Source organism: Sceloporus occidentalis, unplaced genomic scaffold (assembly GCF_023333645.1).
Source record: "Sceloporus occidentalis isolate IW3139 unplaced genomic scaffold, rSceOcc1.0.p SCAF_2, whole genome shotgun sequence".
NCBI lineage: Eukaryota > Metazoa > Chordata > Lepidosauria > Squamata > Phrynosomatidae > Sceloporus > Sceloporus occidentalis.
In genome coordinates, this window is record NW_028316982.1 from 243473075 (window position 1) to 243545163 (window position 72089).

At 40.2% G+C, this 72089-nt stretch overlaps 1 protein-coding gene across 1 annotated transcript; it reads left to right on the plus strand.

Moving 5' to 3' along the window:
• Positions 1 to 2819: 2819 nt before the first annotated feature.
• UBL3 (ubiquitin like 3) lies at positions 2820 to 51793 on the plus strand. The gene is made up of 5 exons (XM_089512555.1): positions 2820 to 4445; positions 33843 to 33951; positions 39597 to 39683; positions 49749 to 49826; positions 50101 to 51793. The coding sequence occupies exons 1-5, from the start codon at positions 4419 to 4421 to the stop codon at positions 50151 to 50153; spliced, it is 354 nt and encodes a 117-aa protein (XP_089368681.1). The 5' UTR covers positions 2820 to 4418; the 3' UTR covers positions 50154 to 51793.
• The last annotated feature ends 20296 nt before the right edge of the window (positions 51794 to 72089 follow it).

Here is a 72089-nt window from a genome sequence, read left to right on the forward strand (position 1 = left end):
TTGCTGATCACAAATTTTTAGATTCACATCAAAAATGAAGACTAAACCAGAACTAATACAATGTATGATAGATAACACCAAAAATGTGATAGGGAAGCTATATAAATTGCTGTTAAGTTGGGATCTGGAAGAAGAAGTCGTGAAGCAACAAATGATCACACGGGCTAATAATATTGGGCACCCTATAAATTTAAACCAGTGGGAAAAAACATGGAGGAACAATTTCAAATTTACGGTCTCCCAGAATTTACATGAAAACTTTTATAAAATGTTTTTTAGATGGTATCTAACCCCGGCCAAATTGGCGAAAATGTCCAAAAACTCAAATAATAAATGTTGGAAGTGTAAAACTGAAGTTGGGTCTTTCTACCATTGTTGGTGGGCCTGCAAATTTGCCAGAGAATATTGGAACTTGATCAACAACCAAATTAATTTAATTATGGGTAGGGTAATAAAACACAACCCTGAATGTTTCTTGCTAGGGATTTTTGAAGAAGAAATTAAGGGGAGAGAGGAAAAACTGCTATTCTACTTGGTGGTAACAGCAAGAATCTGTTATGCGCAGTATTGGAAAAATCAGTCCAATCCTTCTATGGAAGAATGGATATTTAAGATATATGAAAGAATAGAAATGGATAAACTGACTCAAATCCTGAAGGATAACCCTAAAAGCAAGATTAACGATGATTGGGAAGGATTTTATAAATTTTTGGAATCCAAATAGGGTAACATTGCAATATGTTATATATAAGAGGAATATATAAATATTGTTTTTGTCTGTAACTAAAAGTGTATAATGCATTATGTTTGATAAACAACTTAAATATCTCAGTTGATGGAGGGTAGGTGGGTCTAGATTGCTATATCTTTGTATTTTAAGAAAGGCATGTCAATCAAAAATAGAACAGATACTGGTGACAGGAAGTCATCTTTTATGTCGTATGTTTGTAAATCTGTCTATGAGTGGTAGAATGAACTTGGGAAGAATAGTAGGAAGAGGAAACGAAGAAGAAGAAGATTAGGAACAGGTGAGGTGAGAAGAAAGTGTAGAGGGTTAGAGTAGGTTGCTTTAAATATCAAGGCTAGTTTAGGAGGTGGTGGTAGAGAAAGTAAGAAGTAAGAAAGATTAAGGAAGGAAGATTAGTTGAAGGCTAAGGTAAGGGTGAGTACCTTTAGATAGGTTTCCTCTTATACATTCCGTGTGATTAAGTATGATTGTTTTGTTTGTTGTATATATTTCTTGGTATTGTTTGTCTTTGTAACTATATTTTTGTTTTATCAATAAAACTTAAAAAAATGAAGACTAAACAGGCTGCTTTTGTATTGAAAAGTGTTGGCTGTAGACATTCTGTAGCTGACATTGGAGTTCATTTTAAGACACATTTTAAAGACTCCTTTTAAGAGAAAAGGCGGGGGACAAGTTATTATCTGTCCCCAATGAAGAACTATATAGGGGCTTTCCTTGGTGTTGAAATCTAATCAACGGAGGCCTCTGCAATTTTTAAACACACTCCTTGGGGGTTTCTCAAAGTAAACACATAAAGATAAAATATATTTGCACGATACTGATTTACTCTCATCAGTTAATATGATCAACTAATTGGGCTTGGGAAAAGAAACCTGTTTCTGTCCTTTAATTTGGAGCCATCATCGCACTGTTGAGTAATGTCCTTGTTTTCAGTTTGCTTACAAGGGTGCACCTATACTGTTGAAATAATGCGGTTGGATACCACTTTAACTGCCATGGTTCCATCTACATAAGCCTGGTGTTTGTAGTTTTGTGAGGCACCAGCACTCTTTGGCAGAGAAGGGTGTTGTTTGTTGTTAGCTGGTCCCAACTCATGGCGACTCTGTGGATGAGACATATCCAAGTTCCCTTGTCCTTCACTGCTCTGTTAGGCCTATGACCTTCCTGACTGAGTCTATTCATCTGGCATGTGGCCTTCCTCTCATTCTACTGCCTTCTACCTTTCCTAGCACTGTTGTCTTTCCTTAGGAGTCATGCCTTCCCATGATGTGACCAAAGTACAACAGCCTCAGTATTGTCATCATCCAGGGAGATTTCTGGCTTGATCTGCTCTAGGACCCAGTTGTTTGTCTTTTTGGCTGTCCCTGGGATCCTCAGCACTCTTCTTCAGCACCACCATCTCGAATAAATTGATTCCCCCCCCCATCTGCCTTTTTCACTGTCCAGCTCTCACATCCATGCATGGTGATAGGGAATACAATGGACTGTATGTTTCTAACTTTAGCGCTCTGTTGTATATGTTTACACGTTCAGATCTTGTCTTGTTCTTTCATGGCTGCATGATTCACTTTGCTGTTGTTATTGTGTGCCTTCAAGCCATCTCCGACTCCAAAGCTACAACAAACTACAGTTCCCAGAATTCCATAGCATTGAGCCATGACAACTGATGTGGATTGTTGTTGCAGTGTGGATGCAGCCTTAAGTCTGTCTCCTCAACGCTATGATCCTCCTATATATCACTGTGTGAACTTCCTCACACTCCCCCTCAGACACAGGCCACAGTTGCCTTTTTCAGTCAGCAAAGACGGGATTTCCCATCCCTTAGCAACCCTTGGAGCCGCCGACGTACAAAAAGAAGGTTGCATCATAGACCCTTTATTTATTTATTTTGGTTTAATTGTTTTGTTGCCCTCAAAAGAGAACTACAATCCCCGTCATGCCTCGCGCGGCGCGCCTGCGTAGAAGAGAGAAGTGGGAGGGACAAGTGGGAGGAGCCACTCCCCTCCATCACCCGTTTCCCCGCCCAGTTGCCGCGCAAGCGCAGAAAAGCCGAGTGGGCGGAGTCTGGGGATGGGTCTTTCCCTCCGCCGTGTCCCCTTTCCTCAGCTCTCCGCAGACGCCATGTTGGCTTGAAGGGAAGATGAGCAGAGGAGGGAGAGGGAGCGACGGCGGCGGAGGCCGGGGAAGGCAGCCCGGCTCTCACTGAGGGGAAGCCGGGGAGAGCCATCTTCTCGTCCTCCATCTTCTTTCGGCTGAGGGAGCCCGCGTCAGCTGTGAGGGGCTGCACTTAACAGTCGCTGCTGCTGCTGCTGCTGCTGCTGCTCTTACTGAGGAGGACGAAGCCCCCCGGAGAAGGGGAGATGAGGACGGAGGCCTGAGGCCGAGGAGGAGGAGGAGGAGGCCACTGCCACCCGAAACCACCGCAGTTTCAGTTCCCCCCTTGAGCTGCTGCTGCTGCAGTTTGAGGGGGGAGGAGGAGGAGGAGGAGGAGGCGGCGGAGGGTGCTGCTGTTGCTTCTCCTGCCCGTCGCGCGTGTCAGGGGCTGCCTCCCTCTTGGCTGCTCTCTGCCTCTTTCTCCCCTCTTTGGCTCACTTTTTAGAAGAAACTTAGGCTGAATGTTATAAAAGCAGCATCTCAGGAGGAAAGAGCCTTTCTAGCCTCCCCCAAATCCTTTCCATTCCTCCCCAAACAATCTTTCTGTCCATCCCCCAACAGCCTCTGCATTCCTCCCCACCCCCCAATTACTTTTATATCCATCCCCAAACAGTCTCTCCATCCATCCCCAAACAGCTGCTCTATCCATCCCCCAAATCCTTTCCATCCAGCCCCTTTCTATCTCTCCCTAAACAACCTTCCCATCCATCCCCAGACCAGCTTTCCATCCATCCCCAAACATCCTTTCTGTCCATCCCCCAAATCCTTTCCATCCAGCCCCAAACAGCTTTTCTATCCCTTCCTAAACAACCTTCTCATCCATTCCCAAACCATCCATCCCCCAAATGCTTTCCATCTGTCCCCAAACAGCCATTCGATTCAGCCCCAAGGAGCCTCTCCATCCAGCCCAGAAACAACCTTCCCATCCATCCTTTCTATCTAGCTCCAAACAACCTTCCCATCCATCCCCAAACAACTTCGGCCCCTAGAGAAGGAAGAAGAAGAAGACGACGGTGTCTTTGCTTCTCTGCTGTGTCCCTCCTTTTAAACCCCTTTTCTTCCTTTTAATGAGGGGGTGATTTGGATGCAGGACTATCCTCTGAATCATCTTCACCCTTCATTATTGGTCTGGGCTTGAGAGGAAGAGCGAGGCGGGAGAGGAAGGAAGGAAGGAAGAAGAAAAAAGCCTCTACACCATGAATGTCCTTGTGTGTTTGTGACTGGTCTACCTGGCATCACGGTGTTGGTGTTGCTGCTGACAAGGATCCCTGCCATTTCTGGCTTCCTGGGTGTTTCTGATCGGACCTTTTAACGCCAGCGGCTCTTCTTTGGATTTTCTCTCCCAGAGCCGCAGTTTGTTTGCTTCAGGTCAGACTGTTTTATTGGAGGAAAACAAAGCTTAGAACTGAACAGAAGCAGACACCAAAGACTGGTTAGCTGGGAGGTCTTTTAGACAACAGCACCAACAAAATCATTCTTATTCTCTGGCCTTTGAAAGCGACAAGGGAATATCAAGATGTCCGGCAGTGTCCCATCTGATATGGTAAGTTTCTGTTCGTTTCCGTTTTTGTTTCAGAATAAAATATCTTGGAAGTTCATCCGATACGGTAAGTTTGTGTTTATTTTCAGGTATACAGTGAAGAACTCATTTCAAAATGTGTGGCCCTGTTAAGGTTGTCTTCCAGCAAAAGCAAAAGAGTTGTCACTGCTTTAGATTAAGGCTTTAAATGGACTACAGTCCACTTCCTTGTAGCAAGAAAGATCTGAAAGGGAGAGCCATCTTTCTCCATTACTCTTCTGGAGTTAATTATTGATTTTTGTTCCATTTCTTTAACTTTTCAATCATTATAGATATTAAATGGGCGAAATAAATGAAACACTATGATTCCTTGTTTGATGCTTGTTTAAATTTTTCTGTTTTTCTTTCCCTTTCCTCTTTCCCTACTTTTCTTCAGTGGGAACATACTTAATATGAAAAAACCCTTCTAGAACACAAAACCCCACAAAAAACTATACTTAATATCCTCAAAGTTTAACACCATTGTTTTCCATGATACCTTGGGGCCAATCATTCTTAGACATAAACATAGGTCCAAACCGCACTGTAGAAATAACCCAGTTTGAGATGGCTTTGACTGCCCTGGCTCAGTGCTAGGGAATTCTGGGAACAGTAGTTCTGTGAGCCATTTGGCCTTCTCTGTGAGAGAGCTGTGATGTCACAATAAAGTACAATTCCCAGATACCCAAGCACTGAGCCAGGACAGTTAAAGCGGTCTCAAACTGGATTATTTCTGCAGTGGACCAAATAGCCTCTTTTTTCCAAGATAATGGGTTTTTTCTATGCTAGACTCTTTCTGAGTTGATCTTGGGCATGTTAGTAAAGTGCCATACTAGTAATGTGGCATAGCAGTGGTCTGGACATAAAAAAGAGAAGAAAGCATAGACTTGAGAGAGTACATCCTACAGGCACTTTAATGAATTTAAAGATCTGACAGATGTCCGAATTCTCTGACGTAAGTAACTTGGTTTTTCTGTGTGTGTTAAAAGAAAATGTGGTCATACTTTTCATGTGCAAGACTATATTTTGTGGTGCATTCTTCCTACTAGTTCAGTTGAAGGATAAATGATTGTGTTTTTTAAGCATTAATGTGTTGCTCATGCTTTGTGTATGGCATTTAAGATTGGAAGGCTTGGGGAGCTTGCCATAAGAAGCTTTAATGGCTTTGCAAAACAGGAAAACAGTAATTTGTGACACTGACATTAGTATAGGGATGACTATCCATGATGAAAGGTTTTACATTTTGGCTCAAAGTGACTTTCGCAAAACATCAAAAAGGCTGATGATGAGCAGTTGGATGTTTACTGATAAGTTCATGCCCCTTTTATTTAATTTGATTATTTTTATAGTGTATGTAGCATATCTGATAGTATTGTTTCATACTGTTCAACCTCTAAAGAACTAATTTTGTTAAATTCCTTGAAAATTATACTAAACTGTCATTAAGAACTGCTTGAAGGCCTGCCAGAGTACCCTTCAGCCAGGGCTGTGATCCTGGACTCTTTTAATGGCGTGGCTGGAGAGATGTGCTGGGTCTCTATTCAAAATTCAGTTGATTTTAAAGGGAAAATTAAGCATCTGCTGAAATATAACGTTCCCATTGAAACAGGGAACTTAAAACACTCGACTTTGTATGAATGTCACCTTTGGTAAAATGTCACATTGCAGTAAAATGTAATTGTAGTAGAAATGTTATTCCTTTGTTGTTATTTGTTTGTTACTTGTTCTTGAGAGGGACTGTAGATATCAATTCGTTTGGCCATTCGAATGAGATGTACAGATTAATTTGTACAACTTCCTGGTTCAGGGTCTAGAAATGCTTTCCTGTTCAAGGCAGTTTGGCTTAGTTTCTGTAACGTTTAAGTATAACTGCAGAGACATATATGCTCCTAAGAGTTACCAGTTAAGGACTCAGTTGAAAATTTAGGCTGTAAAATATGGGAGAGTTGTGTGGAAACAATGTACGAAAAAACCTTCTAAATCCCTTCTCAATCAAAATTATTAATATCCTTATTAATGTATTAATATTAATTTCATATCATGTTGAAAGTAGATGATCAGGTACCACTACAGTTACTTGTTCTTAAACTGATTTTTCTAAGGTCCAAAACACACTGCAGAAATAATCCAGTTTGAGACAACTTTAACTGCCCTGGCTCAGTGCTAGGGAACTCTGGGAATTGTAGTTCATTTTGCACCAAACTGGATTATTTCATCAGTGTGTTTTGGACCTATGAGTGTTACATCGTAGGCTGTAGTTTGTGTTTCAACCCCTTCACTTTATAAATGGTTGGAACACAGGCTGCATTCTTTCCTGACTTATTTACAGTCTAAAGGAGCTTCATAACAAATGCTTCATCATCTTCAAAGGTGTTCTCTTCTATTGTTTCTTTTTTCCTTTATCAAATAAAGCTTGCTAATAAATTTTACGAAGCAGCAGCTAATGTAATTTTAAAATTTATACAGGTGCTTAGGGCTTGCTAAAAACATACCATTTCATTACTGTCTGAATGAATAAACGACAGAAGGATAATCACACCTAACCTTTCTGGCAGTTTTCGGGCTCTGAATCATTCTGCTTGTATGCAGTATGCGTCTGCCAGTGGACATGCACATGTGAGCCTGCATGAACAAATAGTCATTATGACATTCTTGTCATTATTCTTAAGCGTACAAAGGGCCTAACCGGAAAGTGTCCTTGCAGCAGTCTGCAGTCACAAAAACCAAAGGCAATCAATAAAAGAATAACCCAAACAATAATAGGATTAATTCACTGTAGAGATCTTAAGATATTCAAAGTTAGCAATAGAATTGATAGCAAAAACATGAAATAAAGGTTAACTCTCTCTTGGAAAGTCTTAACTTGGATGTAATTATCTATACCCAGGACCACAAGTGGCTTTCCTTAGGAAGGGCATTTCAAGAGCAGACTCCTATGGAGAAAGCTATTTCCATTGTACTTTGGGTGTCTCAGCACTGAGAGCAGTTTGCCCCCTAAAGAGTCTCTGAAGTAGATCTTGATAACAGGATAAATGGGACATACTTTCAGTTTGTTGAAAGCTTTGTTGGTTTCAGTCATGTTTGGCTTCCTCTTTCAACTGCAGTTATGTTTCCAGCTAAATAGGAACTGGCAAGACCACCTCTAAGTAGTCCTTACCCAGGAACACCCTGCAAAGTTCATGGGGTTGCCACAAGTCATCAGGCAACTTGAATGGACACGAACACACAGATATTTGAAAACATTACTGCTAAAGTGATTAATATAATAATTATCTAATATATTATTGTATCATGATTGTTGCTAATTGAATTCCACACAGCAAGGTTGTGTTTGTATTTTTGATGTAGCAAAGGATGTTGCTAAACACTGAGGCCTAACAAATCATTCAGAATTTATTCAGTTTTGAACTATATTACCATGTCTCTGTGTGTGTTGCCTGTTATAGACTGCCAAAATAAAGCTGCTTCGGGTCTCTTTGGAGGTATGCTATTTAAATGATGCATGCACCCTGAGAATCCGGAAGCTGCACCAAAGCTGCACTCCAGCGCTTAGGAATGGAGTGTGGCTTTGGCGCGACCTCCGGACTCTTAGGACCCATGCATCATTTAAATAGCATACTTCCAAAGAGACCTGAAGCAGCTTTATTTTGGCAGTCTGTAACAGGCCTGTGTGTCTATACTACTCTCTCTCTCTCTTTTTCTCTAACAGATAGTTAAATTTCCCCAGTGTAGGCATGCTCCGCTCACTAAAGAAAGTTTCTCTAGCACCTTTACCTTGTTTGTTGTTGTGTGCCTACAAATTGTTTCTGACTTATGAAAATAGAAAATATGTTTTGAGGTAGAAATGTATCAAGAGGCAAAATATTTGTTCACCTGTAATGTATAAAGGCAAAGGAGATCAATAATAAGCAATGGTTATTTCCATTATCTTCATATAGGTACCACATCTTTTTTGATGCTTGATGTTTTGTTGTTGTTGTGTGCCTTCAAGTTGTTTCTGACTTATGGTGACCCGAAGGTGAACCTATCACAGGGTTTTCTTGGTAAATTTCTTCAGAGGGGGTTTATCATTGCCATCCTCTGAGGCTGAGAGAGTGTGAGTTGCCCAAGGTCACCCAGTGGGTTTTATGGCTCAGCGGGGATTCAGACCCTGGTTGCCAGAGTCATAGTCCAACACTCAAACTGCTACATCACACTGGCTCTCAAATTTAGTGTAGACACATAATTTTAAAATCTGTAATCCAGAGTTTTATAAAGTATTTACATTATTTTGTTTAATATTTTCATTACCCCTCAAACTCATATAAGCACACAGAAAATCACTCCTACCCTTTAGGATCCTGGCTCTGGTGTAACACTAGCTTCATACTGTAGTGTTTGGATCTTTGGTACAAGCCCTAACATGCCTCCCACACCTGAACAAAAGTGGGTCAGAGATGGTCAGCGGCTAAGTTGGTGCTTTTTTGACCATAACCAATTATATAATTGGAAGCAGAAAAGGACAATGAGGGTATTCCTTTTTGTACTCCTCCTTGTCTGGCCTGCAAGTGAGAAGGGGTGGTTATATGGTTGCCATTTAAAAGGTTGTTTGTTTTTGAGGGAGAGACATTGTCAAATGCCTGCAGTTGTGAAATCAGTGATTTAATATAAACACAAACATAAACATTTGAAAACAGATTATACAGTTATAGTATAATAGTTATACAGCATTAATCCACATGTTTTTTGCATTTTCATGATACATCATAAATTTACATATTTGTTACTGAAGAACATTAATGTTGATCTGAAATTATTTAACAGAGGCTGCTCCAGTAACAAATGAGTCTGAAAAAAGGTTTAAGAATCCAAAGCCTTCATAATACTGTTTCTCTTTAAGAGATCTTCTAAGTTTGCCTAAGGAGATAAAGATATCTCTGGTCATATAAGCTTAGACCTTTGGTTTTTTTTCTTCATGAGTTGGATTAATCCAAGAGATGCTGTAATGTCCAGTTTTGTTAAATACACTGTCAAAACAAAGTCTAATGCTGTCATGAATATAAGATTTCTTTTTTGCTCCAGCTGTAGGCTGATGCTGGGTGGAGCTCGCAAAATTGTGTCATTCGTTTCAGCACATTTTCATATTCTTAAATGTTCGTGAACCTGTAATGATTTATTAACAAGTGTCTGTATTATGTAAGTGTAATGATAGGAGATCTTTTTGGAACTACTCGTTTTATTTGGAAATAACTAGAACCCAGTTAGATTATACTGAAGGACTGTCTAATTCACCTGTCATCAGTTCCAATGTTTCTGGGAAACAATTGACTTTTCCAAAGCTGACCCTCTAGAAGGTTTTCAGAACATGAATATTTCTCAGGTTGGTGACAGAAGGTGATAAGGGAATCTTAAACAGCTCATGTGAAAGAATATTCTGCTGTCGAGACTGTTTTGATTAAATGTTGCTATAATTTGACATTATTTGGCATCAAGATACAACATTTTGAAATTGCTGTGGCTTGACATCTGCACTACATCTAGCTGGCTGATAATTTATGAGTATGGACTATCTAATATACCAGGTAGGTACTGGATGTACGCCATTCAGTGTCATATACGTATGGGGTCTTTTGTAGGGCAGTTTGTGCATAGAAATGATAGAGAATACAGGTTGAGTACGTATCTCTTATCCAGAGTTCCAAAATCTGAAATACTCCAAATTCTAAAATTGTCCACATGGGTGGCTGAGATAGTGGCACTTTTGCTTTCTTGTGCACAAACGTCAGTGTACAGAAACGTTGTTTTCACATACAAAATTATTAAAAATATTATGTGTACAGTTACATTCAGGCTATGTGTATAAGGTGTATGGGTTTGTATAGAGTTGGCTTCCAAGATTATGTAGATGCAATATTCCAAAATCGGGAAAAAAATGAGAGCAGACTTCTAGGTATGTGTGAATGACTCTATAATTTTAGAAAAAAATGCTGATTTATAAAAAGTGTTGTTTTCCATTCATTTCATTTCTTCTAGAATGTTTTGAAAGACGTGGTGTAAATTCTGTGACTCTTGTTGCTTAGAGCAACACCATCATCACCACCACCAATTATGATTAATTAATTAAACACACAAGACAGTTAAAAGAACATATAAAAACAAGAATATTTATTTCTTAAGTGCCTCTCCCTATTTATTGAGGTGGGGAACAGCAATAAATTAAACACATAAAAAAGTTAAAAGATAATGTAAAACCAATATATATTTTAAACAATCAATACGTATTTTAAAATTCATACAGTAGTTTAAGATCATCTTGCTAGAGCTAGTACATTCTGTGAAAATTGAAGTTGTGGAATACATTAGTGGATTTGTGGGTAGAGACATGAAGGCATTAAGAATCTAGCAGGGGTGAGAGGAATCAGATTGTTTCTACGGACAGCTTTTCAATTTTTCTATTTAAAAATGGGAAACTATAGGGAAATGAGGGAGAGAATCTCTAGTGAAAGATTTTTTTCTTCTGGAATGGATGGAATCATTTTAAGAATTTTACTCATTCAAAATGCCAGAGCATGTAGTGTGAATACTTGAATGTAACATGTTCTCTATAGGTTTAGAGAAAAATATTCCTATGCACACTGTAGACATCTTCAGCACTTAAATCCAAGATGAATTTCTACATCTAGAAAGATCTGCTAATTTATGCAGACCTCAAGGTTTCTAATGTCTATGAAGATAAAAATGAAAGCTCAGAATCAGAAGTTGTCTTTGAGAAATTGATTTGGATCAGAGCCTTATCATGCAACTGTTTACAAGGCTTGCTTCAGTGACATTAATTTTGTCCTCACATTATATTATATTCTCCGTGTATATAATGTGTATGGTAATTCACTTCTGAAGAGTTATGCTGAATTGCTAAATTGATAATTAAGCATATATGTTGCTAAAGCAGGGAAATACATTTAAATGGTATGAAACATTCCATATTGCACATATTTCGGATTTTCTGTCCATTCACTAGCATCCCCTCCCCCAATCAGGCTAGGAGTCTCTTTTGAAGGCTAGTAACTTTTCAGAGTTTATTAAACTTGTATATTATAGAGATTGGTATAACAAAAACTAGTGAGACTTGGACTCCTAATTTTGGCTGCTTTGTGTTTGTGTGGGATTTTCAGTTTTTCATATGCCTTGCTCTTATGCTTTTATTTTGGAAACTGTCACTATTGGAGGAAGTATTAGAGCAGGGGTAGGCAACCTGCGGCCCGCGGGCCGGATGTGGCCCGGCGAGGCCTTGGGACCGGCCCCAGCCTGGTCCTGCCGCCGATTGCCGCTGGGGCCTTTGGGGGGCAATTGTCTATAGAAGCCTCAGAAACATGCATTTATATTAACATTTTTAAAAAAAATTAGCAATTTTTTTCCCGTGTCCTCCATTTTTTTAAAAAAAGTGTCTTCCATTTGAAAATTTTGTCCTACATTTGTCCTGGTTTATTTATATATTTAATTTTTAAAAATTATTTAATTATTTATTTTTTGACTTCGGCCCCCCAGTTGTCTGAGGGACAGCAACCCGGCCCCCGGCTCAAAAAGGTTGCCTACCCCTGTATTAGAGCATGAAATAAAAGACTGTGTTGGAAGATGAAACTGCTTTAATACAGAAATCACCTTTAATGCATTCAATTTTTTTCTCTACTGTTCTGTTTTCTAGTGACCAGGATTTGGATGTGTAGATGAAAGTTAGAGTAGTTACTAATTTTACAGCAAACTTTGAGCTGTTATAACTGACCATATGAAACATCTGCTTTATTTCACCTGCAAACTGAGTAAAGCAAGAGTAATCTGACTACAGATTTGAATTACTAATTGCCTTAAATACCCTAACGGCAACTGATCCTACCTGATTTTAGAAGGGTCTTAGACCTAAGCAGGGTCAGCCCTGGTTAGTACTTGGATTGGAGATTGCCAATGAATACCGGTACTGTAGGCTATATGTCAGGGGAAGGAACTTGCAGAACCATCTCTGAGTATTCCTTGACTAAGGTCTACAACACTGCAGAAATAATCCAGTTTGAGACTGCTTTAACTGCTCTGGCTCATTGCTGGGGAATCCTGGGAACTGTAGTTTATCGTGGCATCAAAGCTTTCTGACAGAGAAGGCTAAATGTCTCAGAAAACTAGAGTTTCCAGAATTCCCTAAAATTGAGTCAGGAGTGTTAAAGCGGTCTCAAACTGGATTATTTCTACAATGTGCTTTGGACCTATAAAACCCCTGTGAAACTCATGGGGTCACCATAAATTGACAGTCCACTTCAGGGCATATATACACACACATAACCTAGCCTGGTTAGAGTATTGCAGTCTGGAAAATAATCTAGTAGAAAAGAGAGCAATCTTGAAACTTTGTCAAAACCAAACTGAAACGGTAGAGGGGCTGTGATTTTTTTTTTATTTTTTTGCTTTGTTTTGTTTTGCATGATAGTGACAGGGAAAAACACTTTCAAAGAAATGGGCTAATGTGAAGTGATTAATCTTGTGCTTTGAAGCGGATTGAAATATGGAAGTCCATATTGTGATGATATTTTTCTTAGATCAGATGAAAAGGCAAATTCTGATAAGAGGATATCTTTATTTGTGTTTTCAAATGGAGGAACATAATTGCATATTTTTATGGCCTGTGTTCTTGGTGATTTCATAGTCATAATTGAAGCGGCCTTTGTTTTATAGTCCTCAGAGACCTTGCCTCTGTACCATCAGAAAACAATGTTTGGAACTGGTGACTGTAACACCTTCACCCTCTTTCTCCTCCCCACTCCCCTTGCATGCTTCTTAATGCCTTTGAGGAAGCCTGTAAAGCTTTGAAAGCTAGCATATTGTGCCATTTGGGTTGGCTAATAAAGGTTTTAGCATTGGACAGTGACTCTGGAGAACAGGGTTCTAATCCCTCTTCAGCCAGGGAAACCTATTGGATGACATTGGGCAAATCGCACACTCTTAGCCTCAGAAAACACCGTGGTAGTGTCACCTTAGGGTTACATCACTTGAAGGAGCACAACAACAAATTAAAGGTATCATCACAGTATGGCCTTTGGAATATAGCTTATAGTCAACATGAAAGCACTTCCATTTACAGTATCTATATAGTAATATGAAAGTTACAGAAGTGCCAGTGTTATTCTTTGAATTAGTTGAGCTGGAAGGCTGTTTCTAAGATTTAAAACAAATTAAGAAATAGAATTGAAAGTGTTCTTCGTTATTTAAGATTTGTTTGCAATGTCTTGTAACTATGGAACTATGGAATGTGTTACTTCAAGAATTGGATATAGCTAGGTAGAAAAACTATCTGAACACCTAAGGAAGCAATTTTGTCAACTCTAAAATAAATATGCTTTTTATATTAGTGCATATTCTCAATATAGCTTTTCCTGTCCCATATCCACTTATTTTCTCTAAGCTTTCTCATTATACTTTCACCGCAGTGCTTCCTCTGCATTTGCCAGTGGCATTCAGTCCACTTCTGTCAATCCATCTGTGAAGAACCATGACACATTAAAATGTTGTCAAATGGTTAGAGCAGAATTTATTCAAAGATAAGCAAAAGATGACAGCACTTTTGACTTCTGTTTCAGAAATGAATGGTTTCAGACACTTCTGAAAACAGACATTTATGAAGAACACCAGGAAGGGCTTTTAAAAGTATGTTCTGAAAAAGAAAATAGTAGGTCTAGTCTGCAGTAGAGATGATGATATTTTAAGCATTGACAAAAACAGAGAATGGCTCAGGTACTGGGCTGAATAACTTAGTTCATTTCTTCCCTTTTCTAATTTTCCATTCTCTATAATACTTTGTGATTTTCACTCTTTTCTTCTATACTGTCATTAAAAACAGACAAAATATTGTATCTTTTGCTTGTACTACTCTACTCATAGAGCTTTCCGAATATAGTACACCAACCTTCTTTACCTTAATTATATATTACTCTTTTACCAGATTTTCAGGTACATATGCATATTATCTGCAGGGATTACATTCAGAAATCTTCAGTCTATTGTTGATGTCCAAATCAACTTTAAAACTGCAAAAAGGGAACTAGCTTTGTAGGCATGGCTATCTTTCACACTAAATGGGAATGCCAAAGGGGCATTTAGCTTGTTTTAGGCCAACCAGAATATTATAATTCTCTATGCATATTTTTGAAGCTACATGTTTCTTCATCAAGTAAAAATGGTTTTAAAAAAACATTAAAGAGAAAAACAAATAGCCCTAAATTTTTTGTTGTTCATGACTAGAGTATTGAATTAAAAAGACTTACCTGTTGCCTTACCATTCAACAATTGTTTGGATGTGTCTACTCTAGTTGGGACTAAACAACAGAATGCCAGACATATGCTGTTGAAATGTCATAGAGGAAAAGTCTGCCGATAATTCAAGTTGGCCTGACAAGCCACATGTAACCTGCTGTTCTAATATGTTGCAGGCCCTTCGTCTATAGCAGTGATTCCCAAAACCTGATCCTAAAGATATTTTGGACTTCAGCTCCCCAAATTCCTTATAGTTGGCCAAGCTGTCTGGACCTTCTGTGAGTTGGAGGACCAAAGTTTGGTCCTGGAGAACCAATGTTTGGGAACCACTGCTCTGTAGCATCTCAAAACTACATGAATCTTAACATTATCCCCTTTCCTCTTGCATGATTTTTAACCATTTTCCCCTGAAAAAAAGTATGTGGTTTGAAAATCTGCACAGAATTTCGTACTAGTTTGGCTGGCCTAATAAAGATATTACCACATCATGGGTTTTGGAATTTGTCTTAGGATCACCACACTAATCCTGCATTTGTATGACTACAGGGAAATATCTGTGTGAATAGACTCATCCAGAGAAGCTGTGCTTGTGGCACAGTATTTATTGTTGCAATGTTTTTGGTGTGTGCTGCCCAGATTAAGCTGCTGTGGCTTTCAAAAATGAACTGCTTTCACCATGTTCTATTCCTTTTTGAACTGAGTATGTGCCTCACTGCTTTGGTGGACAAGAGAGTCAATATGGTGCTCTCTTCTGGGAGTGCAAGATGCTATATCAATGTCTCTTTCTTTATTTCTCCCAACTTGCATGACTTGCTATTTGCAGTTTGTTCTGTCTTCAGATTTTTTAACATCTGCTATGTTAAATTTTTAGTATCCTTATAATAGCCAGAAGTTAATATATAATAAACTTTGAAAAGCAACAAAAATATTTAAGATATGGTTAAAAAGGTAATTGTGGGAACAATTAGAAATGGCTGCAATGACAGCAGAGAGCCAGTTTGATATAGTGGTTTTAGTGTTGGACTAGGATTCCAAGACACCAGGATTCGAATCCCCTCTCAGCTATGGAAATCCACTTGGTAACATTGGGCATGTCACACACTCTCAGCCGCAGAGAAAGGCCATGGTTAAACCCCTCTGAAGAAATTTTGCTGAGAAAACTCCATGATATGGCATTGTCAAAGACAACTCCGTGATCATGTGGCCTGCACAGCTGCACAGAACACTGTTACCTTCCCACTTAAGTGGTACCTATTTATCTATTGCACTTTTACATGCTAGGTTGGCAGAAGCTGGGATTAGTGATGAGAGTTTACTCCGTCACATGGTGCTTGGGCCTTGAACTGCCAACCTTCCAATCTTGCAATCATCAGAATCAGTATTTTAACCACTGGGCTACCACATCCTTAAGCCTTAGGGTCTCCTTAAATCAGTAATGACTTGGAGACATACAATAACATATTGACAGCATTTTTAAGAAATCCACAAAAATGTAATCAGAAAAGTCACTTAAATAAATGAATGTTAAGCAAGCTGTGTTTGGAAGAGAGACTGTACTATGTGTCCCAAGTTTTGAAACATGTTTTATATCTATATCTTGGCTGTCTTGGGTAATTTGATAAAAGAAAAATATAAAGATACTTTTAATGCTCATTAAGCATGTCTAGAATATCAGTATGGCTAATAATAACAAAGGAAGTTGCCTTTCACCACGTAAAACTATTTATCTGTCTAACTTAGTCATTATCTACTTAACTAACAACAGCTCTTTGAGATCTCAGATGCTTACCTAGTGTCTTCCTGCAAAAACAACTGTGTGGAAAAAGTTAAGTCAAATGTATTGTATACATTGCATTTTTCAAGCGCATACATGAACATTGGAACTTAATGTCTGTAACACATCTGTCATTGTGAGCGGGTCAGATAATGTTTTGTTAAAGTGTAGCCTTGAACTAACAAAAATACATAATGAAGTAGGGTAAAGCAGAAACTGACATGTATGGAAAAACTGGACCAGGGTACCATAGAGATAATCTACAAGTCGCATACCCATATGAAACTACTGTATATATTGGACTATAAGTTGACTTCATGTATAAGTCAAGGGATGGTTTTGGGGCCAAAATTATGTATTTTGATATGACCCATGGATAGGTCGAGGGTAAAATTTAGGAGCGTGTAACAAAGGATCTAAAGGATGGAGCAAGGAAAACAATGCCAAAGAATTTACACAATTCCAGCAAGGGTAACTGTTGTGTTCATACTAAAGCCTGAATGGATAAGAAAGTAGAGGAGGGTCAGTGCTTCCAGGACAGATTTCAGTCTTGCCTTTTGCCAGGGGATAGTTCATTTTTAATAAGAGTTAAAGTACAGTATTTACATTGACCCATGGATAAGTTGACTCAGGTTTTTTGGATCAATTTTTGACTAAAATTTTTATACTTATACATGAGTATATACAGTACATGTATTCTATGGCTTGCAACAGAAATACTCTTGTTTATCCACTAGAGAAATGAGCTGGGTTGTTTACCACACTAGATAGATCCATCTCAGCAGTTTTCCTGTTGTTATGGAAATCCTTTCCAGTTAATATTGGTTTGGCCTCTTGATCTCAGTGCTCAAGAAAGGATTATATGGTCCTTTTTTCTTTACTGTTGCATTATCACTACTTTATTCTACCTAATGTTCCATTTCTCTTTTTCTCTGTGTAATGCTTTGTGAAATTTGATTCTGATTAAGTACTTTATGTGTTGTCAAATAGTAACAGGAGTGTGGATTCCACAAAACAGAGTGGCACAGAGGATAGTCTGAAATAATATTTCAAAGTAAATGCTCTGTATTATGCAGAAGACCAATCCACACAATGTGGATAACTGGCAATATCCAGAATAAGGCAGGAACCATGTGTTGTAGAGGAATGAATGGGCAACTGTAAGAAGCTATGGGGCTGCAGTGCCCCCCTCCCCAGGAGACCTTGGAAGGCTGCTTCTCTCCCATGCCCCTCCACAAACACAAAACATCCCCCCCCCCGAATGTCTCCAAATACCCTGGCATTTTTGCCAGGTTTTAGGCCCACAGGGTCATTTTAAGCCCAGGAAATGACTTAAAAAAAAATAAAACGGGAAGTGACTGGACATAACTTCCTGTTTTTAAAAAAGGCCTCTCCTTGGCCTAAATGGACAAGGAGCCCAAAAACATGGCACATAGGCCCCCATGCCCCTTAGAGAATATTTGATGCAGGGGAACCTTTTTCTTTGGAGGGCAAATGCTATTTTTTGACCTGGTGGGCTTGGGGGTAAAAAAAAAAAAAGCCCCAAAGCCACATGCTATGTAGTACTTGGATAAACACTCCTCATATTTTCATTTCAGTTTTTTCTGTCCCTTGCCTGTATTCAGAGCAACATTTCTACCATCCTTAGATCTGTCTGGCTATCTAAATTTACTTTTTGTCTTCTCTTTGTCAAATTTTTTCCTTATGTTTTTTCTTTGTATCTATTGATCAAATTATCTTATTGTAAATATATATGTAGGAGGGGGGAAATACCTAAGTAGTGCCATAGGGATTAGATCAAATGCCTCTCTTGTGCAGCATCCTCTTTCTAGCAGTAGCCAGCCATATGTCTATATGGGAATCCCAAAACTGGGATTTGAAGACTACCTTTCAGTACTGTTTGCCAATGTATAGTGAAAGACTTACTGCCTCTGATCCTGGAGGCAGCATATAGTCATCATGGTTAGAAGCAGTAGATAGTCCTATCCTCCACAAAAGAAGAATGGAGGCCTAGACCATTTGAATATGTGGAAGCACAAGATCTATCATTCTCCCATCTTTATGATATACTTTTAAAGTTCCTATAACTTTCGGAGTTCTCTGAAGAAATTAAAAGATACAGTCCCTGCCTACAGACGCTTACAAATGAACAGACATTTTGTACAAGGGAAGGGAAAAGGATCCCCCCTTAATTTCCTAATTTTTATCAGTTTCAAGAATGTAGCTGCTGGTAAAGCTATAGTAAGAAGAGGGGAGAAAGCTCAGTTGCCCTATTTCTTCAAAGTACCAGTGTCATGCCATTTTAAACAAAGGATGGGAGAATAGATCTCTCACTTACGGTTTGCGTAGTGCATGGCAGGGGGAGAGCTATTCCACATGTATGTACATTGAAGAACATTTTAACTAATAGGCATTTAAAAGTGTTTTTAGAGGCTTACCTGACTGTGGTTATTATGGATATATTTAAAAGACTTCTTTGCAACTTTTTTTGCTGGTAGCTGTTTGTTCTGTTAGCGTGTACAGCATGTGCTTTCTGACCCAGATTTCTTGTGCCTGGGGTGTCTAGGAAACTGACTTCAAATGAATAAGCTCAGAAGATTAAACACTGTTTCAACACTTAAACTTTCTGTTGGGCCTCTGTATGAATACTAATAGTTACAATTGCATTGACATATCTATAGTGAAAAGGTTAAAATATAGTAGTTGTTTCATCATCATTAAAATGGGGTCATAGCAATTCTATCCTCAGCAATCCAGTATTCCTGTCTGGTTGTTAGAGTAGGATTTGGGCTACTTATGATATTCCTAAGAGTTATTTGCACTGATTAAAGGGCCAGACTGCTATCTTAGTGTTTCCCATTCCATATTTCTATTTATATCTGGCTCTAAGAGGTGCAGATCAAACACTTTATTCTGTTGATTATTATTGGGAGGAAGAATGGTAGTAGGTATTCTTGGGTGTTTTGTTAGGAATTTTTCTTGTCTTCAAGATTCTCCTGAACAGTAGCTACCCCTGATTTGGTTTCTTAGTTGTCCTTGTTTCTCCTGTAGTTGGATCATATTTGGTAAGAGAATGCTTTATTCCTCTTCTCAACTGCAGCAGCTCATTGAAAATGATTACAAATTAAGTACTGAGACTTGTTCAGCGATCTCTATCTTACAGAGAATTTGCCTTGCCCTTTTTAGCTGCTCATATGCTCACCATATATGTGAAAATTCTCCTTGGTTAAAGTTAATGTGCTGAAGCAACATCTTCTTGGCTATGCACTGTCGATCCATTAGGAAGCTGTTATTGGATAGCAAAGAAAAAATGGATGTAAGATTCAGGAAGTCTGCACTGTGTATTTCTTTCACTCTGTTTTCTTGCTCACCTGCACTGTAGGCTAGACCTTATCCAGATACAGCTGAATTGAACCTTTGTCCTTTTTTGAATGGCAAATATTTCTCCTGAGACAGTTAGCATATCTTTTTGTCCTAACACAATTTCAGTATCACAGAAGGGACTACTAGCACCATCTATGCTAGACAAACCCTGTGACATGCAGAAAATAACAGCTAAAATACTCAGAACCAGCCAATCTCTGTTTAAAAACACCCAATGAAGGAGAGTCCACCATTCTCTGAGGCATTCTATTCCATTGTTAAACTATTCTCATCACAGGAAGATCTTTTTAATGTTTAAGCGAAATCTCTTTTAATCTCAGTTAAATCTATTGAATATTTGAAGAAGCAAAAAAGTTTTTCCATTTTCTATGTGACATCCCTTCAAACCTTTAAAGATGACAATCATATTCACTTTTCAGTCTTCTCTTCTCCAAGCTAAGCACACACAGCTCTGAGTTTTAGAAGACACTTCACAGCACAACAAAGATTGAATGTACTCTCTTGTAATGGAATATTGAGAGTCAGTGGCAAGTGGATTAAAGAACCATGGAAGGGGAGAAATAAAATGGAGTACACAGGGAGAGAGTGCATGATTGGCTAGTGAAACCCTGAACATGGGCACCCCAGCTGCTATCTTTCATTGCCCTTTGCACTAATTGATTTTATTCTGTATGATAATGATCACACATGGTGGTATATATATATTTGTACTTGATCTTGTATGGATCCATTTGCCTTCTACTTTTAAACTGTTTGCAACTTCCCCATTGCATTTGCTTGCCTGTAAACTTTCCGATAACTTCCAGAGTTGTTTGAAATTAAAATGGCCTAAATACCCAAAAACAGCAGATCCTGACTAATCTTGGAAGATAAGCAGGGTCAGCCTTGGTTAGTACTTGGGTGGGAGACCATCAATGAATACTCAGGCACTGTAGGCTACAGTTCAGAGGAAGGAACTGGCAGAACCACCTCTGAATATTCTTTGTCTAAGAAAACTCTATGAAATGCATGGGGTTGCCATAAATTGACAGGTGACTTGAAGGCACATACATATATGCAAGACACAATTAGTTCAGTGTTTGTTCAATTAGCTCAGTTTTTTCCCTAAGAGTAGTTACTTTAAATGAGTCTGTACTTTTATCTCACTATATGTTCCACCAAGAAAATTCAGTAGTGTGTCATCCTTGTAAGAAAAATTGGAAATGTATCAGTGGTTAGATCAATTTTTGACCTATAAATAACAGAGTAATTGAAAGTAAATGGATATCTTCTTTGATCTATGAATTCTAAGTGGAGTTTGGCTTGATTCAGCTGCAGTCCTAGGTAGTTTTACATGCTGATGCTAATACGTCTTTTACATTACCTCAAGGATGCTGTGGTTTCTGGAAGAGATTGCAGCAGGTAATTATAATAGTCTCTTCCTTTGCATTGTAAATAGCCCCTGAGTGATTTTACTGACGCATTTTGGGAGGTAGGTGAAGACACTTGGCTGATTGAGTGCATACATGAAATGCTAATTAAACTGAGAATGTTACTGCTGACACAGATATTGTAAACATGGTTTTTAGATATGGAAAAACTGTGTCTATTGTTTATCTTGTTTATTACCTTTCTAACAACGGTGTACACCTCATATTGTACTTTATGTTTGCAGAATATGCTTAGTGGTTTAGAACTCGTAACATTCACTATCTGAAATCTGTTGCAAAAGACATGCATTTAAAATCAAGTAATTCTGAAGCCAGAAAATTGTTTTGAGGACCAGAATTGTATGCAGCTCGTATTCCTTCCACATCCTGTATACCCAGACTTTCCTCATTTTAGCAAAAGAAAAAAGATCTCTCCTTTCTCTCACTGGCACTGGAAATGAAGGGGTTACTGGTTCATTTCCAGGCACAGTTCAAAGTACTGGTCATGACCTATAAAGCCCCATAAGGCTTAAATCCAGACTATCTGAAAGACTATTTCATCCCATTTGTTGTTGTTGTGTGCCTTCAAGTCATTTCCAACTTATAGTGACACTAAGTTGACCCTACCATAGGGTTTTCTTGGCAAGTATTATCAGAGGGGGGTTTGCTATGGCCATCCTCTTGGGCTTGTCCAAGGTCATCCAGTGGGTTCCCATGGCCGAGCCGGGATTTGAACCCTGGTCTCCCAGTGTCCAATGCTGAAACCACTATACTGCGCTAATTCTCTTCCCATACAAACCTGCAAGAATGCTAAGATCTTCAGGGAAGGCTTTCTCTTTGTCCTGCCACCATCACAGGCTCACTTGGTGAGAACACGAGAAAGAGCTTTCTCAATGGTTGCTCCCAACCCCTGGAACTCCCTTCCATGTTTAAGCAGGCTTCTAATGTGTAAGCAGGGAAAAGGTTTTATTTCTTTGTGTCTTTTATTTGTTTTTAACTTTTGTGTGGCTTTAAATGATTTTTATAGTGTTTAATGTAGAGATTTTAAATTGTTTTTCTAATTTTATTGTGAACATTTTAATTTGCTATTTTTGGAAGATGCTTGGGTTCCATTTTGGGAAAAAGACAGCATATGAATGAATTAACTAATTAAATAAAATTAATTTCAATAATACAACTTGTTTAAAGAGTTGAAAGTTGGAAATCCTTGCTGGTCTATTGCAAATCACCAGGGATCTACCCATTTATACAGATTTTCCTTTTGGCCACCTCTGGTTTACCAGACCTAATGTTTAGGTTTCTCTTGAGAAGTCTTGTGGGATTTAGGGCCTTCTGGAATGCTGTTTATTTTCTGAGAGAGATTCAACAGCTAGCATTTGAGGAAGATGCACAGTGTTATTCCAATGTCAAGACAGCGACAGAAGCAGCAATCCAGTTTTGAAGTGCTCTAATGTCTTTTTTTAAATGCTGCCTGGAAGATTCTATTCAAGACAATAAATAAAGAGGTAAATCTGGACTGTTTTGGTTGTTCAGTTGAAACTAAACTTTGGTCTTAAAACTTGCTGCTCAGTAGCTATTTTGTATAAAAATGAAATAATTCCTTCAGTCTTGAATGTTCAAATGAGTTTGGTTTAATGCTATCGTCCTTTCTTATTAAATGTCTTGTAAATTGTTCAGGTATTAGCTTTAAAAGGATATTATTATCCCATAATACTTTACTGTTCTTCTGATAAAATCAATTTAACATTTGAAATTGCCTTACATTGAGTCGGACCTATGATTTTTTTAAGCCAAGTGTTGTTTGCTCTAGTTCCTCAAGGTTTCAAGCAGAGATCTTTCCTGGCTGTGAAACCTAAATTCCTTTTAACTGGCTATGGGGAGGTGAACCTGGAACCTATGCTCTGGCATCAAACTATGTTCTTTCCACAGCATGTTGCTGTAATTTTCTACTCTTATTTTTAAAAAGCTGCTTTGCAAAACTGCTTGGAGTAGGGGTAGTTTTTAAAGTAATGTTTCAGAAAATAAATGCAATGGAATTACTTGAGCCAGACAGTATACAAGGATATATGCTCAATATAGTGTAGTTTTTATTATTGCTTTTTTACTAGCCTTGAAACATGATTTAGGAAGTAAAGTTTTCTACAAAACATGTCTTACATTCTTCAAATACTTGTAAATAAATAATAATAAAAAAGGAGCCAAGCCTGGATTGCTCCTTAAGGCAGCTTGTAATAGGAAGGCAGAAGTTCTTTTGGTCGCCAAACAGAAAGAATCTGATGGCAGCTGTGTCTGCTGTTTCTATTAGAATAGGGAGTGTATTATGTAAGCAGAGACTTTGGTATGTAATGAGCTAGATAAGATCTATGAGAATTTTGGCTGTCATATTACTGTTGATTTGACAATGAAAAGTATGGGGTATGTTTCATTGGTGCTAGGAGGGCTTCAGAAATTGGTTTGTGGGGGTGTCATTTAAAATTATTTTCCTAGAGTTGAGAATACCCTGAAGTTCCCTGCACATTGATTTTGTTAAAAAGTTGTTTCTGCTTTAACCAAGCTAGTAGCTATATCATGACTTTGGTTAGATCCAAAAATTTTATACTGTATCCCTACAGAGTCACCTCTTCTTACAGAGTAGAATATGAAATATGTAAGCAATTCAGGTATGGGGAATTAATTTAGACAAAAGCAAGTCTGCCTTTTTTAGTATGTTTAGAGCAGGGGTAGGCAACCTTTTCGAGCCGGGGGCCGGGTTGCTGTCCCTCAGACAACTAGGGAGGCCGAAGCCAATAAATAAATAAATAAATAAATAAATAAATAATAGTAATAATAATAAAATGGCACCGCCATTTTGAATCCCCCCCCCCCGTACAGGCCCACCGCGGCCGCTGGAGCCTTCCAGGAGTGCTCCGGCCACCGCAACAGGCCTCCTACAGGCCCGCCCCGGCCGCTGGAGCCTTCCAGGAGCGCTCCAGCCACTGCAATGGGCCTCCTACAGGCCCGCCTCGGCCGCTGGAGCCTTCCAGGAGCGCTCCGGCCACCGCAACAGGCCTCCTACAGGCCCGCCGCGGCCGCTGGAGCCTTCCAGGAGCGCTCCAGCCACTGCAATGGGCCTCCTACAGGCCCGCCGCGGCCGCTGGAGCCTTCCAGGAGTGCTCCAGCCACTGCAATGGGCCTCCTACAGGCCCGCCGCGGCCGCTGGAGCCTTCCAGGAGTGCTCCGGCCACCGCAACGGGCCTCCTACAGGCCCACTGCAGCTTCTAGAGCCCTGCTGGAGGGCTCCGGCCACCGCAACGGGCCTCCTACAGGCCCGCCGCTGTGTTGTAAAATGGTGGTGAAGTCTCGCGTGACCTTTTCCGTCCTGCCCCGCGACGGGAAAGGTAATGCGAGACTTCAGCCGCCATTTTACAACACAAAATGGAGCCCGGAGCGGCGTGGAAGCTGCGGCGGGGGCGGCAGGACCGGGCTGGGGCCAGTCCCAAGGCCTCGCCGGGCTGGATCCGGCCCGTGGGCCGTAGGTTGCCGACCCCTGTTCTATTTTCACTGGCTGTACATTTAGAGCACTCATTCTAACATACTGGATGTATGATGGCTCTGTTGAATAATAGTTTTTTTCAGAACTGAACTTTTAAACGGTAAATTGTAAGCCTGAGCATATCTTGAGTGTACTGTACGCTGTCTGATAAATAGTGCAGATGTCCTTTTTGATCTTTACTGAACTGATCGGTTGCTGAGTATAAGTCAGTAGGAGAAAAGTACAATAGATACTTCTCATTGTTGAACATAGCTGCTCCCCCAATGTGCCTAAATATTCTGAAGGTGTTCTCTTTAACCTTGGAATTTAAGCAGTGTCCAGTCTGTTTTGTACTTGGATGGGGAACTTACAAAGAATACCAAATGCTGTGGCTATTTTTCAAAGGAAGGAACTGGAACAACCACATCTGAGTATTCCTTTCCTAAGAAAACACTATGAAATTGATGGGGTTGCCATAAGTCAGGAGGTGACTTGAAGGGATGTGTGTATGTGGGCACGTGCATGCACACACACACACACACACACACACACACACTCCGTCTCTGGTGCTATATATAACCATCATGATTAGTAGTAACTGGTAGTGTCAATGGTTATTACTATACCATTAGTTTGTCCTTTGCCAAACAGTCCTCAAAATAACATGCCATTTTAGGGAATATGTTCCAGCTCCTTGATTGCTTTGATTGCTTTTTTTCTACATTTTTTCCATTTTACAATATTCTTTTCCAGGTGCATTGACCAGAATGGTACACAACATTCCAAGTGTGGTTGTAACATTAATTTCTATAAGGGCAGTATGATATTAGCACTTTTAGTTTTTCCTGTGTGATATAGCCTTTGGAACAGGAGAACAGAAGCGCATTGAAGAATATATTTTATTTTCCTATTGGTAGAAATAACTAGGCCTTTTGGATGGATTACTTTCTACTTCATAACTGAGAAGCTACTGCCAAATGCCCTCAGGGATAGAAGAGAGAGCTCCTCGTGGGTCCAAGGAAGAAACTAAATAATTTATTTTACCTGGGATTGTGTACCTACGTTATTTACTATTTGAGAAGGGCCAGTGTGCTACCATAGGTAGAACATCCTGCTTGATATGGATACTCTTTAGGGTGGTCTGACTAAGATACCTCTTTATTTGCCAGCTATTTGTTCTGAAATTTGTGGTGGCTTACATATCCTTCAGAGGGTAAGTTTCCATCAAAGTTAAAACTAGCAGTGGTTAAACCACTCGTAAAAAAACCCTCCTTGGATTCCCTGGTGAGAAACAACTATAGACCGGTCTCCTTGTTACCATTCTTGGGCAAAATGATCGAGCGGGCAGTTGCCTTCCAACTCCAACTTGCCTTGGATGAAACTGATTATCTGGACCCATTTCAAACTGGCTTTAGGACGGGATACGGAGTGGAGACTGCCATGGTCGCCTTAGTCGATGATCTCTGTCTGGGCATTGTCAGGGGAAGTGTGACCCTCTTGGTGCTCTTGGACATCTCAGTGGCTTTTGATACCATAGACCATGGTATCCTTCTGGAACGCCTGAGGGAGCTAGGTATTGGAGGGACTGCGCTCCAGTGGCTCGGTTCCTACCTCTCGGGCAGATTTCAGATGGTGAGGCTGGGGGACAGTTGCTCCTTTAAGAGAGAGCTGACATCTGGCGTCCCTCAAGGCGCCATTTTGTCCCCCATGCTGTTTAACATTTACATGAAACTGCTGGGAGAGATCATCCGGAGACATGGGGCGTGGGGTTATCAGTACACTGATGACACCCAAATGTGTTTCTCTATGCCTCTAACTGCTTTAATGACTAAGGATGGCATCTCTCCTCTGAATACCTGCCTTGAGTCGGTAATGGGCTGGATGAGGGAAAACAAACTCAGGCTGAATCCGGAGAAAATGGAGGTACTTGCAATAGGCACCTCAGGTCTGGGGAAGGAAATTTACCAACCTGTCCTGGACGGGGTCACTGAAGGACGAAGTTTGGGAGTACTTCTGGATCCGTCTCTACAGTCGACATCTCAGGTAGATGCGATGGCCAGAAGTGCTTGGTACCAACTTTGGTTGATATGCCAACTGCGCCCCTACCTAGGTTGAAAGGACCTTAAAGCGGTGGACATGCTCTGGTAACCTCTTGTCTCGATTTCTGCAATGCGCTCTACATTGGGCTACCCTTGTACCAAGTTCAGAAGCTTCTTACTAGTTCAAAATATGGCAGCCAAATTGGTCACAGGTTCTTCTAGGTTTGACCATATAACACCAATTTTAAAATATCATCATTGGCTCCCAATCTGTTTCAGGGCGCAATACAAGGTGTTGGTTATTACCTTTAAAGCCCTACATGGCTTGGGACCGAGTTACTTATGGGAACACATCTCCCTATACAATCCACCCTGCACTCTTAGAACGATGGGGAAGAACTTGTTGGAAGTAACAACAACCAAATATGCTTCAACTTTCCAAAGAGCTTTTATGATAGCTGCCCCAAGACTGTGGAATAGTCTCCTGGAAGAGATCCATCTTACTGCCTCCCTGGAAACCTTCAGGAGGGAAGTTAAGATGGAGCTCTTCCAGCGAGCATACCCACCTGACTTTTTGTAAGACATGAATCCACCTCCCTGAGATCTAGTGTCGCCTGTATATCTTGTTTTTAATTTTTAATTGCTATGTATTTTATCGAAGTACTGTGTGTTATTTTATATTGTTTTTTAGATTAGGTAGTGATCCCGCCTCGATCCACCCGGGAGAGGTGGGAAAATACAAATAAAATTTATTATTATTATTGTCATGCATTAGAGGTGGGCTGAATGTACACTGCGCCCGCGTTATACATGGGCATGCTTTATGCGATCTTAAGCATATGTGCTCAAGCTGTGGGGCACACGGGGCGGCGTGTCCCATTTAATTGAATGGGCGCGTGCCTGTGGCGCCCCGCCGCACCACTTCAGAAGAGCACGAAAACCATTTTTGATGCAATATTTACTTACTGTATATACTTGTGTACAAATTGACCTCATGTATAAGTCGAGGTCAACTTCTGGGGCCAAAAATGTGGATTTTTATGTGACCCGTGGATAGGTCGAGGGTCAGATTTGAGTGGGCAGCCTGTCTGGGGAGAGGCTGCTGGCAATCGCGTGCCCTCTTCAGCATCTCCCTCACTGGACTTTTCTCCATGGAAGAAGCCCGGTCAGGGAGAGGCTGCAGGGTAATCACACGCCCACCTGAACATCTCCTCAGCCAGGCTCCTTCTCTGGGGAAAGAGCCTGACTGCAGAGAGGCTTTTGGCCGTGCGATCATCTCCCTCGCTGTGCTTTTCCCTTCAGAGGGAGCCGAGCCAGGGAGAGGCTGCAGGGCAATCGGTCACCCTTCCCAGTGTCTCCCCAGCTGGGCTATCCCTTGCAGAGGCAGCCTGGCTGGGGAGAGGCTTGGTCGAAGGACTTTTTGCCACATAGATAAGTCTACCCAGGATTTTGGGTGCCATTTTGGTGCAAAAATTTCTTGACTTATAGTCAGGTATATACGGTGAGTCATGACCTAAACTTACTACTGGTTGAATCTCCCTTATCCAAAATGGTGTTTCATTGGCCACAAAAGAGACAGGCTACTGATCTTAAATCCAGCAACTCATAGTAGTCCTGCTAGTTATTCTCACTGTGAAGGACCAACGTGCAAAGGTCTGCAGTCTCAATATTGTGATTGAATCTCTTCCATGTATTCCAGGTCGGTTGCTAAACTTAGCAGCGAGATCAGGCATCATTATTGAATAGGCATTGCCTAAATGTCAGCGTAGCTGTTGGACTATGACTCTGGAGACTAGGGTTTGATTCCCAGCTCTCTATGAAAGCCACTGGGTGACCTTGGGCAAGTCACAAGCTCTCAGCCTAAGAGCAAACCTTCTCTGAACAAATCTTGCCAAGAAAACTCCACTATCAATTTGCTGTAGGGTTGTCACAAGTCAGAAATGACATGAATGCGCAAAACAGACACACACACACAAAATGCACACATTGATGCTCTAGGTCTAGTAGGTACAAAAATGGCAGCACAAGCAAAGAGGAAAGCTTTGGAAAGCTAACCCCTCCAGAGTTAACCAAAGAGTTTTGTTCCTGGAATAAATAGGTTTCTAGCCAGTGTAGTTCATTTTATTCTAGTTTAGATAGCTTCAGAAATTCTAGGCATTATGAAACCTTAGAAAAAAACACATTAGAAAAATGGTGTTTCCAGGTAAATTCATTCTGCCTTTGGCCTAGAGCTTGCCCCCCCTTCCCCATTTTTGGCCAAAGTAACTATTACTATGCTTTTGATTCATAGTATATTGGTGTTTTGACCAAGAAGCATTTCTGTACATTTTCTCTCAGCCTATTAATCAATGGCTTCAGCAGCATGCATATCATATGCATATTTGTAATGACAGGATCCTGATAATTCCCCCCCCCAAAAAAAAAATATTAAAGGATGTATTTACGGTTATGCCTATTAGCAGAAAGTGATTTAGTAAGGTATTTAGAATTTTAAATTACCAAAACCTAGTTTTAGAAGAAGATAAATAAGTTGATATGTGCTGTACAAATAGACTAATCTTATGGATGCTTACAAAGGCATCTGCTGCTGAATCATGTGTGTTCTCTTGTTAGCTATCTTCTTGCTGTTCCTGGTTGCCTGTATAGCTCAGTTTGTAGGTAAATATCAAATCATAAGTTGGCTATACCTTAGTGAACCTTACTCTAGCACACATCCTCCTTCTTTTTTCCTTTGTGAACTACATTCCTTGATCTGTTTTTGTTTAGTACAGATTAAGCTGAAATTTTGAAGGATTCTCTTCAAAGAAACGTATTTTAGGGGAGTTGAGCAGATTAAAGAAATGGGGGAGAGATTGTTGTACATGCCACAGACTCTAAATTACTGCAGAGTAAAGGTCCAGGTAATGGAATGTAAGCAGTAAAACATCCAGCACGACAGAAAAACATATGTGTATTAATTAAATTCCTGGCTTTTGGGTTGTGATAGTGGGTATGATGAAAATTGATCTCTGATTTATAGTACAGTTAGCCTTTATTATCTATCGGGCTTTGGTTCCAGGACCCCATCATGGATACTAAAATCCATGGATTCTCAAGGACCATTAAATACATAGTAAAATGGTGTCCTTTATATAAAATAGCAAAATCAAGGTTTGCTATTTGGAATTTATACTTGTAAAAAAATATTTTCATGCTGTGTATGCTTGAATCTGTTGATATAAAACAAATCTGTAAGGAGGGTTGACTGTATAGCCTTATCTTTAAAACCAACTGCTGTTTTGAAAAATAATAAAATTAGGATGTCTAAAAAGGTCAGCAATGATCTTCCCACAATGATAGCAATAAATTGTTTAATAGAATGTACAGATTTAATAGAATGTACACTTCAAAAATGTAAACCCCCCCCCTTTTAAAACAAATAGATACCTGCAAGATATTTCAGTAGGGGAAAGAAATAGCAGAACAAGAGATTCTTTCAGGAGTCTCAGCTCTGACACTTCTCCTTTGTGATTTCTACCCTACTCTGTCTCCAGAGGAAGGAACAGAATTGCCTTCCTTGTACTGCTGTACTCATTAAGTAGTGCAGATGAAATGGGTATGTGAAAGGTAGTTTTGCTGTTTGGGGAAACAAAAATTAACTGACACAAAACCTTTGTGCTCTGTGCTGGAATGCAGCAGATCACACTGCTTCCTACAAATCAAGCATACCAGAGCTCTGATATTATTCTGAAAATTAGAGACAGTGTGTTGAGCCTTCCTTATTTATTTATTTATTTATTTATTTATTTATTTATTTATTTATTTATTCTTTTTTCCCCTTTTTTGTTCTCTTCTATAGTCATGTTTTCTTCCTCCACTTTAGCCAAATATCTCTGCCCTCCTGTACTCCTTAGCAGGGTAGCAGTAAGTGGAAGTTGAAATTGCAAGTGGAAATTATAGTGCAAGAATCACTTGTACCCTGAATCTCCACTTGTAATTGCATGCCTCAGAATTCATGCATGGGGGAATCTGGCCTCTCTTAGATGTTACATAAAGAGATTCAGAAGGCTGAGTGGTTCTTATGTATGCACAAGGCTTGTATTATAATGTTCGAAGTTGACTTTAAGAAAACTAACACAGTGAGAAATCAAGGACACATTTCAGGTAAGCATAGTCCTAGTAATCATGGAAGCAAAAAATAAAGTAGCATTAAATAAGGACTGGTTCTTATGTATTCACAAAGAACTTTGATAAAGCTATAGTAAACAAAAATTAAAATAATGAAAAATGTAAGATTCTTATTTAATTGTAACTTACTAATTATAGAAAAACTTTGAAAGGCTTATACAGGTGCAGTATTCCTCATCAATCACAGCATGTTAAATGTAACCAAGAGGTGCAACAAATAAAATTGGAACTGTTATTTTGGTTTTGAAATATATACAGAGCCATGATATGACATTCTTGACATGTTTAAACTGATGATACCCCTATTTAGGGAAGCAGCTGTTCCTAATAAAAGGCTAAATACTTTATTTATATCCTGTGTTGGGCATATTTATTGTATAACCAAAAATAAATTCTCAGTATTAAGAGCCTTTAAAGTATTCTCTTCACTTGACTATAATCTCTTGGGAATTTTAGTTTCCAAGTACTCATTTCCAAAAGCTGCTGCAGCATGGGGGGCTGCTGATGGGATGATGTTTCTATGTTGCTACTTTTGCAAAATTGTTATTATTATTAATTGTGCTATTGCAAAATGTACAACTGGGGGGGTTAGGTCTAGGGTTTGATTTTTTTAAAACTCTATTGTAATTTGATGTATTTTACTGTTGTAACCCGCCCAGATTCTTGGTGATTGGGCGGGCTAGAAATAAATCTTTATTATTATTATATTATTATAACTGCAAATCTCAGTGCTCTCAAACATATTCCAAGAATTCCTGTGTAAAAAGAGAAGGAGATGATTAGTGTACACACACAGTAAATTGATGTTAAATATTGAGTAGTTAAAGCCTGAGCGGTGGCTGTTATTGTCTTTACATAAACTTTCTTAATATACAGTATTTTAGGCCAAACTAGTCATGTGCTTGGGGTGGGGATTCTGCTTTTATCATGAAATGAAGCACATGCAGCATGAAACTAGAATCTGCCCTCACTTTCTTGTCTCAATGCACTCTGCTGCTTGAAGACTTTTTACCCAGTTAATTAACATTTGATATTGGAGTACAGGAAATGAAAATAGTAGAGGGCCAGTAGAATTCAAAGAATTCAAATGTGAACCATGTGCATGGTCTGATCAAGAAAAGCAGACTGTTGCAACTAAGACATCTTACCCCCACAGATTAAGAACCATAAACATTAATCATATAGAGAACTGAATATGTGTGGTCTCTGTTCATTCTTTTACTTGCACAACATGGAGACCATGTACATAAAAAGCATATTAGAGATATTTTAAAGAAATAGTCACTGATAGTATGTGCAGCTAGATCTCGTTTGTGGTATCAGTATTTTAAACTATGTGTTGTTGTTGCTTCTGACTTACGCGAACCTATCCTGGGATTTTCCTGGCAAGTTTCTTCAGAGGAGGTTTGTCATTGCCAACCTCTGAGGCTGAAAGAGTGTGACTTGACCAAGATTACGTAGTGGGCTTCATGGATAAGTGGGGAATTCAACTCTGTTTCCCATACTTAACCCATAACTCCCTTAAGAAAAAAAGGAGATTACTGAATTATAATTTAGCCAGTGGATTTTTTTTGTACTACAGGGCCACAGTTAATGTTATCCCCCCCCCCCCCCAATATCCTGTTAAGATGTGTGAAACAGCATTGTTTCTACCTATCACATCCCAGTTACCACCAACTATGTTGCTTAAAAGGCACATTTAGCACTTTCCTATCATCCTGTTTTTCCCACGTAAAGTCACACTCATTTAGCTAACAGTCAGTGATGGCTGGAGGCGTCTATGTCAGCCGGCCAGTGAATCTGTTCTAGATTTTCATCTGAATTTTAAAAGAGCTGTCCAAAGTGCTGAACCATTTCCCCAAAATGGAATGTAATTACTATCTCACTGACATGAAAACTGCCACTAGTAGCTTGTAAGCATTTTATAGACTTATGTACACAAACCACTAGAGACAACTTGGAGGTAGTAGTTGCTTAACAGCCTAAATACCCTAAAGGCACCAGATTCTGACTGATCTTGGAAGCTAAGCAGGATCAGTTGTGGTTAGTACAGTACTTGGATAGGAGACTGCCAATTAATACAAGATGCTGTAGGCTATTCAGCCAGTCCTTATATCCACAGGGGTTCTGTTCTGGACCCTCTTCCCCTTGGGTAACAAAGAAAATGGGACCTCAAGTCCTGTTGTTTTCAGTGGCAGTGTACTGGGTGCATGACTGCATGTATGCACCTCCATTGGGATGAATGGGGCGGGGCCACCCATAGATGCTCAAATCTGTGGATGGCATGCCAGCAGATGGCAAGAGCGGGCTGTATTTCAGAGGAAGCAATTGGCAAAACAACCTCTGAGTACTTCCTTCCTAAGAAAACACTACAAAATGAATCGAGTTCTCATAAATTGACAGGCGACTTAAAGGCACATACACACATAGCAGTTCCTTGTTTAGCCAGTGCAATTCTACTCCATTAGTATAAGTCTACTTTCCCTGCAACTTTTTGGATTAGATAATTTTCTGAAACACTCAGCATAAATAATCTTTATGATTCCTTTGGACGTGAACTATTGCCTTAATTCCCTCAGATTTAATTGAAGGAATGTTGTTTTCTGGACTATAATGTAATACTCTATGAAAATCTTTTGAATTAGCTGTCTCTAGTAAGGCCATGTAATTATGAATTAATTTATTTGCTTTTTTATAGTATTGCTGCAAAGTGACTTGGCATGTGTGTGTATGTGTGAATATGCACATCAATGTGTTACACGTGTCAATGCATTTTCCTTTCTTTGATATACTTTCCTAACAGTTCTTCTTTTCTTCTTCTTACAGATAAATTTGCGCCTCATTTTGGTAAGTGGAAAAACAAAAGAGTTCTTGTTCTCACCAAATGATTCAGCAGCAGACATTGCAAAACATGTATATGATAACTGGCCAATGGGTAAGTAATACAGAATTATAAAAACTCTTCTAACCATTTTCCAGATCTGTTACATGGGTTGGAAAGAGAATATCTTTCCCCATAAATGCAGAAACTTTAAAATGTTGGACTACAAAATGTTTATTATTGACCCTCCTTGTGCTTTATTTTTTAATTTGCACTTTGCCATATTACAGGATTGTCAAAACAGGCTAAGACCATACAGTAGATAGGAAAGTTAGTGAAAAAGTGCCATGTAGTGAGTTAACACTAAAAAGCTAAAATTGAATTTAGTTAGTTGCATTTACTTTGAAAAGGGGACATTTATTATGCTTATGTTATTCTAAGTTGCATTGTATTCTAAATTTGAAAACCTTTCCAGAATAAATATGAAAAATCCTGTCCATAATTGATTGCACTCTTTTCCTCCTCTCATCCATGTTTTATGCTTCAGAGAGGATAGAGCTGCATGAATTTTTTGAAAGCTCAATTTCTCACCCAGCTGCTGAAAAGAAATGGGTGAGATAAAAATACATACATACAAGAGTGATGTAGACAACAGAGTTTCATGGTGGCATGGTAGCAATAAAAGAGGCATATGGGGTAGTATAATTAATGGAGAATCTAGGCTAAGTTCCAATCCAGTACTCCAATTCCAAAAATAAACATAAATCTAATAATGACAAAATGTCAAGCCATGCTTCCACAACAACCACAAAAGAGGCTCCTATAGCACTTGAAAAATAACCATGACCTGCAGTCACAGTGAGCAGTCACTATCAATACAATGCTTGTGGAGTCCAGAACTAGGCATTAATATAACTGTAGTGTGATTGACTGGGTAAATAAACATCAACAAAACTGAAGCATGGCAAACAGGATTAAGAATAAAATGGGTATGAGGGTGTGTAGAACAGTAAAAACAATCCCCACTTCTCTTCTTTTGTCTTTCCTCTTTCACCCTGCAGCCTTTCCTTTCCTGTATTAAGCTTTGTACCATGAAGGAGTATATCACAGGCTTTCCTTTTCTCCTTCTCCCTCTCTTCTCTCTTGTTGCTGCCTGCCTTGTGGATGACGGGAAGGAGCACAGTATAGCAAAAAAAGAAAAAAAATTGTGTCCCATTGATGAGATCATGAATAGTATGCTAGTAGCTTTGAAGTTAAATTTTTACACTAGAACTACAGTTGGCTCTCTTTATCCATGGACTTTTTGTCCATGGATTCAAGTATCCATGGCTTGAAAATATTTTTTAAAAGTGAAAATTCCAAATAGCAAACCTTGATAAGGGACACCATTCTGCTATGCCATTGTATTTAATGGGACTTGAGCATCCACAGATTTTATTATTCATTGGGGGGGGGGGGGGGGGCTGGAACCAAACCCCAGCAGATAACAAGGGCCCACTGTACATGTTTGGCAGACTTAAATTTTAAAATCTCACCTGGAATGGTAGGCTGGGAGGAAGGTGCAATGGCAGAGTTAAGAATGGTAAAAAAATATTGTTTCTCTCTTGAATATTTCTCCTAATTCTGCTTGGCAACAGAAATGTGGCAGAGTCCCCAAAATCATGTTTTGGACTGTGTCTCCCAGAATTTTCTAGCTGGCATGGCCATTAATTCATTATTCAATATCTGGCACTAATTATAGATATAGAAGTGCTTGTGTAGCTTTTTTAAAAAACAAAACAAAAGCCCTGTCTCTTTTTGCAAGACTTTGTGTCCTGTTTCAGTCTACAGGTCCCTGTGATAAATGGGACTCTTGTGTGCATGCATGCTTAATGATAATTAAGGAAAATTGTATCACTGTTATTTTTGTCATACATATTTTAAATTTCCCTCTTCATTTTCTAATTAAAAATTTTCAAGACTTTCTCTGAAGATGCCAGCCACAGATGCTGATGAAACATTAGGAATAAACTCTTCTAGTACATGGCCACGTAGCCCAAAAACCCCACAAAAAACTATGGATGCCGGCCATAAAAGCCTTCGACTTCATTTTTCTAAGACTGCTTATACAAATCAATTGAACAATAAAACATTAAGGAATATTTTAAAAATAGGTTCTGTAAAATTCAGTGCCATATTGGGAGAAAGGCAGGTATAAATCATTTAAATAATACTAAAAGAACAAAACAGTAGGAGTAGAAATAAAACAAAAGTAATAAAAATTATGAGTATCAAAATGGCTGGTTATTTTAAATTCTGACCAAATAAAAATATTTTAAACTAGTTCCTGAAGCTCATCAAATTCAGCGGTCTCTTCCAACTCTATGATTCTGTGTTTCTATGAATGTTTAGTGAGCAGCTTTAACAAGAGTTTGGAAAGCCAGGCTGGTACACAATTTTTTCTTCTTCTCTTGCCACCACCTAACTTTGTGGAAAGATTCCAAATAACTTAGTAGATCATTAAGCATGCAGGCCTTAATATCCTCAAGTCCCAAGCCAGACATAGGTTGAAAACAGCACTTTGAGTTGTGCCCAGAAAATAATGATGATGATTATTATTTTTATCCTGCCTATTCTCCATTTTGAGATTCAAAGTGGCACACAACATATTTAAAAACATATTGTTAAAAATCCACAAGATTCAAGATTTAAAACAGTATTAAACAATCAAAGCATTAAGGCCAGATTAAAACATATATAATTAAACAGGTACACACACCCTAGTGCAACCAGCACATTATTTTGGTGCAGTGGTGTCACTAAATTTGGTGTCACCACAATGGGCCTCCTGGGGTGGGGGGTGCAGATGGGGATGGGGGTCAGTAACCCAGATGGGAATGCTGCTAACCCAGCATCCTGCTGCCACCAGCACTCTGAGCCAAGACAGCAATGACGGGATGCTTCCCTGAGTAAGAACAGTGTTTTAATTATGAAAAATCTCCACCCTCAAGGAAAGAGGAAATCACAGCAAAAAGTCCCCCCCCCACCAAGTACAATTGTAGAAAGGAGACAGATGGATAGGGAAGGGGGGGCTGCAGGAGAGGAGATCAGAAAGAGGGGTTCAGAAGCTTCACCCCCATCTTCACCCTCCAAATGAGGGAGGCACTCCAAAAAGATCCCCCCCCACTTTCTTTGCAGGGGAGGGGCTTCACTTCTGACTGGTATCACCCTCTCTAATGGTGTCACCCAATGAATTGGTATCTCCTGCACACCCCATCTTGTTCAGATGAAACCATAATAGTGCATCTCTTTCTTTATTTGTTTGCCTTGATATTCTGTATGTTTATCTCATCTGAATTAGATAGAGAGAGCTAGGTGTAAACCACATTGATGACCCCCTAACTCCTTAGATAGCAATGCTTGTTATTTCCATGAAAAATGTAAACAGCTTGATAGACAAACTGTGCTTTGGAAAACTCAATTCCTCACATACTCACAAGAACCACTGTCCCACCTGCATCACTCTCATCCCTCAAATTCTGGAACAGCTCTTCCAAATAATCACTGGACTGCATTGACTGCCTGGAATAAGAACTGCAGACAAACCAATGAGAGATGTAATCTAACTCATTACTTAAGGCAATTTCAGTGCCAAACCCAGGTCAGAAGCTGATTTATGCTAATCAGACCCCTAAGCTTAATCTGGTTTCAAAAGCATAGACCATAGTGCAACTCTGAAGGGAGAGAGAGCACATAATAATATAACCCATTCCTGACTTTAAGGAATGGACTTGTGTCCTGCACCCATTTGCATTTGTAATGAAGTATTGCCAACAGTATATCTGCTCATCAGCTCATCTACCCATCATATGTCTTACATTTGTGATATGTGCCTAAATCTTGTTTTCTTCTATGAAGCTTAGGCCGTTTGAGATATTTCATATCTTTCATGGACGACTCAGTTTTTACCAACAGGAGCATTTGACATTGAATGTTTGAATTGGTTTAAGCAGGGAGTGCTGATCAATCAGGCAGAATATTACAGGGCCCATGATAACCAACAGTAATATGATTTGGGAGATGGAAAAGTGGCTCAGATACACACAAAAAAGCATATTTCTTAACCAGACGTTATACTGATTTTAAATAAGTAGCTTTTTGGTCTGTAGTTACTGAGCAAGAGTGAAGCGTTGATTTGTTTGAATGAGGAGAGGGTTCTTTGATTTAAGGATTCTCCTTGTTGTGAGTTAATTATCTTACAATTAAATGTACAATAATGTAAAGCTTTAACCTGATTCTTTATAAAATTTACTGTATAATAAACATATATGTATATAGTGGGAGCCAGTGTGGTATAGTGGTTTGAGTGTTGATTCTAGAGACCAGAGTTTGAATTCCCATTCAGTGATGGAAACCCACTGGGTATCCTTGGGCAAATCATATTCTCTCAACCACAAAGGAAGGCAAAAACAAACCCCTCTAAAAAACCTTACCAAGAAAATGCCATGATAGGCATGCCTTTGGGTTGCCATAAGTCAGAAATGACTTGAAGACACACAAGAACAAAGTGTACAGTGGTATTTATTAGTACAGTGGACCCCCTCCCCTTACACTTAAGCACTCCCTAAGCAGTTTACAAAGTGTAAGCTAATAGGCCCCAACTATCTGGGTACTCATTTTAGCGACCTCGGAAGGATGCAAGTCTGAATTGAGCTTGAGCCCTTTTGCTGGTATTGAACTCGCAACCTTATAGTTTGTGAGTCGAGTGGCTGCAGTACAGGCATTTAACCACTGCGCCACTAGCAAAAGGAATACATGATGAGTTTCCTGAGAAGGGGAATGAATAATCAGAATCAAAAGTAAGAGTCAGTCTTCTGAAGCTAATTTTGAAGATAATACTAAACACTAGTCTTGAGGATATTGGAAAGTCTCTGTTTTCGATTACCTGAGATTTCTTGTTAGATCTGAACCTTGAGAAATTCTGGTTAGTGTTCATTTAGCATTTAGGAAGCAGACCAACTTCTGATCCTGTCTTTTCCTAAATCATAGTTTCTTGAACCAGAAGTCTAGATCAACATGCAGTTGAAAATAGAGGCAAAACGTTTTAGTCTGTAACCATTCTAGATGAGAGGAAGGAGTGCACAAGCCTGAGGCTTAATTGTTTGGTCTCGTACCTAAACCCAGTAACTTATTGATGAACTTTACAATACAGCTTCCATGATATAACTGACTTATAACTTGCCACTATTAAAAACCAATGGCCTGTATCAAATAATATTGTTCTACTAGAACACATATAATAAGCAGAAGCCATGTTTGAACCTCTTCATAAGGGGAAGTGAATCCAGTGCAGTTTTTACTTGTGCCACATAATGAAATATATCTCTGTTGTCCTGGGTTTAACAAATATATGCAATAATAAAACATACTCTAAAATGTTGTTGCTGATAGGGACACTAAGAGCAGACAAATAACTGGTGCACTTGTCTTCCTGTGCATGCTTGTGTACTCTTAGTACAACCAGAAAATCCAACAAGAGCATTTTGTTTGTCTTGTAATTTCATTTGTAAATGGAATTGCTATTGTCAGTTGATAACTGCTGACATTCTTACTATTTCTCCTCCTTGACAGCTGGCTGTACTGCCCTTTTTAAGAAGCATATCCTTATCTACCTTATGACAAGGAATCAGACTCACATGCGGATCATTATTGCCTATGGATGTACTTGTTTAAAATGTGTCAGGTTGCTTAACAATCTTTTTACTGGTTTTTTTTTCCAGACTGGGAAGAAGAGCAAGTGAGCAGTCCAAATATTTTGAGACTTATTTATCAAGGGCGGTTTCTTCATGGCAACGTGACACTAGGAGGTAATAAAAGAAATTGAGTTACAGAGACCCTAGTTCTATAGGCAATGTTAGGTTAAAAAATAAAATAAGATATCATCTTAGAAACATACAGATCATAATCCAGAACCAAAATACTTTGGGTCTTACTGATTTTTTTCTTGGAGATTTCAGAATTGCTCTTGTTGAAATTGTGGAAACTTGAATATTCTCAGCTTTGTGTTTGATCCATTTACTGTTTTTAAGTAAAGCTTCAGTGATATATTTTTCCCCACATATAGTTGAGTTCTATGCTGTAATCACGATGTTGAAAATAAATGTTAATGTTCAAAGAATTGGAAGGGGCTTCATCCACAGTGGTCCCTGACATGTCACATTTATATTCATTCATCAGGTTTCCTTACTTACTTTTAAAACACCATCTGTCAAACTGTAGTATCAATAGCAACAGATAGTTCTGTTTTAATTGGAGAAGAATGTTATACAGTAATTTTTATCAGTTTTCATATGCTACCTGTATTGCATACCATTTTTAGAATCTATGTTCTGAATGTTATGGGAATTGCTTAGCAGTGCCCTAAGTCCCATTGAGTGGGGAGACACAGAACAGGAATAAACCAAAGCCGCCTTGCTGCATTTAGCATAACCTTCAGGACACAAATCACTAGTTATATACAGATTAAATAGTCTGCTTGGAGTAGAAAAGCAATTCAATTGTGCCCTCTTGTGGTCTATTTTTCTGTGTGTATTGTGTTTTTTCTTTCTTAACAGGCATCATGATACATATTCCCATTTCTTGTCCTTTTACTCTGGTTATTTCATAAAGTTATTCTCCGTAGAATCATAAAGTCACCTCTTACTGTCAGGAAGTGCTTCCTAATGTTGTGGTAGAATCTCTTCCTGTACCTTGAATCTGCTGCTTTGTGTCCTAATCTATGATACAGCAGAAAACAAGCTTGTTCCATTGTCAGTATCACATCCTTTCACATATTTGAACATACCTATCACCTCACCACTTAACCTTCTCTTCTCCAGGCTAAATATACCCAGCTCCCCAAGTCTTGCCTCATAGGGCATGGCCTCCAGACCTTTATCATTTTGGTCACCCTCCTCTAGACACGTCCCAGTTTGTCAACCTCCTTCTTTAATTGTGATCACAGCTCGTCTTCGTACATATGTTAATAAAGTCTTAGATCAAATAAAAATGGTTGATTTGTTTGCATGTCATTATCCATGACACATGAACATTTGTTATGGCTTGGGCAGAACTGTCCAAATCAGGTAGGTCAGCATGTACTTCTCTTTTAAGTCTCTTAGCAACCCATCTTGAGTGTGTGCCAGTGTGCAACACCATTTAATTTAATATTGGTGACCCAGTTGTCATGTAATAGTAAGCACAAATTGCATTTTTATATGCATTCAATTATTTGAAGGTTTCTTACTCTGCTCCTCCATCAAGAAAAGGCCCAAATAGGCTTCCAAGGGTCACTATTGTGGCAGTCCCCGCCCTCTGATTCATAGTCAGAAAGACATAACACAAACAGAAAAGCAATTGAAGCCAAAGAAGAAAACATACATTCTCAGTCACTAGTTGTGAGTTATTTTTTCCCTAATGACCAGGCAGAATACTGCTCAAGGAGTGGAGGAACCAAGTGTTGTTCAGTAAACAGAACAGGAGTGACCCTGCCTCCCTTCCCCTTCCCCTCCTATTACCTGAGGGGAGTGACTCCTTCACAGAACTTATGGTGGCACTACTTCCTTTGGCTCCTTCTGTTTTATCCCTCCCACAGTGGTAATTATTCAATGCTGGCAGACACTGAAGAGCTAAAATTGAACAGAGCATTTCCCTTCAACAACTCCATGTATATATTGTTGCATAGTCTCTCACGTAATGAGTCACATGATGCAGAATTAATCAGATTATATGGCCCTTTCCCAAGATGATTTAAACAGAAGAGGTTAAATGAGCAGGGTAGTACTTATGCTGTGATATGAGGTAGGCAATGAGGAGAAAAGGAAAGGTGTGGGAGATGTGCCATGAACAGTGAAAGGCAACATGCTTTGACCTCCTGAGAGCATGTTCTTGTGCAGAACAGGAGCAAGATTAATACAATGGGAGTAGTAATGCTATCACAGGCTACCAGGTGATGGGCTAAGTTTGAGAAAATAAAAGAGGTGATGTGCTAAAGATATCAAATCCTCCTCAGGACCATTGTCTACCTGCAGGAAGACCCTTTTCTCTCTCTCAGACATGACCCTTTTTAAAAGCATTGTGGTCATTACAACACATTCTTAGTTGTTCATAAAAGTATTGCATAGATGATAGACTTAGTTGTTGCTATTTAATCAGGTGATGTAGCAGTTTTATATTTTTGTGTGCCTCTCTTTTTGGCATTAAATAACAAAATATTATTCAGCTGTAGATGTTATTTACCTGAACTTTCAAGTAAAAAGGAAAAAAGAACTGTGGAGAAAAGATGGATTAGCTTAGCAATAGCGGCAGCCAATCACGAGCCAGCTGCCTTCAGCCAATGAGACGCTGGCAGGGAGAGATCGAAAGTTCTGTTGTGGCAGTTAAGCACTTCAGATAGGGTTTGGTTTTCAGAGCAAGAGGGTCTTGCTACATCCAGAGAGGGACAGTTATACTGAAAGTCCAGAAGTGGGGGACATAGAGGGGTAGAGTCCAGTGTTGAGGGCCTCCTTATACACACAGGACTGCAAGAGAGGGATTTGCTGTGGGGTCATATCCTGAGGGATATTTAGCCTTGGTGGCTGGTGTAGGTTTAAGAAAAGAACCTAAAGATAAGGACGGTGTGAGGGTTTGTTAATTACAGGAGAGAGTGTGGAGAAGTTAACTAAATCTGTAACTAAATGATACGAGAAAAATACAAGTGCCTGAATTAATGTATAATGTATATCTGTTATCTATTCAAGTAACACCTGTTTATTATTATTATTATTAACCTTTATTTATAAAGCGCTGTAAATTTACACAGCGCTGTACATACAATCTTTTAGTTAGACGGTTCCCTGCCCTCAGGCTTACAATCTAAGAAGAGGAGCTGCTTGGCAGCCATTTTGAGACCGTGTGCTTGAGACCGTGTGCTCGTTGCTGAAGGGGGAGGAGCTTCTGTGAGTCACATCTGTGAGTCACAAGGGGGTGGAGCTAGCAGACTAGCTTTATATACCAACTTCCAGAGCCTTCAGAACAGTCCGGCCAGAGAGAGGAGAAGGAGAGGAGCTGCTTGGCAGCCATTTTGAGACCGTGTGCTCGTTGCTGAAGGGGAGGAGCTTCTGTGAGTCACATCTGTGAGTCACAAGGGGGCGGAGCTAGCAGACTAGCTTTATATACCAACTTCCAGAGCCTTCCAGAACAGTCCGGCCAGAGAGAGGAGAAGGAGAGGAGCTGCTTGGCAGCCATTTTGAGACCGTGTGCTTGAGACCGTGTGCTCGTTGCTGAAGGGGAGGAGCTTCTGTGAGTCACATCTGTGAGTCACAAGGGGGCGGAGCTAGCAGACTAGCTTTATATACCAACTTCCAGAGCCTTCCAGAACAGTCCGGCCAGAGAGAGGAGAAGGAGAGGAGCAGCTGGGCAGCCATATTGAGACCGTGTGCTTGAGACCGTGTGCTCGTTGCTGAAGGGGAGGAGCTTCTGTGAGTCACATCTGTGAGTCACAAGGGGGCGGAGCTAGCAGACTAGCTTTATATACCAACTTTCATTTTCTTTAACGCAACAACTCTGCTCAAGTGGCAACAGGTTAGAATCAGATATTGAAACAGAACCTTCCCTTTAAGTGTAAGATAGCAGCCAGTACTTACCTTTAAAGAAGTATTCCCAGTAGATTGACTGTTATATTTATTACTAAAGACCTTGCAGTATGGACAACGAGGGATCTGCTGCAGTCACCTGCAACTCTTGTGGAATGTTTCTCTTCTTGCCTACAGAAGTGGAGAACTTCACATGCACCAAATGCAAGTTGGTAGCACTCTTGGAGGAGAAAGTGCAGCAGCTGGAGTCCAGAGTAGCTACACTTCAGCATATTAGGGAACAAGAGGATTTCCTGGACACAATAGAACTAACCATCTTGGACGAGTACCACACAGAGGAAGATGCTAGGGTGGAAGAGGTCACTTGCCAAACAGAGGAGGCAGACAGCTGGAGGAATGTCACAAAGAGAAGTAAGCCAAGAAGGAATTGTTCGGGGAGCTTGCAGCTAGAGAATCGATTCGAAGCTCTTTCCCTTATCAAGGAGGATGAAGAAGAGCAGCATGGACAGACTTCAGGGACAGAGCAGGGGACCCTGAGAGTCCCACCCGAGGGAACAGTCGCTGCTAAGCCTCGGAGGAGGCGTGTGGTCGTAGTGGGGGACTCCTTGCTGAGGGGTACAGAAGCAGTGATTTGTAGGCCTGACAAGATGTCTCGAGAGGTGTGTTGTCTTCCAGGTGCAAAGATCCGTGATGTGACAGAGAGGCTGACAAGACTGGTCAAGCCTACTGACCAATACCCCTTCCTTTTGGTCCACGTGGGAACTAATGATACTGCAAGACACAGCATTCAGAACATCAAAAGGGATTACGAGGAGCTTGGTAGGAAGCTGAAAGGAATGGATGTACAGGTTGTCATCTCGTCTCTTCTGCCAGTTGAAGGGCATGGGTCCAGGAAGGGAGAGGAAAATAGCAGATGTGAACAACTGGCTTCGCAGATGGTGCCGCCGAGAAGGATTTGGATTCTTCGATCATGGGCTGCGGTTCCATGAGGAGGGACTTCTTGCAACGGACGGGTTGCATCTCACGCCAGTTGGAAGAAATGTTTTTGCCAACAGTCTCAAGAACTTGATCAGGAGAGCTTTAAACTGAGTTCCGAGGGGAAGGGAGACAATATTAAGGAAGGCGAAAGGGATGGCGAAAATAGTCAAACTGACATAGAGGAAACAAGGCAAACAGTGCAAGGACCCAGCAGTGGGAGGCAAAAAAACTTGCACAGGCAGCAAGTAAAAGGGAACCATGGTCTCCGATGTCTCTACACTAATGCACAGAGCATGGGAAATAAGCAAGATGAACTTGAACTCCTAGTACAACAAAGCAAATATGATATAATAGGCATCACTGAAACCTGGTGGGATGAGTCTCATGATTGGAATGTGGAAATAGAGGGGTATAACCTTATTAAGAGAAATAGGCCAAACAGGAAAGGAGGAGGAATAGCACTATATGTCAGAGATATTTACACCAGTGAAGAGATCCTGGACATCAATCATGGAAGCCAGGTGGAGAGCATCTGGATAAGAATCAAAGGGGAGGGAAACAACAAGGGTGTTACGGTGGGAGTCTACTACAGACCCCCAAGTCAGACTGAGGAATTGGATGATATCTTTCTAGAACAGATGACCACACAGTCAGAAAAGAGAGATGTAGTAGTGATGGGCGACTTCAACTAACCTGATAATTGCTGGAAGTCAAACTCAGCAAAATCCTCAAGGTCTAGCAAATTCCTCACTTGCCTGGAAGACAATTTCATGGTCCAAAAAGTGGAAGAGGCAACAAGGGGGTCAGCTATTTTAGATCTGATCCTAACCAACAAGGATGACTTGGTTAATGGGGTGCAAGTGGTGGGATCATTAGGTGGAAGTGACCATGTTCTCCTGGAGTTTGTAATACAGTGGAAAGGAGAAGCCAGGCATAGTCAGTCACGCATCCTAGACTTTAGGAGAGCGGATTTCAGTAAACTTAGAGAAGTATTGAGGGCGATTCCATGGTCAGAAATACTAAAAGATAAAGGAGTTCAGGACGGATGGGACTTTCTCAAAAGGGAGATACTGAAGGCACAATTTCAAACAGTTCCAGTGAGAAAGAAAAACGGGAGGTGTCTCAAGAAACCAGGATGGATGACTAAGGAACTTTCAACCGAGCTAAGTTTGAAACGGAACGTGTATAAGAAATGGAAAAAAGGGGGAAATCACGAAAAAGGAATTCAAAGAAATAGCAGGCATGTGTAGGGGTAAAGTCAGAAAAGCCAAAGCGCAGAATGAAGTCAGGCTTGCTAGAGAGGTTAAGAACAATAAAAAGGGCTTTTTTGGATATGTCCGCAGCAAGAGGAAGAAGATGGAAACGGTAGGGCCACTGCGTGGAGAAGATGGCAAAATGCTAACAGGAGACAGAGAAAAGGCAGAATTACTCAACACCTTCTTTGCCTCAGTCTTCTCAGAAAAGGCAAAGGGTGCTCAACCTGAGGATAATGGAGCAGAGGACAGAATAGGGGAATTTCAGCACAGAATAAGTAAAGAGATAGTAGAGGAACACCTTGTTAATCTAAATGAATTTAAGTCTCCGGGACCAGATGAACTCCATCCAAGGGTATTAAAAGAACTGGCAAAAGTAATATCGGAGCCATTGGCAATCATATTTGAAAACTCCTGGAGAACAGGAGAGATCCCAGCAGACTGGAGGAGGGCAAACGTTGTCCCCATCTTCAAAAAGGGGAAAAAAGAGGATCCCAACAATTATCGTTCAGTTAGTCTGACATCAGTTCTAGGAAAGATTCTGGAGCAGATCATTAAACAGAGAGTCTGTGAACATCTAGAAGGCAATGCCATAATCACAAAAAGTCAACATGGGTTTCAGAGAAACAAGTCATGCCAGACAAATCTAATCTCTTTCTTTGACAAAATTACCAGCTTGGTAGATGAAGGGAATGCTGTGGATATAGTATATCTTGATTTCAGTAAGGCCTTTGACAAGGTTTCCCATGACATTCTTGCAAACAAGCTTGTAAAATGTGGGCTAGACAAAGTAACCGTTAAATGGATCTGTAATTGGTTGACCGGCCGAACCCAAAGGGTGCTCAACAATGGCTCCTTTTCATCCTGGAGAGAAGTGACCAGTGGGGTCCCACAGGGCTCTGTCCTGGGCCCAGTGTTATTCAACATCTTTATCAATGACCTGGATGACAGAATTGGGAGCATACTTATCAAATTTGCAGATGACACCAAATTAGGGGGAATAGCTAATACCCCAGAGGACAGGATCAAGATTCAAAATGACCTGAATAGACTAGAAAGCTGGGCCAAAGCTAACAAAATGAAATTCAACACAGAGAAATGTAAGGTATTGCACTTAGGGCGGAAAAATAAAATGCACAGATATAGGATGGGTGACACCTGGCTGAATGAAACTACGTGTGAAAGGGATCTAGGAGTCCAAGTAGACCACAAGTTGAACATGAGTGAACAGTGTGATGCGGCAGCTAAAAAGGCCAATGCTATTTTAGGCTGCATCAATAGAAGTATAGTGTCTAGATCAAGAGAAGTAATAGTGCCACTGTATTCTGCTTTGGTCAGGCCCCACCTAGAATATTGTGTCCAGTTCTGGGCACCACAATTCAGAAAGGACGTTGAGAAACTGGAGCGTGTCCAAAGGAGGGCGACAAAAATGGTGAAGGGTCTGGAAACCATGCCCTATGAGGAACGACTTAGGGAGCTGGGGATGTTTAGCCTGGAGAAAAGAAGGTTAAGAGGTGATATGATAGCCCTGTTTAAATATTTGAAAGGATGTCATATTGAGGAGGGAGCAAGCTTGTTTTCTGCTGCTCCAGAGAACAGGACCCGGAACAATGGATGCAAGTTACAGGAAAAGAGATTCCACCTCAACATTAGGAGGAACTTCCTGACAGTAAGGGCTGTTCGACAGTGGAATGCACTTCCTCGGAAGGTGATAGAGTCTCCTTCCTTGGAGGTCTTTAAACAGAGGCTGGATGGCCATCTGTCAGGGATGCTTTGATTTGGATTTCCTGCATGGCAGGGGGTTGGACTGGATGGCCCTAGTGGTCTCTTCCAACTCTACGATTCTATGATTCTATGATTCTATGATTCTAAGACACGACACAAAAAGAGAAGGGAGTGGTGGTGGGGAATGGGATCAGGTCCAGCAGATCTTCTCCACCTCCGAGGCCTGGACCAAGGCAGATCGACTGGAGGAAGGGCTTGGCTTCTTAATGGATGCTTAAAAGGAGGCTTCCTGGGTCAGAGAGGGGCTCACCTCTGGGAATGCTTCTCTAAACAATATAGTCTTTAACTCAGTTTTGAAACTGGGTAGAGAAGTGATGAGGTGTGCATGTGGGGGAAGAAGGTTCCAGGAGTAAGGGGCAGCAAGCGAGAAAGGACGAATTCGGGAGGGGGCAGTGGTAGTCCTAGACTGTGACAGGAGACCTTGACTACAAGAGCGGAGGGTGCGAGTAGGAATGTAAGGAGAAAGAAGGTCAGATAAGTAAGGAGGGGCCAATCCATGGAGGGATTTGAAAATCAATAATAAAAGCTTGTACCGGATGCGGAAGGGAAGCCAATGAAGGGAGGATAAAAGAGGTGAAACGTGGTCAAAGCGGCGAGCGGATGTGACAATACGGGCAGCTGAATACTGGACAGAGATTAAAGGATGGAGGTGTGAAAGAGGAAGTCCTGTCAGAAGGAGGTTACAATAATCTAGTCGCGAAACCACTAGGGCATGGACTAGAGTCTTGGCAGTAGAGGCTGAGAGGAATGGACGGATCTTGGCAATGTTGTGGAGAAAGAATCTACAGGCCTTGGCGGTGGCCTGGATCTGGGGAATAAATGACAGAGAAGAGTCAAAAATGAAGCCAAGACTGCGGGCTTGATGAACCGATTGAATAGAAGTGTCGTCAACAGAAACAGAAAAGGAATAGTGAAGGGTGGGTTTAGGTGGAAAGACAAGAAGCCCAGTCTTAGACATGTTGAGCTTCAAGCGCCGAAGCCGCATCCACTGAGAGATGGCAGTCAGACAAGAAGAAACTTGCTGTTCAAGCCCCGTCAAAAGGTCAGGGGTGGAGAGATACAACTGAGTGTCGTCAGCGTACAGATGATAGGAGAAACCAAAAGAACTGATGAGTTTACCTAGAGACACTGTGTATAGAGAGAACAGAAGGGGACCCAAGACAGAGCCCTGGGGAACTCCAACAGATAGCGGAACAGAGGATGAAGTCTGACCACCCGTGACCACTGCAAAATATCTGTCTGACAAGATTTAAACCAGTCGAGAGCAGAGTCAGAGAACCCAAGGTCAGAGAGTAAATCAACCAGGAGACAGTGATCAACTTTATTATTAAATTAAATTAAATTAAATAAAGCAACTGTTTTAATAAAGTTCAGTTTTTATTTTAATAAAAGCTTGTCTTTATTTTAAATACCTCCACGTTACCATTATAAGGTCTTTTGAAACAGAGTCTTTAAAAGGTCTGTCTTTTTAGAATGGCACATCACCTATTTTAGTGGCAGCGGTGGGATAAGAACTCCCAGGTGCCTGCCACCATAGGAGTGGATTGTGGTGGGTGTGCATCACAAGAACCACTTTGTTTTAAATTGTTTTTACATGGAAAGGGAAGTAAGTAAATGGAAAGTGTAGGTTGTCTGCATAAATAATATAGGAATGCAAGATTCTGTGGTAGAATACAGTGGGCCCTCCCATTACACAGATCCCCCACATAAGGGGAAATCCCCGTATGCTCATGTCCCATTGGAAACAATGGGGCACATACCATTGTTTTTCTCGCTGTGTGGCTTTTGCTTATGCTGGAAGCTGTGTATAGTGCGCCCACATATGGCGTGGGCACACTGTATTTTTATACAAATGGTTTAACTCCTTCATTTAGGAATTCATATATTCTTAATTTTTGTGAACTTGTAAATTGTATCTGGTAGGTAAAATAGTTGTGTATGTAGTGGTATGTACAGTATATATTTTCAACAGTTGTACAATATATTATGTAATACTTTCAAGCTCTATACTGTTCTGTAGAGGCTGCAATTTTAGCCTTTTCAGTTTCTAAACATTGTGCTCTGGGGTAGATATTTTGCTGAGAAATTGCCACTTTTGATCTTCACAGTGCTGACATAATTCAGAAAAAAAATACTTAAAATTGTACTGAACTATGTAATGTGATTTATATCCACACAGTAAGTATCAGTTTGGGTATTATAGAAACAGTCTCTGAACAGGATCATATTCAGTCAGAGTAATGGCTTCCAACATTGTATGGATTATGACGAGTATTTAACAAACTATTCTTTTCTTTTCACATAGCATTAAAACTTCCTTTTGGAAAGACTACAGTGATGCATTTGGTGGCTAGAGAGACATTGCCAGAGCCAAACTCTCAAGGTAGGCTGATTGGTGCACAGCCAAAGTATCCATGGTTTAGTTACATATGTGTAATAGCTTATAAAATAAATCAGACTGAAAAATCCTAGAGATATCTAGGTGTGTTTAAACCATTTTTAGAACTACGGCATTTAAATTCAGAAATGGAAATATAACTTGTCATTTTAAAGACATGTTGCCAAAACCTATAGTGCCATTCAGGATTGTAACTGTTAGACTGCATACAGAGCAATATTTTTCTTTAATTATCTACAATTTCTCTGTTGTTCTATAGGTCAGAGAAATCGTGAAAAAACTGGAGAGAGCAATTGCTGTGTGATCCTGTAAAAGCTCTGCTGTATCTGCTGCTTGTGATTTAGAATAGTTTTTGTCTTTCATGCCGCTGGACTAGAGGAGACCAACATTGCTTCAATCACCATTAGGAAGAGTCTACCTGTGAATCCATTGAACTGAAATATTACATGAACACTGTCACATTTTCCCCTAGAACAATGAACACCATTTTTTACCTTTTTACTTTTTAGTTGTTGAACAAGCTTATTAATACGTCACTTCTCCAATGCATTCTCTCTCTAAAGAAAAGTTAACTATTCTCTTCAACAGGAATCATTTTTCTGCCATAAAATCACTCTTAATCTGAACTTTAACCAATCAAGATTTCTAGATGCAATTTGCACTAAAAATGGTTGGCAAGACATAGACCTCATCAGCAAAAGTTCTTAAGTATTTGAAACACAGAGAAAACGAATCAGCACTGGAAAATACTTTCAGCAGTCTTGTTTTCTTGAATTCAGTAATGGCCAACTGAAAAACAGAAAAAAATAACTACTAAAATAATTCTACCTAAGTCAGCCTTGGTGGCCAATCTGGCACAAATACTAACTAAAATTGTCTGACTATAGACATATATATATATATTCACAGCAACAAACAATGTGCCTGTAATTTTTAAGCACTCTGTAGAGGGCTGTTGTAACTGATTTTTTTCATTGATATGCACTCTTCTCTTGTACATTAGTTGAGTGCTTGTTCAGACAGCACAGATAAGTGCAGAGAGTGCATTTCCTAGCCTTAATATGGGAGGGGTAATTTCCTGTAGTACATAGGCTTTTATTAATGTGCATAAATATTAGAAGACTTCATTTACTAATCAATTTTATGTCTTTGAATATCAACAGTCAGTGTTTTTCAATCATTCTTATTCCATCTGTATCTTAGTGTCCAGAGTCATGCTTGCTCATTAGTGACTTCAAAGGAAATAACTAAATGGAAAAAGGAGAAAAAATCGAAAAACCTCTGAGTTTTTGTTTGTTTATGTTATCTGCATTTGGTATTAGTGCTTGCAATTGTATTGGAAGTCAAAAGCTGTTTTTTTTTTAAAAAAAAAAGCATACATAGTTACAAAGGATGCCATTCTTTTACTTCATAGACTTAAGAATTGATATGCTAAAAAATTGCACAGCACTAAAGCATGAGTTAGTTTCATCTAAACCTGTAAAAAAATATAAAAGATTTTATATTTTTTCCACTGGGGAGAGATTCTTCCTAGTTGAAATTACAAATCTGTAGAATATATTTAATAAAAATCTTATAAAAACATGACTATAGAACTTAAATATAGATTGGCGTATAGAATAATACAACAATAATCCATATAAATAGCTCTAGGCTTTTTAAAAATGCAGGTTGACATTGTGTTCTGTAATTGAATCCATGGCCCTTACAAGCATTCTGTGTTTTTTGAATGGTCAACTTCATTTAAATGTAATCAGGTTATTTTATTCAATGTTATTGCTTTGACAAAATGCTTTATATGCAGTAGGCCTACAAAGGTATTGTTCATAATGATCAAAATTAAATTTGTATAGAGCAGAGTTTTAAAACAAATTGTAAATAGCACTAAACATTTTCTTTGCAACCTGTACTGATAAATTCTTCTGTAAACTAAATAAAAGAAGAATATTGTAGTGCACGTGGTTGTGATTTGAGGGCCATGATGTCCTTTTCAGTTATGGAAAACATAGTATAGTGGGTGTGTCCATCTCTTGTTTCTTTTCAAATCAGATGCATTTTTTGGGTCCATGTGCTGACTTCATGCATACACAGTGAGTTCTTACTTCTTCTTCATGGTCTCTGTGAATCATACAAATGGGTTGTACTGCGCCTGTGCAGTGCAACCCATTTGTATGAATTCGCAGATGACCACTTGAAGAAATACCATTACAGGTATGCAACCTGTCCTTTTTTCCCCTTTGAACAGCACACTTTCCAACCATATTACTGATTGATTGATTGATAGCGCAGTCAGTGTACATTGCACTTCAAATTTATTTTTTAACCTTTCTACTTTAGAATGTTTGACTTGTGATAAGAGTGCTGTATGGGAAATAGAAGTCCAGAGTTCCCATGGACACATGGAACTCATTACTTGTTGTCCTCTGCATTCTGCCCTGTTAATACAAAAACAAATGATTTTGCTATGGTCTGAGATGTGGGGTGAATAGTAAATTAAATCCAGTGATAGGTTTCTGCTCATGAACAGAGAATTTTCTTTTCCCCCTTGCACTCCTCCCAGATCTGCTCTGGAGGGTCCCCCAACTGTCTAGAGCAAATTCACATGGAGTGCACAGGGTTGCGAAGGGTGGTAGCGATTAGTAAATCCCTTTGCTCAGCTAAGTTTACTCTTCCTGCTTAACCAAGAATTAATTTGAATAAACAGTATGATGAAGTTTTAATTGGTAGTACCAAGAGAAGGAAACACAATAACTTGAAGCTGCTGTGGAAGACCAAGTTAAATCTTTTAACCTTCCTCCACCCCACCTCACCTTTCTTGCTGATAAGATGTAGTGGCTGCCTATCAAAACACATGGCTCAGCACAGCTATAGACAGTGTGAACACTTACAGATGCTAGTCTTCAGCTCCTGGAAATTATATGCAATTGGAGTTCTCCATGTGGTTGTGAAAGACCTTTTGCAAAACTAAACCATGCTGTGACACCTGATACTGCAGTCCTGCTACATCAGTTTTTGTGTAAAGGATTTACATTACAGTGAATTCAGGGTCTACACTGCTGGATTTGAGTAGTGGGTGAGGATAACTAATGTTCATGCTATATATATGGTGCAGTTCTTGTCAGGCCACATTTCCTAGTTAAAACGTGTTAGGAAAAATGTCCTCTGATATCCAGCAACCAGGTGTACTGATGGTTAGGATCTGGAGTATAGTAGGCATAAGAATTCATCCTTACTTCCTCTTACGTAGAACTGTTGGAATACAATTACCAGAACTGGCAATTTGGGAACTTGTAGTGGGGGGGGGGGGGGAGAGACCCAGGTTTTCTTCATCATCGCACCACTACTCCACTGGCATAGACTGCAGCTAACAGTAGGAATTGATTAAAAATTCATATCTGGGCTTTTAAGGACTGGAAGAAGCTGACAGACTTAAAAAGAGTGACTTTATCCTTGGGTAAAGGCATGCATATGAAGCTGCATTTTTACTGAGTCATATCTTTGGTCTGTGATACTCAGTTTTATCTCTCCATCTAACTAGCAAACTAGCTCCAGGGTTTAAGATAGGTCTTTCCCAGCCATATCTAGAGACAAAACCTGGGACCTTCTATGTGGAAAGCATGTGCTCTGCCACGGGCCACAAAGTTTGAGATGGAGAAAAGCTTCAAATTGCTGCTTATTTAATAAGTACCGAGAATCTCAGAGTAAGAGGAACTAGTACTGTATTCCCAGACAAGCTGGAACCAGGGACAAGGATGGGCAGTTATTCACTTGGCAAAGTGGGTCAGCAGTAGCAAATCTTGGATAGGTTGAAACCGCACTGTGAAGTGTGAATTGGAGATGTACCAGTGCTAGATTTGTAATATTTGACTGACTATCAGGAAATAAAATTCAGGCAAAGCAGTGAAGAAAGCCAACATAAAGCAATAAAAGATGGGCATGTACATTGTGTTTGCTTATTTTTTCTGAAGCAGGGACTGATGTAGGGCTGTGCCTGTCTAATCTACCCCAGGTGGCCTCTATTGAAAACCTACAAGTAACATGCATTGGATTTTGCAATGTGTGTTACAGTGAGAAGGAACCAGCATACCGTAATATGGAAACAAGGATTTGATTCACATTGCCTCAGGGGAAGGCAAGCACAAACCTCCTCTGAACAAATTGTGCCAAGAAAATCCCATGATAGGGTTGCCAAATGTTGGAGACAACTTGAAGGCACACAACACACATACAACATGTTACAATTGCAAGAATTTTGTCTGGTAGATGTTGCATGTGCTCATTACAGATGGGAATTGAGGCTGGCAGATAATGACATCCCAGACTGTCCCCACTGAGGCTACAGTTGCCTGGTAATGCAAACCTCAGTCTACAGCACTTAGATGTGATCAGGTTAGAGACCTATTTTAGTCCATCTTTTTTCTCACAATAGGCAACCCAATGCCTCTGGAAAGCCCACAAACTGGTCATGACTCAAGGGCCCTCTCCTGCTATAAGTCACCAGCTGCTCACATTAGGAAGCATGGTGTCTCTACCCCTGGGAGTTATCTGTTCCCATTACGAGTGGAAGTCACAGATAACCTTGTTTTTGAAAATTTGCTTAATCTCCTTCCAAAGTCACCTGGACTTCTGATTGTCAGCACATGTGCTGGCAGGGACTTTCATAGATTATACAACTGTTACCCCACCCACCCTGCCAAAGAGCACAGTTCTGCTGAATGTGATAGCTTGTTATATGCAGCATCAACAAAAGTAGGCCTGTGATAGTGATAGATTGAAATTTCTTTAGTTGGTAATTGCCAGGTTGCTGTTTTGTTTTTAATTTAAAAAATTATAAGAAAGAGAGACCAGTTAATACCCTCAGGGAAGAACAAAGTGTCTGTGCTCAATATTGTACCTCTTGTCCTTTCTGCATTATGCTTTTAAAAATTACATCATTGTGACCACTGACTGCCCTCCTACAGAACTCCCAGTGGTTTTACAATGCAGAAATCAATAGTGCTTGTGATGAAGAATGTTTGGAGTTGTGGCCGCACAGCATCTGGAGGGCCTCATGTTTTCCAGTCTTACTTTAAAGGGTAGGCAACACCCTGCATGATGATTTAGCTGCAACTCTCTCAGTCTCAGTCAGCATGTTCAGGAATTAGGAGAACTGCTGCCCAAAACATCAGGAGGGTCTTGGTTTAACTATCACAGGGGCAGAATACCAATGCCTACCTCCTGGAAGGATTAGAGAGGTGGGAATACATCCAAGATTTTTTGAGCCAACTGCTTCCTTTTGTATTTGGGAACTAGTGGAAGGCTTGCAACAGCCAAGCTTCTCATTTTGTGGCAGAGGAGGACATTGACTCTTTCCAAGTACACTTAGAGGCATTGTCTGTTTCATGAAAGCGTCAATAAATCTCTCTTAAACAATTTGCCTTCTAGCAAGGGATATGCTTGTCATAACTTGAATTCCATCCCTCCTCTGCTGAGGACAGATTTTAGTGAGGGAATGAATATACCAAACCTGAGCAGGCAGTCCCTCATACGTGGATTCTTTAACCTTCATCCAGGCAGACAGGATATTTTAGTCTCCCAAAGTTACATTTTTGTTGCAAAATCTAACCAGAACAAGACTTGGAAAGTAGGCACTTTATGACATTGTTACTTCTAGGTTTTTTTAAAAAAATATCACCAAGTGTTACATACCTGCCACGCACAGGTTTGTTTGGTTTTTTTGGACAAAAACAGCTGGGGCAAAAAATATATATATATCAAATTTTTGGTTAGATTTTGTTGTTGCAAATGTGGTTGACAGCTTACAGCATTCGACCTTGGAAACCCCTTGATTTGGTTGTTGCCTGGCTTAGGAGGTAGGTTTATGCAGTCGCGTTTGGTTGTGAATGACTGTAGACGTGAATCTTAAAAATTATGAGATCATACATCTTTCTTACTGCCTTGTAAATATGGAACAGGATGCTAACGTCTTCAGAACGCATTGGGAGATGAATTGGCTAATATTTGGAAGAGCTGGGGCATGTAGATTTCATTAGCCCATCTTCCTGATGCACACTTGTCTAATTTGAGCAATTTCTCAGGGCTAGTGCTCTGAATGTACGTAAAGATTGATAAACCATGACCGATCCAATTACTGCCTTGGCAACAGATGGCTCAGCTCTCAAATGAGCAGCTTTACATGATGGCACCCTGCTGGCCTTTAGTGTCACCTATTTCCCTGGTGAACTCTAGCAGAAGCGACATCTTCTGGCCATTGGTAGCTGTGTTGCTGCCACAGCAACAACTGAGAACAGGGGTTTTTTCACACCACATTATCATAGCACTATGCTACCACTTTAACAGCCATGGCAACACCCTACAGAATCCTAGCTTTTGCAGTTCAGAAGGATGTTTAGCGTTTTCAGCCAGAGAGCTCTAGTGCCTCACAAGACTACAAATCCCAGAATTCCATAGGATGCAGCCATGAGAGTTAAAGTGGGATCCTAGCACTATAATTATGCAGTGTGAAAGCGTCCCAGACTAACTCCTCTCTGTTCTGGCAAGTTGCAATTATGGCTAGAATACAGGTTGAGAGTCTCAAGATGATAACTGACATTGCAGGAGGGATTTCCATCTATAAATATTCATCTACTTCATCAAAAATTATGGCGTTTCTGTAAACAGCTGTTTTCCCCCCAAGTTCACATCATCAGTGCGATATATGACAGAGATCAGAGCCTGAAAAGTTATTTTAATAACCATCAACATTCCAAGAACACTCCTCTAAGAAATTAGTTGCCATTATAGTTAACTTGGCAAAGCACCTTAAATTCCAGTGTAGTAATACCTCTGATGAAGTAGACTTAAATCTACGAAATCTTATGCTTTCAACTTATTTCTCTCAATTGGTCTCAAAGGTGCTGCAAGATCCTTTTTATTTCAGGTGTTCTCAAAAATAATTAAGACAGGCGCGTTACAGACCACCGAAATGCGGCGGTCTGCTCCCAGCGCCGCTTGCAGCGTCCGGGAGCTGCAGCTTCTAAACCACGGGACTCCCGGATGCTGCGAGGAAGGAGCACGGAAATTGCGCTCCTTCCTGGGCCCCGGAAGTGGCACCGCAAAGCTCAAGGCGTGCTTTCGTGGCGTCACTTCCGCCGCGACACGTCTGGACGCTAGGCGTCCAAGATGTCAAAATGGCAGTGGCCATGTGGAACGGCCGCCGCCATTTGTTACGGACAGAGTCCATAACAGGAGTAGGGGTGTCTAGAAGAGACGCCCCTTTTTTAAACTGGGACGTCCTAAGGACGTCCCAAATGGCGGTCTGTAACCCGCCACAGTTATTTTGGTTTACTCTGAATGGAGCAGCACAATTGTGGGAATAATATGAACCAACACTTGAGGGGGGAGGGATGAAGGCATTGCACTTCCAAATAGGATTTTTGCTCCTAAGGCAAATTTTCTTCAAAAACCTAATTTCTAGCCTTAACTTCAAACTTCAGCTAGAAATTTGGGGACTGGAAGGAAATTTCACTTTGTGGGACAGAATTCTCATTGGGGTGGCAAAACTACCCCAATTGCTAAAATTATTCAGTTCCCCCAGCTACAACTCTGGAAGCCAGACCCCATCACAATTACAGTAGCAAGAAAATTACAGTCACACCACAAATGGAGTATCACTATCCTTTGTTAAGCTACTACTGCATTTGTAATATAACCAGTTGGGAAAGAAACTAATTACAGTTAACAAATTATTTTAAAATTGTTACATTTAAGCTCAGATTTTGAGATACTGTTCCCCTCAGATACATTAAGAAATCCCAGAAACAGTTACCCAGCTTTTTCTATTTATTCCTCAGAGCTGTTACCCAAGCATCAGAGCAATCCTGTTTTATCTGTATGACAACCCTGAGAGGTAGGTTAAGGCTGGATCAGAACGACTGGCCTGATATTACCCAATAAACTTTATGATTTAACAGAGATTTGAATTTATTATCCCTGTGGGGCCAGAGAAGTTTATGAAATGAACACATCAATTTGAAAGACATACTTGGAAGTGAGGCTCTTTGATTTACTTTGCAGATTATACGTGCAGAATTGAAGCCTTGGGAATCAAACAGCACGGCAAGTTAAACAGAAAGCATGCCAATGATGTGAAGTCATCCATGGTTCTTTCTGGGTGGCTCTCTGAAGATGCCAGCCACAGATGCTGGCGAAACGTCAGGAAGAAACTCTTCTAGAACATGGCCACATAGCCAAAAACCCCCCACAAAAACCATGCCAATGATCTTTTTTACACCTATTTCATTAACAAAATAGGGCCACAATTCAATCTGGGATAACTGCATGGGGGTTCAGGGGCTTTAAATCTGTTTCTTTTCCTAAAGCTATCTTGCCACCCACCATCACATAAAGGGTTGAAGGAAGGGAGGCTTCTTTCTCATTTACATTGATAGAGATTTCTTCCCTTTTAAAACTCCTTGAGGAAAAAAGCAACTGGAGGGGAGATTTAACTCTCACCTACCTGTCCATGGATCTGTGCCCTATGTATTTATTCAGAAGGAAAAGAATGTATTGAGATAGACTATGATCTAAATCCGAACGTTAGACCCAACTATAGTAGTCATTAAATCAATAGGAATTTGGCAATCCAAATACAGTAGGTTGTATTGTTTGGGTCTCCTTTCATTAGGATTAAGTTGAATTTAGGACAAGGTGTATGTTACAATTTGACCCTTAAAGTGTAATTACTTTGACATTTTTCAAACCACACGTCACTTCCAAAAGGGGAGAGAAGGGAATGGGAGGAAAAGAACAACTTATACTGAATCTAAAAATTACTAAAGCAAATGGCATCACATATGTCAAGCCATTACTGCAGCAAATGCGCACCACTGACTCAATTTGTTAATGTCTGCTTATTTAACCTCTTTTCATGGAAGTGCCAGAGCCTTTCCTTTCCTATGGGGATTTTACTTCCTCGGCAGTAGCTGTTTTAAAAACATTTAATCCTATTTTTCTACTTGCATGGGTCAAGCTAAGAGCTCTGGAGATTAAGTACATAAAAATCAGTTTGTATAATAAAATTAAAGATGGAGGGATAGTATATTTATGTGTGATTATTGAGAACAAGCAGTTGACTAATGGAATCTGGCAGACAAGAACACTCCACAATAACTATTTTAAGTCCTTATAGCTATTTTCTTTGCAGTTTTCTCCTTCAGAATCTGCTAGGCACACACATTTTGAAAAATATAAATAAGTTTCTTTACATAATAAAATAAATCTTATTTAAAATTAGCATATAAGACCTTACAGTGTTGACATTTCAGTATGTGCACTTTCTAACCTAGGCAAGCATAAGTGGACATTAACAAATATTTTTAATCTTGCAATCAAAAGAGATTAAAGCGCCATTAACCTGGGAACAACCAGGCAATAAACAGCAACAAATCATTCATGGGAAAATCCTGTGAATGGCTTGTTGCTGTTTATTGCCTGGTTATTCCTGGGATAATGACCACTGTGTATGCAAATTTTAATCATGCTTTAATAGTAATTGTGTGATTTTCTTAGGATAAACCCCATTTAAACTTCCAAATTCCCCCTGTGTGATAAACTCCTATGTGATGTAAGTTGCATCACTACAGAGAGGGTCAAGAATCTGGTTGATTGATATAAGCTGTGGTGTGCATGTGTGCGTGCGTGTGTGTAGAAATGTCTGAAACTGAGGCAGAGGCAGCTGCCATGAGTGAATACCTTCTGTCCACAAAAGGTAGATCCTGAATGTAACTCTCATTTGATGTGTCACCTTTTATGCTTGCTGCCTTAGCGCGCACACACCCCTGCACATTTCCAACATCATAAGTGAATGCAAAGCTTTCATGAGCTTGTATTGAATGGTTCTCTTTCACTTTTCTACACAGACCAATAGCTTGCTTTATGTGGTAAGATGTGCTGTTTTTAAAGAAAATGTAAAAAGAATTTAAAATTAATTTTAAAAATAAATTTTAAATTATTGTTTAAAAAGCATAGGGTCTTTCCTTTCTCCTCCCTCTGAGACTCACCCCACTTATACCATTTCTTCCACTGAGCTCCAGTTTTCTAAAGGACACAGACAAATATCAAAGCCCATTTCATCCCAAAGACAGGCGTTTGGGGAGTAGTATCACCTGGTGTACTCCACACTCCACACACCCATGCACCCCCTAATGATGCCCCTGGATTGGGTTGGAATTACCAAGTATCTCCAAACTAATGTCATTGATAACCTTGATCCTCTTCCCCACTGCCACTCCCTTCTCCTTTTGCATCATGTCTTTTTAGATTGTAAGCCTGAGGGCAGGGAACTAATTAATTAAATTTGTAAGCCTCTCTGAGAGCCTTTTTGGCTGAAGAGTGCGGTATAAATACTCCAAATAAATAAATAAATAAACCTTGATCCCGGGGCCCTTCAAGTGAGCAAACTAATTGGTAGAGTGATTGCTTGGAAAGGTTTCCACAGCATGGAAAAGTTACATACTGGACTACCTGGTCATGCTGGTGGATGATCCTTGGAGTTATACAGGGCCCACTGTACTGGCAAGCTTCTGATCCATGATTTTGACTACTTGCAGATGGCCATGTCCCCTATTATTCAATGGTGGGTATGTGAACGCACATGCACTGAAGCATATACATTCATGTTGCCGCCATTGAATAATATGGGGCATGATTGTCTGTGCATTTTTGCATCCATCGGGGGATGGGGATGGGAAGGAATTGAACCCCTCCCGATATGGATGGCCCACTACGGTTCCCATAAGGAACATGTCCAAACTTCTGGTAGAAATACCATGGGATAAAATCCATGCCTGTGGAGCTTTCCACAGGCATACTGGGACACAGGTGTCCCTCATCAACAGAAGGGCAATTCTGCTTGTTGAATCTAACCAGGGAATTGGGTCTGCTTTCTCATTTTGTCCCGATGTATTGTTGTATTTACTCAGATTTTAATAGGCTGTACAAGTCTCTCCATAACTGGTAACATTGCCACACTACAGATTGCTAAGGCTTCACTTTGTACTCAGACACAGAACAGTGTGCTGCTCAGCATTTTGGAAAAAATAAAACAAATGGTTACAAAAAAAATGAGTGGGGAGAAAAATGAAATATCTGCATTAATTTACTTGATGCCAGGAGGAGGAGGAGGAGGAGGAGGAGGAGGAGGAGATTTGGTATTATTGAAGAGTAGAAAATGGTTTAGCTTTAAGCTTTATCTCCCATGATTCATTGGCTGACTCACTTGAGGAACATTGCCAGTTACATAACTGAATATGGAGGGATTCTATTATTATATCACTGATGCTCCTCAGAAACAGCACATTTTGAGACAAAAGGAGCAATAAAGGGCCGGAAGATAAAAAGGAGTCAGATGGGATTAGCATAAATCCCACCAGCTACAGATTTGAGATTCTTTACATGTTAGTGCTAAAAGATCAGACTGTGAAGATCAAAAGCCTCAGTACTGAAATAGCTTGCTAACCCACTTACTTGGAAAAGTTGTTGTGGTCTTTGCTGTTGTCGTTGTTGCTTACTACAATGAGCCACAATAGTTGGGGGATTTTGAAAGACATTATTGTTGTTGTTTTATATAGCACCATCAATGTACATGCCAGTTTACTGGTACATGTTCATGGCACTTATTGTGATTCCTGGGATTTGAAGCCCCAAAAGGTCTTTTCTTCCTCTCCAACCTCTAGATTTCACCTTTCTGTTTCACCTTTCAGTAACACCAGTGTTACAAAGATGATTCTGGCAGGGCTGTTGTTGAAGCAGAGATGGGGTAGACATTCATTTGGTTTATATTTTAACGCAAACTTATCTGATTTTACGCTTTTGAACTAAGATACAAAAAAGACTAAAAGGCAATCTGTAATATACACTCTTAGAATTGTGGAAGAGAGCTCTGTAATCAAAAGCAGCATACAAACAAAGTGTGTATTCTGAAGAAGTGTATTCCAAAATGTGAACATTGGGAAAAACTAGTGGAAATATTCAGCTTTGCTTCAGTTTAAGCTGTTATTGCCCTCTCATCAAGGGATATAACTGCTGGGAGCAGGCAAATGAGGGCTTTGAGTTCCCTATAAGTATTTTGCTTCTCCAAATGGAATTTTACTTCAGTCCCCAAATTTCTATCATTGCACAGAGTAAGGCATTGAAAATCATTAATACGTAGAATTCTTAAAGGTGCTCATCCAACCTCTGTTTAAGATGGAGAGTCCATCACTCTCTGAGGCAATCTATCCCACTCTCCAACAGCTCTTACAGCAAAATAGTTCTTCCTAATGTTTAGGTAGGCTTTCTTTTGTTGTAATTTGAATCTATTGATTTGTGTACTAATTTCTGGAGCAGCAGAAAACAAGCTTGCTGCATCTTCTATGTGACATGTCAGATATTTAAAGATGGTTATACTATCTGTCAGTCTTCTCTTCTCCAAGCTAAACATACCCAATTGCTTAAATTGTTCTTCCTGAGGCTTTCCAGACCTTTGATCATCTTGATACCACTTTTCAATTCCAGCATGTCAATATTGTTCTTGAACTGTGGTGTCCAGAACTGGATATAATATTCCAGATGAGGTCTGATTAAAGGGTAGTACTATAACATTGAGAGTAGGTTGACTGCTTCTGTGGCAAAGGACCTGCAGCCTCCAATGCTGAAAATCCACAGCCTCCAATGCTGCAAAAACTTCACAAGTTTGTATGGTGGCATTTTGGTTCATAACTCAATGGCACTCACAGCAGCCTGAGGCAATCAGGGCACAAGCCACTGTGGCTTTCACCAGTGTTGCCAAGATGCATGTGGGCCAAATAAAACATCCTCCCACAGTCCCAATGGTGATCAGTCCAGGTGACACATGGTTCAATCCTCTGTTCCGGTGCAAACTGTCTACATGATGTCTAGCCAGTCCAGGATCAAATCCAAGGTATACAACCCTTACAATGATTTGAATTTAAATAGATCATCTTTTGTTCCAACTCTTCTCCAAAGAACTGGAGCCCTCTGCTGTTTACAGTGTGTCCCACTATGCCACCCACCTCTGCTGGCATGCACTAGTCACTCTGAGTTCAGAATGAGGTGCCCAGCCATGTAATCAAGCAACTCATGCCAATGGCATTGGTGGCAGGTGGCACAGGAGGACATATGTGAGAGCCCAGTGTTGCAGCTGAGTGCCCAAGGTAATGGGGGGATGTCAGGGTTGCTATGGGGCCAGAAAGCTCTGGGCTTGTCCTGGAGTATTCTCCTGTGTGGACCCAGTCTGGGTAAGCAACAGTTTCAGAATAAGAATTTGCTGATTGAAGAACTCTGTTTCCCAACAGGCCTTCACATGCTCTCCCCAAATCATATTGTTCACAGCATTCTGTGTAGTATTTTCCAGCTCTGCTGACATCACACTGCAGGTTGGAGCAGCTGGTGGAATGCTGTGAGTAACATGCCTGTAGGGTATTCATGTGAAGCCTGAAGTGCTACTTGGCAGCCAGGCTGCAGTGTGTGTGTGTCTGTGTTTCTGCCATGCTTTTGCTCTCAGCAACATGCAAGGTCTCAGTAAACTGTGAGAATAGCAGAACAATTAACTGAAAGGTACAGTGTACAACACCAGAAAAAGATTTCTGAAATACTTTTTCTTGCCTCCATCAGAAACCTTATTTGTTTCTGCTGTGCAGCTGCAATGAAAGTTCCAGGGACAAGAGGAAGTAGACCAAGACTACAAAAGCTTAAACTACAACATCTTTTGTAGAGTAATGACCTGTACAGATGGCCCCTAAGGGGCGGCAGGAGGCCACCCCTTTTCTGGCCAGATTGGGGCCATGGCAACCTCACACAGCGGCCTTGATCTGGCCTCTGGATGTCGCAAAAAGGAGCCACAAAAATCAGCTCATTTTTGTGCCCTCCAAGGGGTGCCATAGCAGCATGGTTCTATGGTGCCCCTTTGGCGCAGCATCATTTGGACTCAGTGCCAGAGGTGCGTCATGATGGTGCATACCATTTGGAAATGCCAGTCTGTATAGGCCCTTAGTCTCAAAAGTGTTACAAGATCCACTTGCATGCTGGAGAACTAATGGTGTTTTGCAATATTTGAGTTTATTTAATAATGTTTTCAGCTAAGGCGGAAGCAAATAACTTAATGCTACAGAGGAGGTTTGCCATTCCTTCCTCTGAGAACAAGGGAGAGTAAAATGCTCAATCACCAAGTAGATTTCCATGGCAAAACTGGGATTCAAACAGTGGTCTCCCAGATACTAGTGTGATACTCAAACCACTACACCATGCATACACTCTAACTTGCTTGTTACTTATAATTAATTCCTCTTTTCAACAATAAAGTTGTAACATAATTACATAATAATTTAACTCAATGAACAACAATGCCACTCCTTTTGCAATGTAATAATAGCTTCTGATACTTACATAGGTCCAGGGCTGTGGCTTTGTACTGTTGTCCTGTGGTCTGTTGTGGGTGTTGAAGTCATAACACTGTGGAAAGAAGTGTACCAGAGAGCTGCTTGTAGCATTTGGCTAGTTTTTAAAATGTTAACTAAAATTATCTATTTTAGTTTCTTTGGAGATGTGGGAAAGCAAAATGTAACTTTAAAAAAAATTGTTCCTATCAACATAGGGGTATAGTCGCAGAACTATAATTTTAACTGTAATTCCAGTCTCTGGATGCAAGGAACTGTTCCCATTTTGGGAGAAGATAAGAAATGCCACCCTCTTCCATTTGGAAAAGGGGAAGACAGGTGCTGAATTTTAATATCTGGGGATGTATGCTTCCCTCCAGTCAATGAGTCCTACAGCAAATCAAGCCTGAACTCTCACTAGAAGTCAAAATGACAAGATTGAGGCTATTGTACAGTCAGCCCTCCATATCCACGGATTTTTTTATCCACAGATTCAACCATCCACGGCTTGAAAGTATTCCAAAAAGATATAAATTCCAAATAGCAATCCTTGATTTTGCTATTTTATATAAGCGACATCATTTTCCTAACCATAGTATTTAATGGGACATGAGCATCCATGGATTTTGGTATCCACAGTGGGTCCTGGAACCAAACCCCAGCAGATAACAAGGGCACACTGTACTTTTGATGCATTGTGAAACAACATGACTTATTAGAAAATATGATAACGTTTGGTAAAGCAGAAGGCAATAGGAAAAGAGGAAGACCATACTGCACATGGATCGATCCAATAACGGAAGGCACAACCTTGAATTTGCAAGACTTAACCAGGGCTGTTGATGATCAGGGCTCCTGTTCATTTGTTCATCATGTCACCATAAGCTGATGCCTTGTTATCATTTTCTATCAAGTCAGCTTTGACTTATGGTGATCTCGTCCCAAAAACCCTATGATGAGACTAGTTGAAGCCCACCTGATGGCAAATAAGAATGGGTGCATCTACCTGAGATAAATTTTTTGTTGGCACGTTCAGCTGTTTCCCCCTATCTTGTCCTTGCATATTTGTAAATATTTTCAAATATTATAGAAACACCTTACATCCTCAGCAATCTCTCTTTCTTGAGGCTATGACACAGTTGTCTGTTTTGAAGTGTGCATGTGTGCATGTATAATCTCTTGGATAGAGATTCTCTTGAATATGGATTCTCCTTGGGGAGTAGAAGCAGACATGATGTTCTTCTGAACTTCAATTGAGGCACAGAAAGTGAGCATGTAAATTTTTATATTATTTATAGCCAAAGGAGCTAAAACTCTGGTTAAAATTTTTATCAGAAAATACACACACACCTAAACAATTAAAAAACACACAAAACTCACAATTAAGATTAGATGCAAGTCTGTAAGCCTGTGCACAATTTCTTAGGGGTGAGCTACATTGAATTCAATGAAACTTATTTCTGACTGCATTGGTTCCACTTATAAAAGACACCTAATTTAAACAAAAGTTCTTCAGATGAAAAATGCAATCTTTAGCTTAATTTAAAAATGCAGATGATCTTTCAAAGAACAATTGCAATTGAAATTGCTAACATCCAAAGGAATCCTACCAAAGAAAAAGATAATGGATAATGTGGCATTATCCACACTCTGCTTAGTTATTTTCCTCTTTGTTTGCTAGGGCTAAGAACCATCGCAGACCCCCAGATGTTGCTGAACTGCAGCTCCCAGAATTTTTTTCTATTGGCTATGCTGGTTAGCAATGCTGAGACTTTCAGACCAACATCTGGAGGACCACATGATTCCAAACTCTGCTGTATGCCATTCTGTTACAAACATTACAAATCGAAAGCTTCAGGGTACTACACATTTGGGAGCAAGTTCAGTGTGTGTATATGGAAGATATGGAGTCTGGGAAAGCAGAATGTATGCAGTAAACTCCTGCAGCCATGAGAGGGTCTCTCCTGTCCCTTGCTGAGTGCAGCATTTGCTGGATTTTATTGGTTGGTTTGTAGACCATTTGGAGGTTGTGTTTCCTCCCTAATTTCTCTATTCTGTCTGTGACTCCTTTGATATATGGTAAAAATACCTTCTCTTTGGGTGGATATTTGTCTTCACTCCTATGGGTCTGGCAGCCCTGCTGATGTCTGAGATGGAGTAACCATTAGCCTGTGGAGCCCAGTCTAGGTGATTCAATTCATCTTCCAGAAAGTGGGATTCACAGATCTAGCATATTCTGCTCTCAGCAAAAGACAGGAGAGAGCCTCTCACAGCCAGAGGAGTTTACTGCATACCATGCAGCTGCAGACAAGTCTACATAGGGACCACCAATCAAGGAACACTAGAGACACTGCAGACTGGGTCAGCCAGAAAAATCAGCAGTAGCAGAACACATAAACCATCCTGGGCATAAAATGCTGTTTGAAAACACCAAAATTTTGGACCCTGCCAACAACTATCAGATGAGAATGCACAGGGAAGCCATTGTAATCCATAAACAACTGGACAACTTCAACAGGAAAGAAGAAACCCTTAAAAAGTATGTTTAGGTGGAAAAGAGAAGGGTTAAGAGGTGACATGACAGCCCTGTTTAAATATTTAAGGGGACATCATTTTAAAGATGGAGCAAGCTTGTTTTCTGCTGCTCCAGATACTAGGACATGGAGCAATGGATGGGAAGCTACAGGAAAAGAGATTCCACCTTAACATTAGAAAGAACTTCCTGACAATAAGAGCTGTTCGAACATGGAACATACTCCCTCAGAAACTGGTGGAGTCTCCTTCTTTGGAGGTCTTCAAACAGAGGCTGGATGGCCATCTGTTGGGGATGCTTTGATTTGGATTTCCTGCATGGCAGGGGGTTGGACTGGATGGCCCTTACGGTCTCTTCCAACTCTATGATTCTATTATTCTATACTGCCCATCTGAATAGCAATATAGCAATAGCAAGTATATTTCTATACTGCTTATCAGTGCACTTAAGCACTCCCTAAGTGGTTTACAAAGTGTAAGCTAATTGCCCCCAACAATCTGAGTACTCATCTTAGCAACCTTGGAAGGATGCAAGCCTGAGTTGAGCTTGAGCCCTTTTGCTGGTATTGTACTCGCAACCTTATGGTTTGTGAATGAGTGGCTGCAATACAGGCATTTAACCACTGCACCACCAGGGCTCTTGAATGAATGAATAGGATGGTCAAGTGGGATTAATTAACCAAATCAAGTTCCTCTTAAAAGGGCAAGGGGCACATGAGGGCATCTTTATCTGTATCTTTCATACTTGTTTCCAACTCAGTTGCTAAGCCAGTCACTGTTTGAATAAACAAATGATGTAAACATACGCTATCAATGGAGCATGCTGATTTAGGTTTAATCTTGTCAAATAATATTTGAACTATTCATAACTTCACAGAATTACAGAAGGAAAGGAATAATTAAACCAGGAAAAAACAAAGGACAAAAGAAGGGGACCATGTGATGTGCACGAGGGATGTGAAGGGGATGAATAATAACCAAGACTTTATTTATTAACTTAAGAGAGGAATTATCCTCAGATCCAATCTCATTGTTCTTTGTTGTATGCACAATTGTCTCCCACCAAGCTGTTTCTGTTAGCAGTGGGATCCAAACTCTTGCACCAGGCACTCCATCTGATTTCCACAGCGTCTTAATGGCTTGCCAGCTGAGCCAAGATATTGGAATGTTTCTGTTGGAATGTCTCTGCTTTATGTAGAATTTATTATTTCTCCATGGGTTCAGTTCCTGCAGGACATCCAGATGTGAAGAGTACTTTGGGCATCAAAGAAAATTCGCAAGACAACAAATGCAAGCCCTCAACGTCTGCAATGCAAAAAAAGAAAACAAAAGAGCTAGAATCCACCTCATATTATATGAATGAAAACTTCATATACTTGATGCTGTCATGAACTTGATGCTGTGTGAATGTGTTACTGCTGCTGGTAAGAGGGAAAGTGTGGCACCCAAAGTTTCCTGCCTCCCAAAGTTTCCTCTAGATTCCTGGGAGAATTCCAGTTAATGTTTGGCCCCAAACCACACAAAACACAGCAAGACTTCACATAGCTGTGGTAGTTTGGCTTCCCCCACAGTTGCTCATTCCTTCTGTAGAATTCATGTTAGTTTGGAAAACCAGTATGCAATGGGATTTAGTAGCACCTTTGAGACTAATTAAAAGAAAGAAGCTGATAGCATGAGCTTTTGTAGACTTGGGCCTATCTCTTCAGATGCATCTCTATGTATCTCTTAGAGATGGGTCAGTCTAATAATTCTAATTCAGATAACAACAACATCAACAAGGTTGAGCAAGGTGGAGAACAAAAGGTTAAAATACAACAGATTGACACATAGTGACAAAAATATATGACACCAGTTAAAATACATAATAACTTGACAGGACACCCCTCCCTGAAACACATACACACAGAGCATGCCAAACAGTAGCCCGAGGAGGGGATTGCAAACCTATACGACCAGAGGAACTCATAAGCTGGTGAAATGAAAGGCTACCGTGCAGAAAGGGATATAGATTTAAGAGGAAAGGAAAAGAAATGAATCAGGAATGGCTACATTGATGTGAATGTGAAGAATTTGGAGGCCAGCAAGATCCAGTGATCTTAGTGCTGGACTAGGATTCTAAGAGACCAGGATTCAAATCTCTGCTCAGCCATGGTACCCCACTGGTTCACCATGGGCAAGTCACATTCTCTCAGCCTCAGAAGAAGACAACAGAACCCCCTTCTGAACAAATCTTGCCAAGAAAACCCTGTGATAGAATCACCTTAAGGCCACCATATGTTGGAAATTGCTTGAAGACACACAACAACAACAACAACAACAACAACAGGAAAGATTTGCCAAAAATGAGGAGAAATGCTGTGAATGTAGACAACTTTTGGGTTATCAGCTTCAGTCCCAAATTAAAAAAAATGTAGCATTAGCCTCAAGCCACTGGCAGCATTCTAGATACCAAGTTCTCAAAAGACAGAAAAACAAATGCATGTTGATTCACCGGATTCTCAGATAGTTCTAGGGTTTCAAACAAAGCATCGAAAGAGGTTTTTAACTCACAGGCTGGACCCTGGATGTGGTGAACCTAGGGGTGGACTAGGAATGAACTGCAGGCTCCACACAGCACCACAAGATACTTTTTGAGCCCTCCCAATACCCTTCAGCACCCTGTTTTAAAATTTTACTGTATTCCCCACACCCAGTAGGGGATGGGTGAGCTGTTTCATGACTTTTCTTCACCCACTCCAACATTCTGAGTTTTATATTTTTACAATGAAAGATAAACCAGGGAGTCAGGGTATGAGAAAGGGACAGAGGAGACCCTCCAAGGTCGCTTGGAGGGGCAATGAGATCCCCCAACCCCCAGAAGCTGCCCACTCTTGACCTAAACAAAGGGAGTAAAGGCATTTCTGGCTGCTGAGCAGAAGGTGCAGCTATGGGCAAAGATGAGGAATTCGTTGGTTCACCAAATCAGAATTCTGTCTCCCCCCCCCCCCATAAAATTTTCCTTCAGTCCCAAATTTCTAGCATTACAGTAACTTAAAATTTTCATTGACCATTTATCAATTCAGTTTTGGCTTCTAAAGAAAAGGGGCAGACAAAGTTCCCAAGGGAAATGGGAATACAACAAAAATAAGAATTCCAGTTGTGAACAATTTACAGTTTCTCACTCTGTGGAATGCTAGAAATTTGGGAAATGGGGGGGGGATCCATGGTATGTGTGTGTGTATCATTCTTATGGTGGGGGCAATGCCCTCATCCCCTTCCCCACATCCCTGATGCAGGTGGTCATTTGTCTTTTGACAACTTCTGCATATAGTTAGGTATTCAAAATAATGTGGCACCATATACAAGATGAAAAAGGATAGTTAACGGTGCTTGGTTTGCCAGATTAGTACTGGACTACTCAGTTGGTAGATGGGCAGAAATGCTTCACGACTGGAACCTTTACCCTACTGTGGCTTTTGATTGTCCTATTAATTTTATAAGTTAGTCAGCTTGAGGGGATCTTAGCCATTAGGCAGTTTGCATAGTTTGGAGAGAGCTAGCATGATATAGTGGTTTAGTCTTGGACTAGTTGTCTGGAGACTGGAGATCAAATCCCCATTCAGCCATTGGGGGACCTTGGGCAAGTCACGTTCTCTCAGCTACAGAGGAAGGCAATGGCAAGCAAGCCCTGTCTGTACAAATTTTGCTGCTGTGATAGGGTCACCTTAGGGAAATGACAAAGGCACATAACAATAGTTCCTGTCTCCATGTTCCTGGTCTCAGGAAAACATCTCTTTTAATTAAGTCAAGGAGAAGATACACAACTGATGTCTCTTGCAACATTTCAGAGCTTTAACCATATTCTTTGCTGCTACTCTACATGTGTCTTTAGGAAGAAAAAAAAATTCTAACCCAATGTTTAGCATAACATTAAAAAAATCCACATAATACACCTGAACAGAGAACTGGCAAATCCTTTGTAACACTGTAGGATGAAGCTACCACCATGCTAGCACACTTGCTTGGAAGACCCACGTATCTATATGTGTCTGAAATCTGTTTTCAAGGCTCAGATAATAAGCCCTTCCTAGCAAATACAAGTGTTAGCAACTTCTGAGGGTCTGGGAAGCTGTTTTTTTGCCTGCTGGATTCCATCCTGGGTTGCACATGTGTCAATAAAATTGGGTGGTGTGGTAACTGAAAGTAGTTTCTATTCTGGTTGTAAAAACTGTATTTAATGCTAAAACAAGGATCATGGGAACCCTTCAGAAAACACTATTTACCTTTAAAACAAGGTCCATCTTCCATGCATACTTGTTTTAGCTGTGGCACATCAATTTTGAGTAGTATGATGCTGCAATCAACAGTGGTACCTCTAGGGGCTGCAAAAACAGTGAAGCAGGGCATGTATATGTGCTGCAGATCTCATGTTCTCACTCCTACTCCAGATCTATGGGAACCTCTCTACTTTGTTTCCTTCTCTCTGTTTTCAGTGAGGCAGCCAGCAATAAACTTTGTGACCAAAGCCCAGGGCTATGAAAGCCAGGGCCCCATAGAAGTACCTCCAGAGAGTGTGGATGGAGACAATTCCAAGCAGGACTGCAGTCACAACAGTGCAGTATAAACCCATTCGGGATCCATCAGGCCTCACACTGTTCTCTGCAGCTTCCTTTCTTATTAAACAAAGAATTAATTTTATTCTCAGGAGCGGGCTTGTTAGACATTCATATGGCTATAGAAGTTCATTTAATAATTATTACTTCAAATGTATTTTCCTTTTTCTACAAGCAAATAGTGATGATTTAAAGTAAATGTTTTTATCATAAAGGTAGCCAATTAAAATTCCTTTAATTCTTGCAATCATGATGGTACTATAATTTCAGTAAGTATAAATTGTTAAACAGAATATACTCTGAGCATTTTTTTTAAATCAAGGGTAGAAAACAGGTTTGTGTGCTCTAAGTGGGGTTTGCTCTATTATAAATGTAGAAGGTGCTATGAAATGTGAAAAGGTGGAAAGACTGAAAAATATTGAAATAATACATGTAGCCATTTAAAGTCCAGAGTCTAAAACTACTCACCTGCATTATTGTCTAACTTGCTGGTGAACAGGCTGCTCTTAGTTCAGTGGAGGTCACAGAATCACAATGGAAGGGGCCTACAAGAACTATCTAGTTGTGCAGAGAACTACAACTAAAGCACTCCTAAGATATGCTCATGCAACCTCTGTTTGAAGACCTCCAAAGAAGAACAAAGTATTTTAGCTGAAGATTGACCAAAGCAGAATAGATACTGTGAATTGCCTTGATTTGGACACTATACT

What these genes read in the sequence shown, in the direction of transcription:
- UBL3 (XM_089512555.1), top strand. Translation starts at nt 4,419, where the DNA reads ATGTCCGGCAGTGTCCCATCTGATATG. An exon ending in TGGCAACGTGACACTAGGAG is followed by an intron (nt 39,684 to 49,748) that starts GTAATAAAAGAA and finishes CTTTTCACATAG; the next exon opens with CATTAAAACTTCCTTTTGGA. An exon ending in GCCAGAGCCAAACTCTCAAG is followed by an intron (nt 49,827 to 50,100) that starts GTAGGCTGATTG and finishes GTTGTTCTATAG; the next exon opens with GTCAGAGAAATCGTGAAAAA.